This window comes from Paroedura picta, chromosome 4 (assembly GCF_049243985.1).
Source record: "Paroedura picta isolate Pp20150507F chromosome 4, Ppicta_v3.0, whole genome shotgun sequence".
Lineage (NCBI taxonomy): Eukaryota > Metazoa > Chordata > Lepidosauria > Squamata > Gekkonidae > Paroedura > Paroedura picta.
In genome coordinates this window covers 1,408,297-1,475,287 of record NC_135372.1, presented here as the reverse complement: position 1 = coordinate 1,475,287, position 66,991 = coordinate 1,408,297, and the positions used below count along the sequence as shown (strand labels likewise).

At 54.1% G+C, this 66,991-nt stretch overlaps 2 protein-coding genes and 1 long non-coding RNA gene across 3 annotated transcripts; 1 reads left to right on the top strand and 2 right to left on the bottom strand.

Moving 5' to 3' along the window:
* Nucleotides 1-17,567: 17,567 nt before the first annotated feature.
* On the bottom strand, nt 17,568-22,369 carry LOC143834737 (uncharacterized). The gene is made up of 2 exons (XR_013229880.1): nt 22,206-22,369; nt 17,568-19,694 (listed from the first exon to the last, which is right to left on the bottom strand). It is a non-coding gene; the product is annotated as an uncharacterized LOC143834737 (long non-coding RNA).
* Nucleotides 22,370-40,065: 17,696 nt separating this feature from the next.
* On the bottom strand, nt 40,066-49,399 carry ATP5F1D (ATP synthase F1 subunit delta). Its single transcript, XM_077331438.1, has 5 exons — nt 49,140-49,399; nt 45,729-45,882; nt 45,368-45,456; nt 43,792-43,919; nt 40,066-40,213 (listed from the first exon to the last, which is right to left on the bottom strand). Exons 1-4 carry the CDS (start codon nt 49,287-49,289, stop codon nt 43,797-43,799), a joined length of 516 nt encoding a protein of 171 aa, XP_077187553.1. The 5' UTR covers nt 49,290-49,399; the 3' UTR covers nt 40,066-40,213; nt 43,792-43,796.
* A 1,000-nt stretch (nt 49,400-50,399) lies between these two features.
* Nucleotides 50,400-54,605, top strand: FAM174C (family with sequence similarity 174 member C). Its single transcript, XM_077331437.1, has 3 exons — nt 50,400-50,746; nt 52,075-52,191; nt 53,159-54,605. The coding sequence occupies exons 1-3, from the start codon at nt 50,442-50,444 to the stop codon at nt 53,160-53,162; spliced, it is 426 nt and encodes a 141-aa protein (XP_077187552.1). The 5' UTR covers nt 50,400-50,441; the 3' UTR covers nt 53,163-54,605.
* Nucleotides 54,606-66,991: the final 12,386 nt, after the last annotated feature.

Sequence of the window (66,991 nt, the reverse complement as noted above, 5' to 3'; positions counted from 1 at the left end):
CGCAAGGGAAAGGATTCCAACAAGGTTCAACAGAGGATGGGAACAGGCCCTTCTGTAGGTCCGTATCAGTACAGCTGTGTGCCAGGAGCTGGTGCCTAGCCTTGCCAATCTCCACGTGCTAGCTGGAGATCCCCCAGAATTAAAACGGGCCTTCAGCTGGCAGAGACCAGTTCCCCAGGAAAAAAGACCGGGCTTGGAAATTGGCAACCCCTCTCCTCCCCGGACGACTTCCTCCAAATCACCAAGAATTTCCCAACGCAGGACTTTCTTACTGTTCCCCCACCCCATCAATTTCTGGGACCAAGGATGCCAGCCTCCAGGTGGGGCCTGGAGATCCCGTGAATTACAGCTCCCCTCCAGACTACAGAGGTCAGTTCCCCTGGAGGAAAGGGCTGCTTGGGAGGGGGACGGAGGGATGCCAGCCTCCAGGTGGGGCCTGGGGATCCCCTGGAATTCCACCTCATCTCTAGACTACAGGGCTCAGTTCCCCTGGAGGAAAGGGCTGCTTGGGAGGGGGGCGGAGGGATGCCAGCCTCCAGGTGGGGCCTGGGGATCCCCTGGAATTCCAGCCCATCTTCAGGCTACAGAGCTCAGTTCCCCTGGAGGAAAGGGCTGCTTGGGAGGGGGACGGAGGGATGCCAGCCTCCAGGTGGGGCCTGGGGATCCCCTGGAATTCCAGCCCATCTTCAGGCTACAGAGCTCAGTTCCCCTGGAGGAAAGGGCTGCGTGGGAGGGGGACTGAGGGATGCCAGTCTCCAGGTGGGGCCTGGAGATCCCCTGAATTACAGCTCCTCTCCAGACTACAGAGCTCAGTTCCCCTGGAGGAAAGGGCTGCTTGGGAGGGGGACGGAGGGATGCCAGCCTCCAGGTGGGGCCTGGGGATCCCCCGGAATCGTAGCCCATCTTCAGGCTACAGGGCTCAGTTCCCCGGGAGGAAAGGGCTGCTTGGGAGGGGGACGGAGGGATGCCAGCCTCCAGGTGGGGCCTGGGGATCCCCTGGAATTCCAGCTCCTCTCCAGACTACAGAGCTCAGTTCCCCTGGAGGAAAGGGCTGCTTGGGAGGGGGATGGAGGGATGCCAGCCTCCAGGTGGGGCCTGGGGATCCCCTGGAATTCCAGCCCATCTCCAGACTACAGAGCTCAGTTCCCCTGGAGGAAAGGGCTGCTTGGGAGGGGGAAGGAGGGATGCCAGCCTCCAGGTGGGGCCTGGGATCCCCTGGAATTCCAGCCCATCTCCAGACTACAGAGCTCAGATACCCTGGAGGAAAGGGCTGCGTGGGAGGGGGACGGAGGGATGCCAGCCTCCAGGTGGGGCCTGGGGATCCCCTGGAATTCCAGCCCATCTCCAGACTACAGAGCTCAGTTCCCCTGGAGGAAAGGGCTGCTTGGGAGGGGGACTGAGGGATGCCAGTCTCCAGGTGGGGCCTGGGGATCCCCTGGAATTCCAGCCCATCTCCAGACTACAGAGCTCAGATCCCCTGGAGGAAAGGGCTGCGTGGGAGGGGGACTGAGGGATGCCAGCCTCCAGGTGGAGCCTGGGGATCCCCTGGAATTCCAGCCCATATCCAGACTACAGGGCTCAGTTCCCCTGGAGGAAAGGGCTGCTTGGGAGGGGGACGGAGGGATGCCAGCCTCCAGGTGGGGCCTGGGGATCCCCTGGAATTCCAGCCCATCTCCAGACTACAGAGCTCAGTTCCCCTGGAGGAAAGGGCTGCTTGGGAGGGGGACGGAGGGATGCCAGCCTCCAGGTGGGGCCTGGGGATCCCCTGGAATTCCAGCCCATCTCCAGACTACAGAGCTCAGTTCCCCTGGAGGAAAGGGCTGCTTGGGAGGGGGACGGAGGGATGCCAGCCTCCAGGTGGGGCCTGGGGATCCCCTGGAATTCCAGCCCATCTCCAGACTACAGAGCTCAGTTCCCCTGGAGGAAAGGGCTGCTTGGGAGGGGCACGGAGGGATGCCAGCCTCCAGGTGGGGCCTGGGGATCCCCTGGAATTCCAGCCCATCTCCAGACTACAGGGCTCAGTTCCCCTGGTGGAAAGGGCTGCGTGGGAGGGGGACGGAGGGATGCCAGCCTCCAGGTGGGGCCTGGGGATCCCCTGGAATTCCAGCTCATCTCCCGACTACAGAGCTCAGTTCCCCTGGTGGAAAGGGCTGCGTGGGAGGGGGACGGAGGGATGCCAGCCTCCAGGTGGGGCCTGGGGATCCCCTGGAATTCCAGCCCATCTCCAGACTACAGAGCTCAGATACCCTGGAGGAAAGGGCTGCGTGGGAGGGGGACGGAGGGATGCCAGCCTCCAGGTGGGGCCTGGGGATCCCCTGGAATTCCAGCCCATCTCCAGACTACAGAGCTCAGTTCCCCTGGAGGAAAGGGCTGCGTGGGAGGGGGACTGAGGGATGCCAGTCTCCAGGTGGGGCCTGGGGATCCCCTGGAATTCCAGCCCATCTCCAGACTACAGAGCTCAGATCCCCTGGAGGAAAGGGCTGCGTGGGAGGGGGACTGAGGGATGCCAGCCTCCAGGTGGGGCCTGGGGATCCCCTGGAATTCCAGCCCATCTCCAGACTACAGGGCTCAGTTCCCCTGGAGGAAAGGGCTGCTTGGGAGGGGGACGGAGGGATGCCAGCCTCCAGGTGGGGCCTGGGGATCCCCTGGAATTCCAGCCCATCTCCAGACTACAGAGCTCAGTTCCCCTGGAGGAAAGGGCTGCTTGGGAGGGGGACGGAGGGATGCCAGCCTCCAGGTGGGGCCTGGGGATCCCCTGGAATTCCAGCCCATCTCCAGACTACAGAGCTCAGTTCCCCTGGAGGAAAGGGCTGCTTGGGAGGGGGACGGAGGGATGCCAGCCTCCAGGTGGGGCCTGGGGATCCCCTGGAATTCCAGCCCATCTCCAGACTACAGAGCTCAGTTCCCCTGGAGGAAAGGGCTGCTTGGGAGGGGCACGGAGGGATGCCAGCCTCCAGGTGGGGCCTGAGGATCCCCTGGAATTCCAGCCCATCTCCAGACTACAGGGCTCAGTTCCCCTGGTGGAAAGGGCTGCGTGGGAGGGGGACGGAGGGATGCCAGCCTCCAGGTGGGGCCTGGGGATCCCCTGGAATTCCAGCTCATCTCCCGACTACAGAGCTCAGTTCCCCTGGTGGAAAGGGCTGCTTGGGAGGGGGACGGAGGGATGCCAGCCTCCAGGTGGGGCCTGGGGATCCCCTGGAATTCCAGCCCATCTCCAGACTACAGAGCTCAGTTCCCCTGGAGGAAAGGGCTGCTTGGGAGGGGGACGGAGGGATGCCAGCCTCCAGGTGGGGCCTGGGATCCCCTGGAATTCCAGCCCATCTCCAGACTACAGAGCTCAGATACCCTGGAGGAAAGGGCTGCGTGGGAGGGGGACGGAGGGATGCCAGCCTCCAGGTGGGGCCTGGGGATCCCCTGGAATTCCAGCCCATCTCCAGACTACAGAGCTCAGTTCCCCTGGAGGAAAGGGCTGCGTGGGAGGGGGACTGAGGGATGCCAGTCTCCAGGTGGGGCCTGGGGATCCCCTGGAATTCCAGCCCATCTCCAGACTACAGAGCTCAGATCCCCTGGAGGAAAGGGCTGTGTGGGAGGGGGACTGAGGGATGCCAGCCTCCAGGTGGGGCCTGGGGATCCCCTGGAATTCCAGCCCATATCCAGACTACAGGGCTCAGTTCCCCTGGAGGAAAGGGCTGCTTGGGAGGGGGACGGAGGGATGCCAGCCTCCAGGTGGGGCCTGGGGATCCCCTGGAATTCCAGCCCATCTCCAGACTACAGAGCTCAGTTCCCCTGGCGGAAAGGGCTGCTTGGGAGGGGGACGGAGGGATGCCAGCCTCCAGGTGGGGCCTGGGGATCCCCTGGAATTCCAGCCCATCTACAGACTACAGAGCTCAGTTCCCCTGGAGGAAAGGGCTGCTTGGGAGGGGGACGGAGGGATGCCAGCCTCCAGGTGGAGCCTGGGGATCCCCTGGAATTCCAGCCCATCTCCAGACTACAGAGCTCAGTTCCCCTGGAGGAAAGGGCTGCTTGGGAGGGGCACGGAGGGATGCCAGCCTCCAGGTGGAGCCTGGGGATCCCCTGGAATTCCAGCCCATCTCCAGACTACAGGGCTCAGTTCCCCTGGTGGAAAGGGCTGCGTGGGAGGGGCACGGAGGGATGCCAGCCTCCAGGTGGGGCCTGGGGATCCCCTGGAATTCCAGCTCATCTCCCGACTACAGAGCTCAGTTCCCCTGGAGGAAAGGGCTGCGTGGGAGGGGCACGGAGGGATGCCAGCCTCCAGGTGGGGCCTGGGGATCCCCTGGAATTCCAGCCCATCTCCAGACTACAGAGCTCAGTTCCCCTGGAGGAAAGGGCTGCTTGGGAGGGGGACGGAGGGATGCCAGCCTCCAGGTGGGGCCTGGGGATCCCCTGGAATTCCAGCCCATCTCCAGACTACAGAGCTCAGTTCCCCTGGAGGAAAGGGCTGCTTGGGAGGGGGACGGAGGGATGCCAGCCTCCAGGTGGGGCCTGGGGATCCCCTGGAATTCCAGCCCATCTCCAGACTACAGAGCTCAGTTCCCCTGGAGGAAAGGGCTGCTTGGGAGGGGCACGGAGGGATGCCAGCCTCCAGGTGGGGCCTGAGGATCCCCTGGAATTCCAGCCCATCTCCAGACTACAGGGCTCAGTTCCCCTGGTGGAAAGGGCTGCGTGGGAGGGGGACGGAGGGATGCCAGCCTCCAGGTGGGGCCTGGGGATCCCCTGGAATTCCAGCTCATCTCCCGACTACAGAGCTCAGTTCCCCTGGTGGAAAGGGCTGCGTGGGAGGGGGACGGAGGGATGCCAGCCTCCAGGTGGGGCCTGGGGATCCCCTGGAATTCCAGCCCATCTCCAGACTACAGAGCTCAGTTCCCCTGGAGGAAAGGGCTGCTTGGGAGGGGGACGGAGGGATGCCAGCCTCCAGGTGGGGCCTGGGATCCCCTGGAATTCCAGCCCATCTCCAGACTACAGAGCTCAGATACCCTGGAGGAAAGGGCTGCGTGGGAGGGGGACGGAGGGATGCCAGCCTCCAGGTGGGGCCTGGGGATCCCCTGGAATTCCAGCCCATCTCCAGACTACAGAGCTCAGTTCCCCTGGAGGAAAGGGCTGCGTGGGAGGGGGACTGAGGGATGCCAGTCTCCAGGTGGGGCCTGGGGATCCCCTGGAATTCCAGCCCATCTCCAGACTACAGAGCTCAGATCCCCTGGAGGAAAGGGCTGTGTGGGAGGGGGACTGAGGGATGCCAGCCTCCAGGTGGGGCCTGGGGATCCCCTGGAATTCCAGCCCATATCCAGACTACAGGGCTCAGTTCCCCTGGAGGAAAGGGCTGCTTGGGAGGGGGACGGAGGGATGCCAGCCTCCAGGTGGAGCCTGGGGATCCCCTGGAATTCCAGCCCATCTCCAGACTACAGAGCTCAGTTCCCCTGGAGGAAAGGGCTGCTTGGGAGGGGCACGGAGGGATGCCAGCCTCCAGGTGGAGCCTGGGGATCCCCTGGAATTCCAGCCCATCTCCAGACTACAGGGCTCAGTTCCCCTGGTGGAAAGGGCTGCTTGGGAGGGGCACGGAGGGATGCCAGCCTCCAGGTGGAGCCTGGGGATCCCCTGGAATTCCAGCCCATCTCCAGACTACAGAGCTCAGTTCCCCTGGAGGAAAGGGCTGCTTGGGAGGGGGACGGAGGGATGCCAGCCTCCAGGTGGGGCCTGGGATCCCCTGGAATTCCAGCCCATCTCCAGACTACAGAGCTCAGATACCCTGGAGGAAAGGGCTGCTTGGGAGGAGGACGGAGGGATGCCAGCCTCCAGTTGGGGCCTGGGGATCCCCTGGAATTCCAGCCCATCTCCAGACTACAGAGCTCAGATCCCCCGGAGGAAAGGGCTGCTTGGGAGGGGGACGGAGGGATGCCAGCCTCCAGGTGGGGCCTGGGGATCCCCTGGAATTCCAGCCCATCTCCAGACTACAGAGCTCAGATCCCCTGGAGGAAAGGGCTGCTTGGGAGGGGGACGGAGGGATGCCAGCCTCCAGGTGGGGCCTGGGGATCCCCTGGAATTCCAGCCCATCTCCAGACTACAGAGCTCAGTTCCCCTGGAGGAAAGGGCTGCTTGGGAGGGGGACGGAGGGATGCCAGCCTCCAGGTGGGGCCTGGGGATCCCCTGGAATTCCAGCCCATCTCCAGACTACAGAGCTCAGTTCCCCTGGAGGAAAGGGCTGCTTGGGAGGGGGACGGAGGGATGCCAGCCTCCAGGTGGGGCCTGGGGATCCCCTGGAATTCCAGCCCATCTCCAGACTACAGAGCTCAGTTCCCCTGGAGGAAAGGGCTGCTTGGGAGGGGCACGGAGGGATGCCAGCCTCCAGGTGGGGCCTGAGGATCCCCTGGAATTCCAGCCCATCTCCAGACTACAGGGCTCAGTTCCCCTGGTGGAAAGGGCTGCGTGGGAGGGGGACGGAGGGATGCCAGCCTCCAGGTGGGGCCTGGGGATCCCCTGGAATTCCAGCTCATCTCCCGACTACAGAGCTCAGTTCCCCTGGTGGAAAGGGCTGCGTGGGAGGGGGACGGAGGGATGCCAGCCTCCAGGTGGGGCCTGGGGATCCCCTGGAATTCCAGCCCATCTCCAGACTACAGAGCTCAGTTCCCCTGGAGGAAAGGGCTGCTTGGGAGGGGGACGGAGGGATGCCAGCCTCCAGGTGGGGCCTGGGATCCCCTGGAATTCCAGCCCATCTCCAGACTACAGAGCTCAGATACCCTGGAGGAAAGGGCTGCGTGGGAGGGGGACGGAGGGATGCCAGCCTCCAGGTGGGGCCTGGGGATCCCCTGGAATTCCAGCCCATCTCCAGACTACAGAGCTCAGTTCCCCTGGAGGAAAGGGCTGCGTGGGAGGGGGACTGAGGGATGCCAGTCTCCAGGTGGGGCCTGGGGATCCCCTGGAATTCCAGCCCATCTCCAGACTACAGAGCTCAGATCCCCTGGAGGAAAGGGCTGTGTGGGAGGGGGACTGAGGGATGCCAGCCTCCAGGTGGGGCCTGGGGATCCCCTGGAATTCCAGCCCATATCCAGACTACAGGGCTCAGTTCCCCTGGAGGAAAGGGCTGCTTGGGAGGGGGACGGAGGGATGCCAGCCTCCAGGTGGGGCCTGGGGATCCCCTGGAATTCCAGCCCATCTCCAGACTACAGAGCTCAGTTCCCCTGGCGGAAAGGGCTGCTTGGGAGGGGGACGGAGGGATGCCAGCCTCCAGGTGGGGCCTGGGGATCCCCTGGAATTCCAGCCCATCTACAGACTACAGAGCTCAGTTCCCCTGGAGGAAAGGGCTGCTTGGGAGGGGGACGGAGGGATGCCAGCCTCCAGGTGGAGCCTGGGGATCCCCTGGAATTCCAGCCCATCTCCAGACTACAGAGCTCAGTTCCCCTGGAGGAAAGGGCTGCTTGGGAGGGGCACGGAGGGATGCCAGCCTCCAGGTGGAGCCTGGGGATCCCCTGGAATTCCAGCCCATCTCCAGACTACAGGGCTCAGTTCCCCTGGTGGAAAGGGCTGCGTGGGAGGGGCACGGAGGGATGCCAGCCTCCAGGTGGGGCCTGGGGATCCCCTGGAATTCCAGCTCATCTCCCGACTACAGAGCTCAGTTCCCCTGGAGGAAAGGGCTGCGTGGGAGGGGCACGGAGGGATGCCAGCCTCCAGGTGGGGCCTGGGGATCCCCTGGAATTCCAGCCCATCTCCAGACTACAGGGCTCAGTTCCCCTGGTGGAAAGGGCTGCGTGGGAGGGGCACGGAGGGATGCCAGCCTCCAGGTGGGGCCTGGGGATCCCCTGGATTTCCAGCCCATCTCCAGACTACAGGGCTCAGTTCCCCTGGTGGAAAGGGCTGCGTGGGAGGGGCACGGAGGGATGCCAGCCTCCAGGTGGGGCCTGGGGATCCCCTGGAATTCCAGCTCATCTCCCGACTACAGAGCTCAGTTCCCCTGGTGGAAAGGGCTGCGTGGGAGGGGGACGGAGGGATGCCAGCCTCCAGGTGGGGCCTGGGGATCCCCTGGAATTCCAGCCCATCTCCAGACTACAGAGCTCAGATCCCCTGGAGGAAAGGGCTGCTTGGGAGGAGGACGGAGGGATGCCAGCCTCCAGTTGGGGCCTGGGGATCCCCTGGAATTCCAGCCCATCTCCAGACTACAGAGCTCAGATCCCCCGGAGGAAAGGGCTGCTTGGGAGGGGGACGGAGGGATGCCAGCCTCCAGGTGGGGCCTGGGGATCCCCTGGAATTCCAGCCCATCTCCAGACTACAGAGCTCAGATCCCCTGGAGGAAAGGGCTGCTTGGGAGGGGGACGGAGGGATGCCAGCCTCCAGGTGGGGCCTGGGGATCCCCTGGACTTCCAGCTCATCTCCACACTACAGAGCTCAGTTCCCCCGGAGGAAAGGGCTGCTTGGGAGGGGGACGGAGGGATGCCAGCCTCCAGGTGGGGCCTGGGGATCCCCTGGAATTCCAGCCCATCTCCAGACTACAGAGCTCAGATCCCCTGGAGGAAAGGGCTGCTTGGGAGGAGGACGGAGGGATGCCAGCCTCCAGTTGGGGCCTGGGGATCCCCTGGAATTCCAGCCCATCTCCAGACTACAGAGCTCAGATCCCCCGGATGAAAGGGCTGCTTGGGAGGGGGACGGAGGGATGCCAGCCTCCAGGTGGGGCCTGGGGATCCCCTGGAATTCCAGCCCATCTCCAGACTACAGAGCTCAGATCCCCTGGAGGAAAGGGCTGCTTGGGAGGGGGACGGAGGGATGCCAGCCTCCAGGTGGGGCCTGGGGATCCCCTGGAATTCCAGCCCATCTCCAGACTACAGAGCTCAGATCCCCTGGAGGAAAGGGCTGCTTGGGAGGGGGATGGAGGGATGCCAGCCTCCTGGTGGGGCCTGGGGATCCCCTGGAATTTCAGCCCATCTCCAGACTACAGAGCTCAGATCCCCTGGAGGAAAGGGCTGCTTGGGAGGGGGACGGAGGGATGCCAGCCTCCAGGTGGGGCCTGAGGATCCCCTGGAATTCCAGCCCATCTCCAGACTAGAGAGATCATTCACCCTGAAGAACATGGATGTTTTGGAGGGTGGAAGTCCCTGCTCCCCCCAGGCTCCATTCCCAAACCTCCAGGAATTTCCCGACCTGGATCTGGCAACCCTGCCCCCTCCCATCCCCTGCGATGCCTCTTCTGCCTCTCCTGCAGCTGAGAGTCCTGGGGCAGAAGGCAGAGCAGTGGAAGGGGGGGTCATTGGGGGGGTGTTCTTGTTGGCTAAACAGATCTTCTCTGGCTTGATCTGGGCCACCATGATGGGCTTGGGGGCATGATTCCAAAGCGAAACGCAGCTTTCTGTGACTACTCACATCCTGTACATCCCATTTCCTGGTTCTATTTGGTCCAAACAGTTTGATCCCTGTCCAGAACCGGAAACACGAGCAGCACCAGCAGGAGCAGTCATAAAAGTTCCTTGCGTGGCTGGGGCCCCCCAAGTGTTTCTAGAAAGTGGCCGTGGCCAGAGGGGTTTTGCCCGGCAAGGCCTTTGACTCTGCTTTGGGGATTGGATGAGCTGTGCGGATTTTTAGAAACGTCGCTGCTACCACAGCACAAAGATTTTCACTGTCTGACAGAAGGTGGCAGCCATGTTGTGGCTGGCTCCGCCTCCTGTGGCAGCCATTTTGCGGATGTGGCCCCCGTCAGCGCTTTGGGGATCCCTTCCAGACATGCCCAGTGGCTTGTTCTTATCCCTCTGTGTGTGCGTGTTGCCGTGTCCCATGGCATGGCCCGACCTCTTTGGAGAATGGTTCTATCATTATCCCGGTTTGATGATGGGGTTGGTGCCACAGTCCTCGAGGAGGAAGTGGTGGTTCCTCGGTCCAGAGCCAAGAATAGAACAGGCTGTCCAGGATTCCTTTAACCGCTAGGCAAGAGGCTGGCTGAGGCTGAGGCTGGGCGGGTCATTCTGGGGATGGCCCCAGAGTGGGCAGGAGAAGGGCCCGGAATGGGGGAGGGAAGTGACTCAGCCGGGAAGTCTGTTTAGATTCCGGAGGAGGAGGAGGAGGAGGAGGAGGGCACAGCCTGGCCCCATAAACCATCACGTCACAGGGGTAGGCGGGGCTAATGGGCATTCATTAGCATAGAGCCGGTGTGGTCTAGTGGGGAACGAGCTGCAGACTGGAGCTGGGGGGCAAACCTGGACTGAAACCCCTGTGGAGCCCACTGGAGGACTTGGGGCCTCTTACATGTTCTCAGTCAGACCTACCCTTTTGGGTTGTTGTGAAGACCAAAGATCTGGAGTGGCGACTTGTGAAGAGAGATGAAAATGAGGTGGATTTGGGAAGGGGCAGAAAAGATCACCAATGCCAAATCAGTCAGGGATCCGCTGTGTGAACTCAAATGTTTGCCACTGTTTCCTAAACTGGGTTATCCATTTTTCAGGATGTCTCCCCCCCCCCCATTCCCTTGTAGGCTCCGTAGGTAACTCATTATCATAAAGGAAGCAATTTGTAGGGCTGAATATCGTACAGACCTATAATTTGCTAGCAAAACTATCCTTCATCAGCTCTCCTTCTTTCATAGTGTAGTAATTTAACCCTCTTAGCTTGGATTAAATATTACGAATGCATTACTCTTGTCAGGATTATTGGTGGGGGAAGGCCCCTGGCTACTCATTACTTCCTCCAGGGAGTTCAGAGGCATAAACAGAACTCTGTTCCTCCTCACTACAACCCTGTAAGGTAGGGCAGAATGAAAAAGGATGGCTGGCCCGAAGCCAGCTCAGTCATCTTTGTGGATCTGATCCTGGCTCATCCCATCCTCAGGCTGGAGTCAGTAGATTTCTGCTAAGCAGGGAATGATTTTCACCAGTTGTAGCCTTTTAAGATCCCCCAATGGGCCTTGTTGTCCCTAGAAGCTGATATCACCCCAAAATAGGAATTTGGGGTAGGCAAAAGGATTTTTGTCCTTATAGGACCAACCTCATTGAACTATCAGGATCAAATGAGGTCAAGCGAGCCTGGGGCAATCCAGGTCAGGGCATACTGAATCAGACTGCTGGTCCATCAGTTTAGCATCAGACTCTCAGAATGATCACCTGCATTGAACCTTTTTGCTGGAAATGCTGGGGATTGAATCTGTAGGCCAAGCAAACACTCCTTCTTCGAAGAGTAGCTAACATGTGGAACGGCCAGCCAGAGGATATCGTCTAGCTACCTTTCCAAGTGGGCAGCAAAGCCATGGAAGAAGTCTCCAGTGCCTGTCTTGACGTCTAAATGGAACCTCCATGTTGAAAGGCAGTCAACCGCTGCGGATCAGTGTTGGGAGGCAATAGGAAAAGATTTTATCTTCTTCTCGGCCTTCCACGGTTGGACACTGTGTGGAATGGGATGCTAGGCTGGGGGTCTGATTCAGCACAGCTGCTGCGAAATCTTCAGGCCAAAGTCTCCCCCCACCAATGTGAGATGAATGTATTGTGACTAGATATGGCCAGCCTCTCCAGTGGGGTCCTCAACCCTTTTGAGCCTGGAAACACCTCTGCAATTCTGACAGGTCACAGCCACAAAATGGCTGCCACAAAATGGCCCCTATTGAACCCTCAATCCCTTGTGGTATTTCCAATCAAAAAATAGGAATTGTCCAGGCTATTCCAAATCAATAATGGATCTTTTTATGTCTTCTTCTTATAAGAAGTAAAACGATCCATTATTGATTTGGAATAGCCTGGACAATTCCTATTTTTTCTATTGGAAATGCCACAAAATGGCTGCCAAGAGGTAGGGACCCCTGCTCTAAAATGCTAGTAAAACAAGGCATTAGTGGGAAAGGAGAAGCTAGCCAGGCGAGGAGGCCCTTGAGGAAAAAAAGGGTGGGTGTGACCAGCCCCGGCCCCGGCCCCAGCCCCGGCCCCGGCCCCGGCCCCGGCCCCAGAGAATCAGCTCCCCAGGAGTGGGCTCCGATTTCCCCGGACTTTCGACACTGGTGGCAGTTGGAACTGGCCGGGCTTGGTTCTCCTCCTGTAGCAGGCCAAACCCATGGCTTGCCCAACAGAAAAGCATTTACAATTAATGAATTCTCCATTTGCATGCTTGGGGCAGTCTGTCACGCTGGTGCTCCATTTGCCAGGCCTCTGGCTCTCAGCTCAGGTCTGATCCACCCACAGGGCTGCGCTGGGTCAGGCCGTCCATCATGCATGTCGACAGCAAGGGTGCATTCCGTCTGTTTTTGCAGTCTGCACAGCTCTTTCTTCCCCTCCTGCTTTTTCTCTCACCCCGAGACTGCGCTAAGGTGGGCTGTGGGCCCCCAAGCTGCCTGGCCCCACTTCAAGAGCCCTGGGGAAGCCCCACCTGCCAAGGAAATCAGTGCTCCGGTTAGCCAGCAGTCTTGTTTGGGAGGTGGAGACGGGAGGGGAAGGCAGAGCTACAAGCAGGAAGCCAATTGTGTTTTGTGTCCTTAACAACAGCTTACAAAAATGGGGGACACAGGTGTCCGTGTCCGTGTGAGTCAGAGGCCAGTTCCAGCCAGGGTTGGGTAAGTTAAAAAACCCGTCTCTTTCTTTCTTTGTCTGTTAAGTACATATAAACCTGAGCAATTCACCTCTGGAACTCATTGCCTCAGGATATTTACTGAGGCAGGACTAGGTGCTTGGTTAAGGCTGCTGTATCTGAAGAGGCAAATTGTTCCAAGCTGCAGGAGCAGCACCACCACGTGGGGGGCGGGAAGTTGGGGGCTTCAAGAAAGGGGGGTGGGGGGTGGAATGCTTCCAGCTTGTGTTCCTTCTGCAGATAGGTCAGCCATTCCCTTTTGCTGGCAGCCAGGAGCAGGGTTGTCAATCTCCAGATGGTGCCTGGAGGCCTCCTGGGATTTTTTGGAATTAATTTCATCCCATTGGCCCCAGCGAACAACTTTGCGCCATCCGTATGTGACAGCCCTTGGAGTAGTGGAAGGTGGCTATCATGTCATTAGACTCTTAGTTGTCTTCTTTGCAGGCTAAACAGACCAAGCTCCCTCAGCCTTTCCTCCTACCTCTGGATCTTCAAATCCCTCAACATTTTTGTTGCCCTTCTCTGGATGTGCTCCAGTTTACTGACATTTTTCAATTGTGGTGCCCAAAACTGAACGCAGTACTCCAAGTGAGGCCTTCCCAGAGCAGAGTAAAGCATTACCATCAACCTTGCACAATCTGGACTCAATACTTTTGATACAGCCCCAAACCCCATTTACCTTTTCGACCACTGAGTCATACTGTTGACTCATGCTCAGTATATGGTCTATTAAGTCCCATAGATCCTTTTTGCACATACTACTGCCAAGACAAGTCTCCCCCATCCTATAATGATGCATTTGATTTTTCCTACCTAAATGAAAACTTTACATTTTTCACTATTGAAATTCATTTTAGTCCCATTTTCCAACCTGCCAAGATCATCCTGTATCCTGATTCTGTTGTCTTCTCTGTTTGCTACCCTTCCCAGTTTAGTATCATCTGTAAATTTATTAAGTACCCCCTGTATTCCATCATACAAATAATGTATACATATGTTGAACAACGAGCCTCTTGTGGCGCAGAGTGGTAAGGCAGCCGTCTGAAAGCTTTGCCCATGAGGCTGGGAGTTCAATCCCAGCAGCCGGCTCAAGGTTGACTCAGCCTTCCATCCTTCCAAGGTCGGTAAAATGAGTACCCAGCTTGCTGGGGGGTAAACGGTAATGACTGGGGAAGGCACTGGCAAACCACCCCGTATTGAGTCTGCCATGAAAACGCTAGAGGGCGTCACCCCAAGGGTCAGACATGACTCGGTGCTTGCACAGGGGATACCTTTACCTTTACCTTTATGTTGAACAACACAGGCCCCAGGACAGATCCTTGAGGCACTCCACATTACTCCTCTCCAAGAAGATAACAAATCATTAACAAGCACCCTTTGGGTGCGGTCTGTCAACCACCTAACAATAATAGGATGCATACCACATTATAGCAACTTATCAACAAGAATATCATGTGGAACCCTATCAAAAGCTTCACTGAAATCAAGATAAACTATATCCACAGCATTATCCTGATCCAGCAAGTTAGTAACTTTCTCAAAAAAAGACATAAGGTTAGTCTGACAGGACTTGTTCTTGATAAAGCCATGCTGACTCTTAGTAATCCCAGCCATCTGCTCTAGCTGCTCAAGGACCGACTGTTTGAATACTGATCATTCATTCATTCATTCATTCATTCATTCATTCATTCATTCAGCACATTTATAGACCACCCTTACTGGCCTTGCTGTCTCAGGGCGGTTCACAACATGTAATCAATACAACAATAAAATTTAAAAACATTAACAGGTAAAAACTAGTCAAACAATTGGTGATGTCTTCATTGGTGAGAGCTATCTGACTGGCAGCTTCTGTTGGTAGCTCATTGGTCCAAACAGGCCTCAACCACAAGCCTGGTGGAAGAGCTCCTTCTTACAGGACCCACAGAACTGTGATAATTCCGTTTGAGCCCTGATGTTCTCTGGGAGGTCATTCAAAGAGGTGGGGCCAGGGTCAAAAAGGCCCTGGCCCTGGTTGAGGTTAGTTGCACTACCAGACGGTTTGCGGACAATGAACGCAGTGCCCTCCAAGGAACGTATTCAGAAAGGTGGTCCTTTAGATACACTGGGCCTGGACTGTGTAATTAGACTCATCAGTCAAGGCAATCGGCAGCAAAAAAACTATAAATGATCCTCCATGTTCTGAGGCAGTCTATCTGCAAATGCTAGTTTCTAGGGTCAAACCTCCCTTGACCTACCTGGATGGATCAAGCTAGCCTGAGTTGGAGCTCAGAAACAAACAAGTGTCGGCCTTGGTTAGTACTTGCATAGAATAGAATCCTAGAATCCTAGAGTTGGAAGGGACCTCATGGGTCATCTAGTCCAACCCCCTGCACTAGGCATGGGAGACCGCTGAGGAAATCCTTGGCAAACTAGCTGCCGAAGGCGCTAGCAAACCACCTCTACATGCCTCTTGCCTTGAAAAACTCGAAAGGATTGCCATGAGTTGGTTGTGACTTAACAATGTTTTCCACCAGCATCAGGAACAAACAGCATTGTTTTTGTCTCCTGACTGGGAGCTTTCCAGAGCCACAAGATACCAAACCAGGGAGTTCTGGGATCTGATCCAAAACAGAGTCTGTACGTTAAGTGGCAAGTCACACCAACTGCCGGGTCGGGGAGTTCTCCAGAGCTCAAGGGGCTCAGGCTGCCCTCGCTGTCCCAGCCACCTCCAGTTTCTGCTGTGGGACCACCCCAGGGTCCAGTTTCACCCTGGCCGTGGCCTTTTCCCCTGGCTGAATAATTCAGTGGCGACACAAGCGATTGCATGTCAAGGCACTGCCCCCGTCTGCAGTGGAGAGGGGCGTGGGGTGAGGCTGGCGCTGGGAGATGCATTGCACTCATCCTGTTCCCGTTCCGGGCCCAGTGGGAAACCAGCCCAGAAAAAGCCGCAAGAGAAACCTTAACAAAGGGCCTCCAGGACTGCTGGCAGCTCTGGGTTCCCAGCTCCGGGTGGGGAGATACCTGGATATTTGGGCAGGGTGGGGCGGGGGGAGGGGATTGAGGACGGGAGAGACTTTAGTTGGGCATCATAACGACTGGCACAGTGGGAAAATATATAAGAAAGATTGTGACAGATGAGCTTAATAGTCATAGTTTTGTGAATGAAGCATCTGGTGTTCTTTTCTGCACTCTTTCTGAATGAATCCGATTTTAGTGAAAAAAGAAGGGTGGGGGGGGTCCCAGAGAGCCCTCCCGCCAAAGCAGCCATTTCTCTGCTGTTGTTCTGATCATTTGTCAGGACTCTCCAGCCGCCACCTGGAGGTTAGCGACCCCTCGGTGGGCACGCGATCTAATGGGTGGGTCCTGCCCCATTCATGCTGCTGTGGCAGGGTGCTTCCACGACCAGCACCCCTGGGTTCTGTTTCTTCTGGGGCCACACCTGCTGGCCCCAAGGCTGTAGCAGCAGAGTCGGGATTCAGAAGTTTTATGCCGCCATCTAATGTAACTGTTTATTGGGGATTTTATGGATTTTATTGTGATTTTACTGTTTTACACTGTGGGCATTTCTGCACATTGGTAAAAATATTGTTACTCCAGTTGAATGGTGTAGTGCTAAATATTATCGCGGCTCCAAGCCTCTCTTCACCTTTTTGCTGTGTCACTTTTGTCTCCCGCCTTTTTGCACTTCTCCCCCTCCACAAGCGCTGCTGGAAATGGCAGAAGAGAACAAAGCGCTTTACACATGACTCACTTCCGCCTGTCAGTCAATCCAGGCAGCCAATCCCCTTTCTCTATGTTTTAATGGGCCCGCGATGCCCACTGTTTTTTGTAAACTTCATAGTTCTCCATTTAGACTCCTATGCATGGAATCAGAGATGCAGAGTGCTTCTTGAATGCCACCCCTTATGGGATCACGAGTCCTTTGGGACATTTCAAAATATTGTTCCTGATTTTTTTGCGGGGGGAGAGAAAACTTTTGATAGGCATGTTTTGTGTTACAACTTTGAAAAAAAAATTGTATTTCTGGCATCGTCTGCATGCTTGTATGCCTATCAGTTGCTCCAGGAAGTTGGCCACGTTTTAAAAAAAAATGGACACCCCCAGGAGCAAGGGAGAGGGAGATGGGTTTGAGGGTGGGATGAGGCAGCTGCCTTTATTTAACTATTTGATTTCTATACCACCCTTCCATATGGCTCAGGGCGGTTTACAGACAACATGGGGGATACATGGAACGAATTAATACATAACATAAACAAATACAGCAACAATCCAATAACGCCATTTCAGTGATCAACAGGAACGGAACCCAGCCAAGGCCCCCGAGAGGACAGACTGGTCCAGACCATATTAGTGCGTTTGAGCCTCCGCACCTTCCCTCTGCTGGTTGCTCTCCTGTAGCTCGCGCTAAATAGGTTGGGGAATCCACTTTATGTGATTCATAGAATCATAGAATCATAGAGTTGGAAGGGGCCATACAGGCCATCTAGTCCAACCCCCTGCTCAACGCCCAGAGCATCCTAAAGCATTCAAGAAAAGTGTGTATCCAACCTTTGCTTGAAGACTCCCAGTGAGGGGGAGCTCACCACCTCCTTAGGCAGCCTATTCCACTGCTGAAAATGGAATTCCCCAATTAGCACTTTAAAGTGGAGGATGTAGCCGGCCGGTTACTGCCCAGATGCTGGATGTTGGCGACGACCTATGGAGGGGCCGGAATATAATGACTACATAAGGTCAGCATTTCACTACATTTAACGGCTGTGGAAATGCCCTGTGAGCCATCATGAGACAGCTATTGCGAGAGTGGTGGTATAAAAGTTGAAGCATAAATAAATAAATATCAGGCTGCCTCATTGCCCCAGAGCCTCGGTCTCCGTAGCTCAGTCAGGGGCAGAGCGACCTGGGTTGCCTGCCTGCTCTGGGCAAGAAATTCCTGGAGCTTTGGGGGTGGAGGCTGGGGGAGGGATGTGATGCCCTGGAGTCCCCCCCCCTCCAAAGCAGTCATTTTCTCTAGGGGAGCTGATTTCTGTCATCTGGAGATCTTCAGGATGTCATCATCATCATCATTATTTATTACGGTCATTGACCAGCATCAAAGTATCTACAGACATACATTATTACAGCGTTTTAACAGGACATTCGGCATCAGGGAGTTGACAGAGGCACAAAGCATGAATACAGCATTTTGACAGTCAGGCCATTCAGCATCAACAGTAGCCAAAGATTTCCGCACTCTGCTGGCAGTATAGCAAAACTTTGCCACCATGTAAGAAACAGAATTATCTTTATCTGCAAGCAAGATGTTAATTAGATGATCATCTGTAATGTCAAACCTGTGCTCATTGATCCTTTGGCTTGACCTGTTTGACCTGTTTGCCCAACGTAGAGAACAGAGGGGCATTGTTGGCATTTAATTACATCGGCCATGTTAGAAGATGAGCAGCTGAATAAGCCTTTGATGGTGTAAGTCAGTGGTCCCCAAACCGCGGCCCGCGGCTCCTTCTTCCCTCCCCCCCCGAAGCGAGAAGCTCACCAGGCCGCGAGCAAATCGGCCGCCAAAGCGGCCAATTAGCTCGCGGCCCGGCCAGCTTCTTGTTTCGGGAGGGGGGGGGAAGAGAAGCTCGCCGAGCCGCAAGCTAATTGGCCGCTTTGGCGGCCGATTTGCTCGCGGCCCGGAGGGGCCGGGAGGGGAAGCCGCGGCCGCCAATATGGCGGCGGCGCAAACGCGCATGCGCAGACTGCCGTGCACGCGCATTTGCGCCCCTGCCGAGCACAAATGTGTGTGCACAGCAGTCCCCACATGCGTGTTTGCGCTGGGGCTGCCGCACGTGCGCGGGCCCCCAGGCCGCCCTCTTCCCCCACTACACCGCAGCGGGCCACGGCAAGCGGAAGCTTGTGGACCGCTGGTGTAAGTGATATTGTTAGATCCAGTGGCATCGCAGTGCATGTGGCAGCGAAGTTGGCATCTGGGTTTGTTGCCAGCTCTAGTAGCAGTGCCCATGTTCCCATTAGATGTTCCATTGGTGTGGGTGAAGAGTTGTTTAAGACAGGAGAGTTGTCTGTGCACAAGAAAAGTCAGTTCTCTTTCCCCCTGAACTTGGGAAAGAGAACTGTCATTATCCAGTACAGTAGCGACCCCCAACCTGTGGGCCGCGGACCACATGTGGTCCTTCCACTAATTGGAGGTGGGCTCCGAAGGACGCCTTCTCCCCCTCCCCTGGCCCTTTACTTCATCCCCCCCGGCCCTTTACAACACACTTTGGGTGTCCTTGTCTCCCATCACTCCCAGACGGGACTGTCTTGTTGCAGAGAAACAAGCTCAGGGTTCCCATTGATTTGTCATTGTCATGAGTTAAAATTTCCATGAAAATAAAATGTTCATTGTTGTGGCGTGTCTGTATCTTATTTTGAAGGGATGCTTAAACATTACCATAGCGATCAGAGAGCGTTAGGGCAGTGGTTGAGAGTAGAGGAGTAAACTACCCCCCCCCACCGGGCCTCAGTAGAATTGTCAAGCGTTGAGTGGTCCCCGGTGATAACAAGGTTGGGGACCACTGCTGTACAGGTTGTAAGTCACTGATGATGCGCTGTACTGTTTTGAGTTGAAAGCTGTTTGTAACCACTAGTGGTGTTCTGTTAGTGACTCTTTGGGGGTCTGTCTTCCAACAGGTTTCCTCTTGGTAGCCTTCTGGCTTTGTCCATCTGTTTCTTGACCTTGTTGGGTGGGTACTTTCTTAAAGGCAAAGGGACTTTTCCGGAGCATGGTAACAACCACCCATTGGCTGCTCATTTGATTGACAGCCAGGGGCGGGACAAAGCACGGCAAATATTGCTTCCTTTCTAGCGATTTTTGCAGAGACCGGAAACCTGTGGGAAACGATGGAAACGCAACTGGATTCCACTACAAAGGCAGGTATGCGTTATGCCGAATTCCACTATTTTAAATTGCTTTTTTTCTTTCCGTGATCAATTTGCCACATTGATCCTGGTGCGGAATGGGCCCATGTGTCCAGACAATAAAAATGTCATCAATGAATTGCAGGTATAGGAGAGGTGTGAGTGGGTGAGCATTCAGGAAGCGTTGCTCCAGGTCTGCCATGACGATGTTCGCATATTGAGATGCCATGCGGGTGCCCATGGCCGTACCATTGACCTGAAGGGACAAGTCATCACGAAATCTGAAGTGGTTAAGGGTGGGAACAAAATGACACCGGAATAATGAGATATCGCCAAAAGCAGTAGCATTCTTGTACATTTCCCCTGAGATATTTTTAAAATGGTATTTATTTTTATTAAGCCAGTTTGGTGTAGTGGTCAGGAGTGCGGACTTCTAATCTGGCATGCCGGGTTCGATTCTGCACTCCCCCACATGCAGCCAGCTGGGTGACCTTGGGATCCTCACGGCACTGATAAAGCTGTTCTGACCAGGCCAAGATATCAGGGCTCTCTCAGCCTCACCTCCCTCACAGGGTGTCTGTTGTGGGGAGAGGAAAGGGAAGGCGACTGTAAGCCGCTTTGAGCCTCCTTCGGGTAGGGAAAAGCGGCATATAAGAACCAACTCTTCTTCTTCTTCTTCTTCTTCTTCTTCTTCTTCTTCTTCTTCTTCTTCAGTAATCTCAGGGCTCTCTCAGACTCCCCTCCCTCACAGGGTGTCTGTTGTGGGGAGAGGAAAGGGAAGGCGAATGGAAGCCGCTTTGAGCCTCCTTTGGGTAGAGAAAAACAGCATAGAAGAACCAATTCTTCTTCTTCCTCAGTGATCTCAGGGCTCTCTCAGCCTCACCCACCTCACAGGGTGTCTGTTGTGGGGAGAGGAAAGGGAAGGCGACTGTAAGCCGCTTTGAGCCTCCTTCGGGTAGGGAAAATCGGCATAAAAGAACCAACATCTTCTTCTTAATTTGGAATTTTTGTTTGATAGTATATAAGCCACAAAACATACCTGAAGGATCAAATATCAGCTGTGACACAGTATTCAAATAAAATCTCCTGAGATTTTAATGCATTGTTTTTAGTGGTGCAATGAAATGTGTGCTTCATATACTTTTTATGATGATAATTCTTGGACTTCTCTGCCTCTTTGGTTCCTACAGAGATCGGCTCAGTTAAAGGAACTGGCTGCTTTGGAGGGTGGGCTTGGCAGGTCCCTCCCCAACCTCAGATTCCCCAGGGGCCACCTCCCAAACCTCCAGGGGCCCCCCAACCCAGAAAGGGCAAGTCCAGGGCCCGATGGCTGGAGAAGGCCAACCCTCCGGGGATGTTTTTAACAGGTCCCCTGGCCGTTCTCCATCCGTGCTTTGGAATGCAAGATTGTTTGGCAGAAGATAGGGTGGGGGTAGGGGGGAGAGTTCACCAGGGAAGGCCGGGTGCAGCTCCCTCCCCATTTCCTCTCCCCATCCCAGCAGTCGGTCGGCCGGCCTCACCCCAGAGCTCAGAGAGGTGGGTGGGTCTCTTGCAACCAGGGCACAACTTGCCAGGACAAGTATGGGGGTGGGGGGAGAAATGCAGGGAGGGGCAGACCTGCCTTTGCAACAAAATCCAAACCCTAAGGTGTGTGTGGGGATGGGGTTGTGGGAGGCCTCTGAAGGAGAGCAGCCCAGAAGTACCTGAAAACTGCCCCCCCCAAAAAACGATTTTGGGACCTTCCTTAGCACTGGGGATCCAGAACCAGGGGGTCCATCCTCTAAGCTCCTGCCCACAAGCCCAGAAAGAGCTTGGGAATGCCATCCACGGGCATGTGTAGAGTTCCATCCTTTGTGGGACCCCCCCCCCCCCGCCGCCTGTGGCTGGGCCTGGGCACCTCGGGTCTGTTTCCTTCTCTCAGACGGGGATTGGGGCCTCCCCATCCCTCTCCAGCCGCATTTCTGCCGGGAAGGCTCTCCGTCTCCGGGCCGGAAGGGCCTTGGGCTCATCACGGCCTGCCGACTGACGCTGGATTGTTGCAGGTGGGGCCAAAGCGGGAGGACATCCTCCCCTGGGCAAGCGGGGAAGAGGCTGGCCCCACATGCCTGCTGGGAAGAGCTGGGGGGGGGGAGGGTTACCACTCATGGGGCAATCAGATGGGGGCTGTGCCTCAACAGGGCTTTCTTACCACCGCCAGTCTCTGCTTTTCTGATATAGTCTCCTTCTTCAGGATCTTGGGCTTTGGTGCAGACAGGGATTCAATGTGACAATGCCACAAAGGCCACTGTCTTAATGCAGCTGTTTCCTGCAGAGAAACTGGCCTCTGAGTCTGGGGAGGAGCTGGAATTCCAGGGGATCTCCAGGCCCCACCTGGAGGCTGGCATGCCCCGTCTGCAGGGCTCGTGTGCCCACAGCTCCCACACGTCTCCGTGGGAAGATTAAGCACAGCTGCCTTCTCCCTTGATGGGCCCCAGACAGCAAATGCTGCTGACGAGAGAACTGCTTATCGGACCGAACCTCAACTTGACAGAACAGCCTTGCCTGGCAGGAGCAGCCTGACCAGCTGCACGAGGAAGTTGGAGCAGAGTCTGGGCCGAGGGAGATCTCAGCAGGGTCTAATGCCGCTTCCCCCAACCGTTTGACAGCCCCTGAAGTGATGCCAGCTGGCCACGCCTCCCTGCCACGCCCCCAGGCGACCCCCTGCCAGCCGCAAGTCGGACAGGCCCCCCTCTCCCTCCAACCCACCCACCCAGAATACAACCCCCCCCAAAAAAAAACCCAAGAGGACTCACCCAGCTGTTCCTCCCACCATCGAGGCCAAAATGCCCAAGCCCTGAAGCGTCGACATTTTGGGAGAAGGTGGCTGAAAACCACCCCAGGACCTTTCAGAAATCTTAGATATATACACACTAAATCCTCCCCCAAGCCTAGGGTGACACGTAACCCCTGCTGGGAAGCTCTGGTCCAGCGCCCTAGAGTTCACCCTCCAAGCTGCCCTTTCCCCCCGGGGAACCGATTTCTGTGTTTGGAGAGCCCGTGTCCTTCTGGGAGCTGGCTCTCCTGGCCAGTTGCCCGCAGGGGACCGACAGCCCTGCGGAGGAGAAGGGTGGTTGTCACGGAGAGGCTCCTGAGAGAGAGAGAGCAGAGGAGGCAGAGGAGAGGCCAAGCCTTTCCTGCAAGGGCTTCCATTTTGCAGGGAAAGCTCAGGCCTGCATGGGGAAGGGAGGAACAGGCAATTATTCAGTGGGTCGGAGGGGGGGGCCTCCGGCTTGGGAGAGGGCAGTGCAGACCGCAGCAGCAGAGTGTGGCCGTTCTGCCCAGCCAGTTCCTTCTGGGTGGCAGCTGTCTCCAGCTCTCCTCGGGCTTGCAGTGGATACACCCTGTCATTATCCAGACAGCCTGGGAAGGAAGAGGGCAGAGCCAAGGCAAGGGGGGTGGGGAGGGGGGTGTCTGCAACCCACCCAAGCCTGCAGGCAAAGCCTCTTTCACCCCAGAAGGCAGAGGCTGGCTGTGGATCAAACCAAACTCGGCACCTGGAGAGAAAGCACAAGACTTAAATTTGGGGCTGAGTTTCCTGGAGCTTAATCCCAGACCCACTTTACGAAAATTAAATGTGGAACAGGTTAGCGAATGGTAAAGACAAGAGCATTTGGGAGCATGTCCTAAGTGAGAAGAAAGCGCAAAGAGCAGCAATGCTCCTAGACCACGGGACTGTGATTTGGATTGCTCGGTCCCCCTGGCCACTAGTGGGGTCCCCTTTTGTCCACAGCCTTCCGAGAGCATCCCGGAGGGGGAGAGGGACAGCATTTGAACTGTGGGACCAAAAATGGCAGATGAGAACATGTATTTGTAAGGATGAGGACTAGGGGTGCCAGCCTCCAGGTGGGGCCTGGGGATTCCCGAGATCTACAGCCCTCCTCCAGGTTGCAGAGATCAGTTCCCCTGGAGAAAACAGGGACGGGAGGGTGGACAATGGCCCCAGGCTCCATTCCCAAATCTGCAGGACCTTCCTAGCCTGGATCTGCAGCCTGACCTCCCCGTGCTTTACCAGGGGACAGCTGGCAGCCCTGACGGAGGACATGAAGCCAATAAGAGGGGCCTGGGATCCCAACAGGGTCCATGTAAGAAACAGGGAGTCTTCAAGCTTCCGCTGATTCTTTAATATTCAGAATTCTAAATAAATCCCAACATATTTTTGCTGTGTAGCTTTATCAAGGGACATCAATTTCAATTTGTTTTCAATTGGCAACTTCAATTTAGAAGAACAATCTCTTAACGGAGAACTTGGTATATATGGTTTTTTAACCTGAATAGCATACAGCAAACCAAAGATGATTATAGCAGATTCTATAAACAGCTACTGTTAGCTTTTCTATATATCTTTACCATATATCTGTACTCTCATGGTCCTTGTTCCATTTTGTCTGAGGAAGTGTGGCAGCACATGAAATGTCACACCTTGAATAAATCTTTGTTGGTCTTAAAGGTGCCCTTAGACACAATTTTTGTTGTGAAGGAGTTGGCTACTATATGCTGCTTTTCTCTACCGGAAGGAGTCTCACAGTGGCTTACATTCGCCTTCCCTTCCTCTCCCCACAATAAACACCTTGCGAGGGAGATGAGGCTGAGAGAGCCCTGATATGACTGAAGAAGAAGAGAGTTGGTTCTTATATGTCACTTTTCCCTCCCTGAAGGAGTCTCAAAGCGGCTTCCAGTCGCCTTCCTTTTCCTCTCCCCACAACAGACACCCTGTGAGGTGGGTGAGGCTGAGAGAGCCCTGAGATTACTGGAGAAGAAGAAGAGTTGGTTCTTATATTCCGCTTTTCTCTACCCAAAGGAGTCTCAAAGGCTTACAGTCGCCTTCCCTTTCCTCTCCCCACAACAAACACCCTGTGAGGAAGGGGAGGCTGAGAGAGCCCTGAGATTCCTGCTCGGTCAGAACAGCTTTATCAGTGCTGTGACTAGTCACTAGTCCAAGGTCAACCAGCTGGCTGCATGTGGGGGAGGAGTCGGGAATCGAACCCGGCATGCCAGATTAGAAGTCCGCACTCCCAACTACAACACCAAGCCGGCTTTATCTCTAGCAGTTTGTTTATGTACTGAAAATAATTTGTTTATTATATTGAAATATTTGATGGAACCCCAGTGCCGTGTTGTTTGCTTCGCTGGGTCCTACCCCTCCTATTTCATTCTTCCTGACTGATGACAGAGCATGCGCATTCATGTGAGGAGAACTACTGTGTGCAACTGCAAGAGACTGGGGTGAAAGTGCAGGCTGACGGGCATCTTGACACCAAGCTGACGGCCACATATGGGAGAGATGCCGCTGTGGCTTCTTGCGTGCCTTTCAGTAAGAAATTGTGTATTTAGGGGTAGTCAACCTGTGGTCCTCCAGATGTCCATGGACAACAATTCCCATGGGCCCCTGCCAGCATTCCCAGCATTTCATGGGAATTGTAGTCCATGGACATCTGGAGGACCACAGGTTGACTACCCCTGCTCCATTCCAATTCCACAAGAAGCCTCTGAGGTGGTTGAGGATGAGAAAGAAGGGCAGGCCCTGTGAGCTCTAGGACTCGACCACTAACCCCTGCCCACGGAGACAGTGTGGCATAGTGGGCAGAGGACGGGCCTAGGACTTGGGAGACCTAAACTGGCCTCCCTGCTTTGCCAGGCAAGGTTGTTGGGTGTCCTTGGGCTACTCAAACACTCACAGGGCCAGGATCAGGGGCCAGAACAGAGAAGAGGAAACTAGTCTAAGCTGTTTTGGGACACGACTGGGTGGAAAGGCAGAGGAGAAGTAAAGTTGGAGTTTGGCCCCCTCTTCCTACTCGGAGGACAGGAGTCACTGGGTGGCAGGGGGGAGGGAGGAAAGCCCCTGTGCCCGCGGTCAAAGACATTCTTTGGCCTCCACACACAGACACTTGTCACAAACTGGTGAGTCTGGAGGTAGTCACAGTAGGAGAATGTGCTAGGATTATTGGGGGGGGGCTGGGAAGAGGGCAGCCGCTCGGAGGGCTGCCAGGCACACAAAGACCCCTTTCAAGGGGCCCAGAAGGCGGGGGCGAGGGAGCCAGCAGGGGCACGGGGGTCAGGCCGGGCGCTGCCCCAGGGCTTCTCCCCTCTTCTATTTATATCAAGGTTCTTGGCAGCAAGGCCAGAGAGTCCACCCGGCGGGCGCACGGCCTCCTCCTCCCCCTCCCGCAGAGCATTCCTCCTAGCTGGGCTCGCCCCCGCTCTTTCCACCCCCCCTCCAGTGTCAGCTTTCAGGGAGCACCAGAGGGCAGGAGGCGGCGGGGCCAGGTGGAAAAGGAGCAGCCGTGGCATCGTGCCCGGGAAGAGCAGGACTCGCCTGAACCCGTTGGCCTGGCGTGGGGAGGGGAGCGGCCTGGGGGTGCCACCAACCTGGCCAGGGAGCCCCAGAAAGGGGAGGGGGCTGAGCAGAGAGGGGCACGCAAAAGGAATTTGCCCCATGGAAAGAGAGAGGGGGTGGGGGGTGGGACATCTCACTCCCAAGGCTGTCCCTGCCCGGGCAGAGTAACCCAACCGGTGGGTGCCCTTGGGGGAAGGTCTTGCCCCCCCTGCCCCCCCTCATTGCCTTCTGGGGTCCACCCTTGTGACAGGCGCAGGGCACCCTGCTCTCTCGTCCGCCCCCGTCCCCCCCAGCCCTTAGGCAAGAGCAAACCCGGGCTGGTGGCTCCAGTTCTGGGGCGCTTGGCAGCCTGGCGCATGGAGCGATGCGTCCCTCCGTTCCCCAGGGTGTGCTGCATTCATTCATTGCTTTCTGTTTGCTTAAGGGTCACACCAGTGCCTGAGATGCCGCTGGGGGAAGCAGGATGAGATGCTCTCTGTGTGAGCAGGCGCCAGCAAGCAGCCCTTCCTTTTTTTGGGGGGGGGGTGTCCCTCTTCCATGCCCCCTTGTGAACCGTCTCTTTTGACAGCCCTCCCCCACTCAGTCTGCCCCTCTGGCATGCGGTGCCCTCCCCAACATGGCCTTCTCCCCCCCCCCGCCGAGTTTTTTGTGTGCTCCGTGCTTTACGCACAGCCTAGCCCTCCCCCTTATCTGCACTCTGACGCAGGCAATGCTCTCCCCAAGCTTTGCATGTGCGCCTGCCCTCCCCCACGCCTCCTCTCTGCTTGGCGTGTGCCCCTCCCCCTCCCCTGGCCCCCCCCTCGCTTGCCACACAGACACATGCGCATGCAGGGCGCACCTGGGGCCTCCAGCCCCTTCCTCGCCTCCTGTGCGCCGCGCACTGCAGAATGGCAGCTGGCCAGTCGCCATGGCAACCGCCATCCGCCCGAAATGTGTTTTCTTAACCAGGCCTCTGTGGGAATCTGGCCGGCGGCCAAGCCTCTCCACCCTGCTCTCCTCTGCAGGCCGCCCTCCCTCCCTGCCTGCCTGAGCCCCCCCCCCCCCCCAGCAGGCGCACACCTCTGCCGTTCCCACACGCCCTCTCCCCAGGCCAGGCCAGGCCCGGGGCCCTGCCCCAGTGGCGTCTCCTCGCCTTATCTTGGCCCGATCCGGCCCCTTCTCCTCTGTAATAAGGGATAAGCGCAGGGTGTGTGTTGTTTCTCACTCCTGCGCGATCGCACCAGCTGGGCACAGCCCCGCCAACCAGCACCAACGCCACGCCGACAGGGCGCCACATGGCACACCCTGCGCGGCCTGCCTAGGCGGCAGCTTCACAACTTGGCCCTCTCCCATGTGGGCCCCGGCTTTCGGCTCCCACAGATGGGCTCGGCCTGACCTTCGGCCCCGACTTCTGCAGCGCCTCGTGCCCTTCCCGGGGAGGGAAATGTGCCAGGGTGCGCTGCGGGCAGGAGCAGGAAGGGATTTCTAGGCGAGAGCATATCTTTCGGAGCATGTTTCCCTTTCTGCTGAAGGCGGCCAACGCTTCTTCCCTCTGCTGATCTTGTGCTTTTCGAAGCCGCGCGTCAGAAATTCCACCACGTACCCACCCACACCACAAATTTGTGCTGGCATGAGCAGCACCTGCCGAATTTCAGCCTGCGTATTAAAAAAAACACACACTTAAAGCACAAATAAAAATAGAGTCCAGGAGCACCATTAAGACCAACCAAGATTTATTCAAGGCTTTCGTGTGCATGCATTCTGTACATGCACAGGAAAGCTCATGCCTTGAGTAAATCTTGGTTGGCCTTAAAGACTCTCGGACTCTGTTTTTGTTGGGCTACTTCAGGCCAGCCCGGCGACCCACCTGAGCCTGTGTTTGAAGCCCAAATGTTGAGGGTTGAGGGAGGGAGGCCTACCGGGCTGCCCCATGCAGAGGAGCAAGGGAAAAGGTTGAAATCCCAGGTGCAGTGAGAAGAGCACTGGACAGGACCCAGATCACCCACACCTGAGAGCCTAGCAGATTCCTGCCACTGTTCACTTCCTCAGGTGCAGCAGGCACACACGGACGCTTCTACCCTCCCACACATTTTATTTGTCTTTAAGGTGCTGCTGGACCAAGTCAGAAGGGACACCCCCCCCCCCCCCCCCCGCCTGCAATGGAAGCTTGCTGGGTGTTCCTGGGCCAGTCACAGGCTCTCACCCCAACCCACCTTGCAGGATTGTTGTGAGGATAAAGCAGAGACGGGGAGAAGGATGCAAGCTGGTTAGGGTATAAATGAAGTGAATACACAAATGGTTGTTTCTGGGTCTTGCAGCCCAGAGGGTACGGTGGGGAATCCAGGAAGTCCCATGTTGTGGGAATCCAGCCCCTTGGGTAGTGCCTTCCCCCTGGCATGTTAGGAGAGGCCTTGGTCAGAAATGGAGGTGCTGGGCAGGGGAAGGTTTATTATTAGAATCTGCCTAATGCCTCAATCCCTGGCTTTTGTTAGTGCTTGATAAGCCAGAGAACTGGAAGACCAGCGAAGGGGCAGCTTGAAGCCACAGATGGTGGAGGAAAAGCATAGCACGTGACCCTTGGCCTACCTCTCAGGGCTGTTCTGAGGAGAAAACGGAGGGCTGGACAATCTCTGAGCCCCATGGAGGAGAGCCAGGGTTTTTTAACAGTGTCAACTTGAAGGCCCTTCCCTGCGTCATGAGGCATGCAGCCTATCTTCACAATAAAGTCGGTGCCACCCCACTCCCATTGAAACCAGCCCCTTCTCCCCAGATGTGTTCAGCTGGCCGGCCCCCTCTCTCAGGGTGGCCTGGTTAGGGTGCTTAATAGCCTGGGTTTCGGCCTGCCTCTTCCGTTGCCGCCTGAGGCCCTGGCTCCATCTGCTGGCCGCTTCCGCCAAGCAAACCGACCCAGAGCAAGACACAAAGGGAACAAGGAGCATCTGGAAACCCGGCAGCCAGGTCTGTCCAGGCCTCTGGGAATAAGCCCGTCTCAGAGATGCAGAGCAGGCCTTGGGGCCACTGGGCACACGTCCCTGCTCTGGAAAATCACACAAAGGAGAAGTCAAAGGGGGTGGCAAAAAAGTGTCATCGGAACAAGTAGCAGGACTGCCGGTTACTCATGAAAGCAGCCCGGCCACTGAGAGTACCAGGCAGGCAGGCAGGCAGGCAGGCACTGTGCAGAGGCGGAAGGGGGATGGAACGTCCTTCACGAGGTCAGCTGGGCACGAGGAAGCAGGTTCATCACGGGACTAAACCCGCTCTGTGCCGCCACTCACCCGCCTGACCTGGCCGGCCTTCTGGAGGCCTCCTTTTTCCAGTGGTGCCTTTTGCAGGCTCACAGCAAAGATACTCAAGCAACTTGGGTTTGAAGTCTGTCTTAGCCAGGCATGGAGCCATCCTCCCCACCGCCCATGTTCTTATGTATTTTCTTTTACTTCTCTTCTGCCCCACCTTTCTCCCCAAGGGGGCTTGCATCAGTCTCCCTTTTAGCCTCTCAGCAAGCTCCGGGGGGGGGGGGGGCAGGCCCACGGTCACCCAGCAAGTGGGGATTTAGACACGGGTTGCTCAACCCCTAGGCCCATGATTCTCAACCTTCCTAATGCCGCAACCCTTTAATACAGTTCCTCGTGTTGTGGTGACCCCCAACCATAAAATTAGGCAAGTGTTCTTTCACAGAAATTAAACCCCAGCTGACCAAATGGCTCGAAGATCCATTGTTCATGATTGAATATAAACTGGTTTTATCCCAGGGTTTCAGTTCTGCCTCTTGTCTTGCCATGCTGATCTTGCTCTTTTCTGCTGCTCCTGACAGACGAATGCTCTATCTCGATCTACCCCGCAAGGCTGTTGTGTGGATGGCGCCAAACCCCCCCCCCCCCGGCCAAGCTGCTTGCCCTGCTGTGACCCCTGTGAAAGGGTCGTTCGACCCCCAAAGGGGTCCCGATCCCCAGCTTGAGAACCCCTGCCCTAGTGTGACACACTAAGTCTCATGCTGTGGCCATGAATCCCTCTGCCACCCTTGCAGGGAGGGATGCCAGCTCCCAGAGTCTTCGGGGGTGGAGCCTGGAGAGAGGGAGAGACCTCCGTGGGGTAGGATGGCCAAGAGGCCCCCCTCAAAGCAGCCATTGTCTCCCAGGGAACTGATCGGGGCCATCCCTGTGGTCAGTTGTAATGTCAGGGGACCTCTAGATTCCACCTGGGGCCTGGCAACCTTGCTTAAGGGCTCATGCCCAGAATGATTGGAAGGGACATGTGAAGCGATTTGGGCAGGAAGGCACCGTGCAAACGTTAAATATCTCAATCAGTCGGAACTAGGCCGTGCCGGATGCCAAGGTTCATCATGAGGGGTTCTCCTGAGGATGTGCATCATGCCCTCCGTTCTGACCAGACAGTGCCCCCCCCCAGCCAGGTCATCCCCCCCACCCCATTAGTGTTCAGGGGTGTCACTTCCAGGCAGGCCGCATCTGAATGGATACTAGCCAATCCAGCCTCCCCACGTTGCCTGGAGAGTCCCCAAAGAGCCTTCCGCCCCACAGCCGTGCCAGGCCGGCATTCCTATCCCTGCGCCGGGGCTGGGAAGGACGGTGTCAGAGGCGGAATGCCTCGCCCAAGGCCACTGAGGCACTGTGGGAGAGATTAAAAGCAGGCGCTTCCCCGTGCACCAGCTCAGCCTCTCTGCATTGGGCGCGATCGTCTTCCCACATCACCCTGCCAGCTCTGTGGCTGAAGCCCTTCTGAGCGTGTAAAGAGAGGTGCAGGGTGGCCCGGCCTATCTTGGGAGCTGTGTTCCTCCGAAACACCCTCCTCCTGCCTTCCTAGCCTAATGGCACTCTTGATGCACGTGCAAGGAAGACTCTGGGGCAGGGGCCGTTTGCTTTGCACGAGAGGCAGCACTGCCAGACCTTGCCCCGATCTGCCCCATCCCAGCTCCTTCACCCCTGCAAGAGTTCATCCAGACTCACTCCTAATTGTTCAGCCAGGGTCCCTGGGGAGCAGGCCTCGAGCCTCGAACACACAAACAAACACCGAGGTCACTTCTACTGTCTCAAGCCCTCGGTCCATAAGGGGCAGACCAGTGACGGCTCTCCAGGGTCCCAAGCCGAGGTCTTTCCCATCACCTACTACCTGCTCCTGGGGGCAGAAAAGGACCATGCCGAGCAGCGCACCCTGGGTGGATCATGCCTGGATCCCGGTGCAAAGGAGTGTCTGCTTTCCTCAGGGAAGACACTTGTGCCCAGCAAGGGAGGCTGGGTATCGCCCGCTCTGCAGAAAACATGAGCTAGGAGAGGGGAAGGAAGGAAGCTGGAGGCAGCTCAGAACTGCCGCAGTTTGCAGGAAACCTTTCTGGCCTCTGAGCCTGGGCTCTCCCTGCCTTAAACACTCAGTGCTTCTGGGCTCGTGCAGGGTGCCTTTCTCGTGAAAGAGCAGCTTCCTTTGGCACGGGTTTGAAAATGGAAGCGGTGTCCCTCCTCTGTGCATGACGCCAACCCAAGGAGCTCCTGAGCACACATGCAAATATGCTTAAAGGAAAAGCAGGGAGGCAAACACGCCCCCCCCCTCCCCTGGCTTTACAGCCTCCTGTTCTGGCACCTGGCCAGGAGGACACAGTCCTGGCCAGCCAGCAACCAGGGCGTGCGCAGCCACATTCCTGTGTGACTGTGAATGAGAGCAAAGGGGGAAGAGGGCTGGGGCTGGGAGGAGCTCCAGAGTGGCTCCCATGTGCTGCGGTGGGGCTCTGCGGAGCCTCTCCAGAGCCTTATAAGGCCAAGGAGAAGCCGGCTGTGGCACCAAAGCTGGGCTGCTGAAGGGGGTCCGAACAAGAGAGAGCCCACACGGACGGCCTTCCTGGCCTGCCGGCCGCCCACATTCCACGCTTCATACATCATTAGCCAGAGAAAAGCCATCTTAGTTCGGCCGGCCGGGGAAAGTCTCCTTCCTGGAAGGAGCAGAGCACAAACTGGCTATTCCTGCTCTGTGCCGGGAGGCTTTTGGGGAGCCCTGAGCCTTGGCCCCCCTCAGCAACACAGAGGCCAAAGAACGGGGGGGGGGGAGTCCTTGCAAAAACAGACTCATCTTTCCAAACGGCACAGGACCGGCAGCCCTGGAATTCCAAAGGCAGGCATTTGGGTGGCCAGGTCCCCTCTGGCCATGGGGGGGGGGAGCCCCCTGGCAGCCCTTTCCTCCAGGGGAACTGAGCTCTGTAGTCTAGAGGGAGCTGGAATTCCAGGGGATCCCCAGGCCCCACCTGGAGGCTGGCATCCCTAATGTGCACAGTGAGGGCTCCCAGGAGAGATGCCCTTCAAATATCTGCAATCTGGATTTTCAGATAGTCAGGTGGATAGGGAATTGGTTAGAGAACCGCACTCAAAGAGTTGTTGTCAATGGTGTTTCATCAGACTGGAGAGAGGTGAGTAGCGGGGTACCTCAGGGCTCGGTGCTCGGCCCGGTACTTTTTAACATATTTATTAATGATCTAGATGAGGGGGTGGAGGGACTACTCATCAAGTTTGCAGATGACACCAAATTGGGAGGACTGGCAAATACTCCGGAAGATAGAGACAGAGTTCAACGAGATCTGAACACAATGGAAAAATGGGCAAATGAGAACAAGATGCAATTTAATAAAGATAAGTGTAAAGTTCTGTATCTGGGTCAGAAAAATGAAAAGCATGCCTACTGGATGGGGGATACGCTTCTAGGTAGCACTGTGTGTGAACGAGACCTTGGGGTACTTGTGGATTGTAAACTAAACATGAGCAGGCAGTGTGATGCAGCGGTAAAAAAGGCAAATGCCATTTTGGGCTGTATCAACAGAGGCATCACATCAAAATCACAAGATGTCATAGTCCCATTGTATACGGCACTGGTCAGACCACACCTGCAGCAGCGGAAGAGACTACCCAGAGGAGTCTTAAAGCAGCCCAACAATCACCTCCCCTTTCCCCTCCCCACAACAGACCCCCCTGCGAGGTGGGTGAGGCTGAGAGAGCGCTGATATCACTGCTCGGTCAGAACAGCTTTCTCAGTGCTGCGTTGAGCCCAAGGTCACCCAGCTGGCTGCATGTGGAGGAGGACTGGGGAATCGTACCGGCTGGCCAGATTAGAAGCCGCCCCTCTTAACCACGGCATCACCATGCTGGCAGTATATTAGGATACAAATGCAAAACCCACAGGCACGGTAGCCGAGTCCAGCGGCTCCTCCGTGAGCCACAAAGTTCAGTTCTGGGCAGAAGTGAGAATTGGGGGAGGAATGCCGAGACGGACTCCAGCTGTGTGCTCTGGCTTGAGAACTGGGGCTGGGGCTGAAAGCAGGAGCTCCCGGCTGCTCTTCCGCTGAGCCATGAAACCCATCCCTTGCTCTTTTGCCAGTGACGCAGCTTTCGAAAGCCTCGGCAATGTGACACGGGGCCCTTCCCTGCAGAGAGCCTGTTGGCTGGAGAAGCCAGGGACGGAACCTGGGTCCTTCCGCATGTCGAGCAGGTGTGCTGGCACGGAGCTCAGACCCCCTCCAGGGGAGGCCTGCAGTCGTAGCTCTTATGGCCAGGCCTGTGGGCAAGGCATGGATGTGTATTGAGAGCCAGAAAGAAACTCATGGGCACTCTTCAAAGCTTCTTGGACTGCTCTAAGTAGGGATGCCAGCCTCCAGGTGGGGCCTGGGGATCCCCTGGAAGGACAGCTCGTCTGCAGACTACAGAGATCAGTTTCAGTGTGGAAAACAGATGCCTCGGAGGATGGCTTCTAAGGCATTGTACCCTCTTCTCCCCAGGAACTTCTCAAGGAAGATGCAAAACTGCTCCAGAACATATGCAGAGTGCCAGGCTCCACAAACCGGGAGGGGGAGGGGGAGATAGCTTCAGCTTCTCCTATTTTAATAAATCCTTGGCCTCCTAGAAGGTAGTGGGTACAGAAAGGGGACTTGAATGCTGCAGGGCTCCCGGAGCACGCCGTTTCTCTGCCACCTCTCCCTTCCCATGGAGCCTTGGAAACAGCAGCTATTAGGCACCACCGACTCCCATGCGACCCTGAGAGTTACCAACTCAGGGATCGGAAATATCCTGCAGAAGAACTGGCTTTTTATACCCTGCCTTTCACTACCCGAAGGAGGCTCAAAGCAGCTTACAAACCCCTTTCCCTTCCTCTCCCCACAAGAGAAACCCTGGGAGGGAGGGAGGACTGGGAAACCCCTAACAGAACTGCTCAGAGAGAACAGCTCTAAGAGAACCGTGCCTAGCTCAACATCACCCAGCTAGCTGCATGTAGAGGAGTGAGGAATCGAACCTGGTTCTCCCAGTGGGAGTCTGCCACTCTTAACCAATACACCGCACACAGTTTTGGGGAGTGGAGCCTGAAGAAGGGAGAATCAGGGGAGGGACCTCAGCCGGAGAGTTCAGCGCCCAAAGCAGCCACTTTCTCTGGGGGAACTGATCTCTAGCTGGAGGCAGCTTGTAATTTCATACCTCCAAGCCCCGCCTGGAGGTTGGCAGCCTTAGCCACAGCCATCTGAGGAGGCTGGAATTCCCTCACCTGTGAGATTTGCCAGCCCCCTTTTGTCCTGGTCTTCTGTCCGCAGAGGAAGGCCCTTCACTGGTTGGCATTAACCCTCCTTCCCATGCCTGGGTCTGTTCCATTGCTCTAGAGGCACCTCTGTGTGCTTGCAGCTTGTTTTTATGGTTATCTCATTCGCTGCCTTCAGGACTCTAAGCTCGGCAGACAGGCGGTCGAAAAAATGTTTGAAAGTCTGGATTTGATTTCGCAGCCACTACGCATCTCCGTGCTTTTCTGCAACCACTCCGTTATGTTTAGGGGAAAGGGGGTAGCCGTGTCGGCCTGAGGCAGCAGAACCACGTTTTTGAGTCTAGTGGCACCTTTAAGACCCACAAAGTTTAATTCTGGGAATCAGTTTTCATGCGCATGCCCCCAGACAGCTGAAGAAGTGTGCATGCTCACGAAAGCTGACACCCAGCGACGGGCCTTTGTGGCGATGTCCGGACTCAGACTTTGTCGAGTGGAAGAGGTCTCAGGGATGCCAGCAGGACGGAGTCTGAGCTTCTCTCTCCTTGAGGCCGGGTGGTGCGCCTGCTCTTCAGCAATGAGACCTCATAACAAAAATGCAATTAGCACACAGTGTGGTTCACCACGTAGAAAGAAATCTAGCCTGAAAACACAGTTCACTGGCCTGCCTGTATTCAGGTGTCCAAATTAACCAGGATTTGGTCAAAAGCCACGGTGAGGTCAGAAGCCAAACAAAGGAACAGAATTTGGGAAACCCACGGAGTTAAAACCTAGTTGACATTTTCAGTTATCATTAGAATTGTATCTTCTGCCCAGGCAACCAACTGGCATAAAGAACTTCACTGAATCAGAAGATCAGACGTGAAGTTGCCATCTCCTGAAGGGGACCACAGGCCACTCAAGGCAGGCAGTGCTCTCCAGAACTTCAAGGTCTTTTCATATCCGCCACCCCCCGTTTCTTCTCCTTGGAGAGGCTGGGCATCAACCTCAGGACCTTCTGCGTGGCAAGCAGGCACCCTGCCACTGAAGCATAGGCCCACGTGTGGGGAGGAGGCGGTGCAGGAGAGAGGCAGCCAACGAAACGTCCTGGGTGGCACAGATGGAAACAACCGCCCGACAGCCGAGAGTGTGTGAGCGCACCCTGCTCCTGAAACCAGCTAGTCAGATGCTTCCACGAAGTCCACAAGCTGCCTTTGAAGGCAACAGTCCCCCGACTTGTCCCCAGCATGTACTTTCCAGTGGTAGACTACCCCTGGACAGGCATGTTCCATTTAGCTGGAACATGACAATCCTTAGTGTGTTTTTGTTCGCAGTACAGAATTTGAGGTCTCCGGGTTAAAAGAGCATCCTTTAGGTGTTCCTGATTAGGAATGTTTGGAATGGGGGTGGGGCAGAATTCAAGATCTCCCATTCAGGACGGTTCTCCCCTCTCCTGCCCTCCTTAATAAACAAAATCAAGGTGAGCATGTACATGCACCACATGGAAATAGGAGAAAAGGAGGGAGGGGAGCCAGCGGAAGAGATGTCTCCGATTCTGGGACTGGTTATTCCCCTGATGTTTTAATTAGTACCAGCTCTGCACTGGAACAGCTGACCTTTAGAAAGGAGAGCGTGCCAAGCTCCCAACAGCCCTTTAGAGGCTTTGAATAAAACTGGGAGCAAAGGAGGACTGGGGCTGGGTGCATCTTTTTAAACACCAGAGGGTCTATTTTTGATCTCTTGTCGCAAGAAGTGTGGGGAGGAGGTGGCGCAGGAGAAAGGCAGCCAACGAAACATCCTGGGTGGCACAGACTGAAAATAACCGCCCGACACCCGAGACTGCGTGAGCACAACCTGCTGAGATGGCGTCACAGCACCACTGGAAGGAGGCCAGAGATCGGGAAGGAAGGGAGGAGAAAAGAAACAAGTGGCCAAGCAGGGAGGCAGGGGAGGCCGAAAGAGAGCCGCTTCCAAGATCCTGTTGCCCATCCTTCTCCCGGATTTGAGGCCTCTCTTCTCCCATCTGCAACCTGGGGCTTCCTGTCCGGCCTCCAGAGGAAATTCCTTTCAGAGTGGGAAGGAAGAGCAGCAAGACTCCTTGCAGAGGGGTTTTAAACAGAAGCCCCACTGCTTCTTACTGCTCCTCAGGCCATTTCATGCATATCCCATTGGTCTGAACAGGCCAAGTTAGCCTGATCTCATCAGATCTCGGGAGGGAAGCAGGGGTGGACGCAAGAGGTAAGCCATGGCAAGCCGTCACACTCTGCCTCTGCCCCGAATGGCCCAGACGTGCTGCCTCTTGCCCGATCTCAGAAGCTAAGCAGGGTCGGTCCCGGTAAGCATTTGGCTGGGAAGACAAGACAAGGGTTGCCATGCTGAAGGCAGCCATGGCGAGCCACCTGCTCATCTCTTGCCTTGAAGCCCTGCGGGGCCACTCTGATTCGGCTGCCCCCGGACTGCACTTTCTGCTACCAGAGAGGCAGGAGAATGCTCCAAGCGCTTCAGAGACCTGCTCGAGGTGACAAAACAACCGCAAAAAACGCAGAGCACAAAGATATTACCCACACCTCTTTGGACTGTGCCCCTTCAGACTCAGGTGGGGGAACTGATGGGCCGAGTTCCCTGCGAGTTCCAGAGCAGCCCTCCAAGGAGACAGATCAGTCTTCCTCTGACTTACCTGCTCTCCCCCCCCCACACACACACATTTCTTCTAAAGATGTGGCCAAACAAAGCAGAGGCAATGCATGTTCTGGCCCTGGGTATGGCAAATGTATCCTTATTCATTCTAGCTTTCAACCAAGAGCCAAAGGCCCTGCTGGACCTGTCAAAGTTCCACAGGGCCTGTAAAATGGAGCTCTCTCAACAGATTTTGGGGCGAGGCCAGAGCTTGGTCAGGGGCCCCTCCTCAGGCAGTGCTAGACCATCAGGCGAACCCCATACCCTGAAGCTGGGTGGGGCATAGGGGAATATTGCTGCCAATCTTGTGTTTGGTGTGTGGGGTTTTAATGGTTTATTTATGGAATTGTTGTGACCCACCATGAGTCGTTTCCAAGAGCAGAGGAATAAAAATCCAATCAATCAACCAACCAACCTCAAAGAAATGCTTATAGGGGTGGTAAGAATGCTTACAGAAACAGCAGTACAGGCAGGGTACTGCCATGATATCTGGAAAGCAAGCATTTGGGAGCCCTGAACCAACCTATCTCTGCAGACACTCCAAAATAGAACACTTACAATCTCTCCCTCGACAGGGAATATTTATTGTACAGTTTACGCAGTCAGAATTCTAGCAAGTATCCGCCTAAACTGAGGCATCTATTTTAAATGTCCGAAAGTTGAGGACATGGAGCTTCCTTCTCCTCTGGGAATTGTCTCCCCTTTACATCCTCAATTCTGCTTTGGGGTGGGGGTGGGGGTGGGAAGCAGGGGTCCAGAGCACGCACCAACCCCTTTCCCAAGGCCCACAAAGTGTTGTTGTTGTTGTTGTTAAGTGGGTGGGGCTAGATGAGGCTGTTGCCTCACAGAGTTCCAGGCTGGCTATGCAGAGCTTTAAGAATGTTGCTTGGCAGCAGCTGCTACAACCACACACGGTGGCCGAAGATACGCAGCGTGTGCTTTAAAGCAGGGGCAGTCAACCTGTGGTCCTCCAGATGTTCATGGACTACAATTCCCATGAGGCCCTGCCAGCAAAAGAGATAAGCCCCGGGCATGAAGGATTAGCAAATGCTGGCAGGGGCTCATGGGAATTGTAGTCCATGAACATCTGGAGGACCACAGGTTGACTGCCCCTGTTTTAAAGTACACGCTGGCAGGGGCTTATGGGAATTGTAGTCCATGAACATCTGGAGGACCACAGGTTGACTACCCCTGTTTTAAAGCACTCTGCTCGTTTCAAAAGGCCTCCTGCCAAAGGGAGGGTCTCCCTGAGATGCTGAAGGAGTTACCATTAGAACTATCCCTAACTTTGACATCTTGTGGCTGCCCCCTTTTAGGCCAAAGGTGCTCACAAGCTCAAAAAAGCTTCACCAGATTAATGCTATTCAGTGGCAGAGCACCAGAGTTCCAAGGTCTAATCTTCAGTTAGAAGGAGAAGAAGAGTTGGTTCTTATATGCTGCATTTCTCCACCAGAAGGAATCTCAAAGTGGCCTTCCCTTCCTCTCCCCACAACAGGCACCCTGTGAGGGAGGTGGGTCTGAGAGAGCCCCGAGATTACTGAAGAAGAAGAAGAAGAAGAAGAAGAAGAAGAAGAAGAAGAAGAAGAAGAAGAAGAAGAGTTGGTTCTTAGATGCCACTTTTCTCTACCCGAAGGAGTCTCAAAGCAGCTTCCATTCTCCTTCCCTTTCCTCTCCCCACAACAGACACCCTGTGAGGGAGGGGAGGCTGAGAGAGCCCTGAGATTACTGCAGAAGAAGAAGTTCCTATATGCTGCTTTTCTCTACCTAAAGGAGGCTCAAATCAGCTGACATTCACTTCCCCACAGCAGATACCTTGTAAGAGAGGGAAGGCTGAGAGAGCCCTGACATCACTGAAAAAGAAAAGTTGGCTCTTATATGCTGCTTTTCTCTACCCATTTGCCTTCCCTTCCTCTCCCCACAACAGACCCCCTGGGAGGGAGGTGAGGCTGAGAGAGCCCTGAGATCACAGCTTGATCAGTGCTGCGGTGAGCCCAAATTCAGCCAGCTGGCTGCATGTGGGGAAGGAGCAGGGAATCCTACCCGGCTGGCCAGATTAGAAGCCGGCACTCCTAACCGGGACACTTTCCTAAGTCGCAAGGTCTGTTTCTGGCCTTCGCCCTCGCCACAGGACACAGGGCACAGGACACAGGGCACAGGGCAGCTCCTGTTGCCATTTTAACGTCGAAAAGGAGTCCAACCCCTGGCGGTCTGTGTGCAAACAGCCACAAGCCACAAGCCACTTGCACGGCACCCACCGTCCCCCAGGGAGGCAGGCTTTAGCCTTTGGCAGCACCTCCTTGCAGCTGCAAAATCAGCAAAGACACTGATTTGAGAATTTGCAGCTCATGCTTTTTATTGTCTAAGTGAGGAACTTGGATTTTTAAAGAAAATTAAATCTGGTGCATGCAACAGACCTGTCTCCATCTCCTGGGAATGATCCAGAAGTACATTGGGCAGCTTCTCGGTGCAACTAGGGCTTCTCGGTGGCAGCACCGTCTCTCTCGAATTGGTTGCCCAGACAGGAAGAACAGTAACAGTAATCCTAATAAGCAGGGCTGAAACCCACCACGTATTCCGTCTGAATGCTGCCATGCTTCGGATGTCTTGGACTATTTCTATTTGAAATATGCTTTTATTCTGCCGGGCTGCTTTGAAAACCTAGATAGGAAGACTCTGACATAAATATATTTAAGATTCGTTTCAGAGGATGACCACGTCGGCCGACAACGGAACAGCCGCATTCGTCCAGGAGGCCTAGCAAGATTTCCGGAGTCTACACCGGGGTGGCCGTGAGCCCCTGGACCACTGGAGAGCCACGGTTTGGCCACCTGTGCTCTATACTTTCAGTAGCCAAAGTTTAGACCCTGGAAATTTTGTCCGTCTCTAAGATGCTCCTGGACTCAAATATGAGATAAAATGAATCGACAGAACAAAACAGTCCTGACTGTGGGTTTGCAGCTCTCTAGGCAGGAACCAGCTTCAGTTGTCAGTTCCCACTCAAGAGAATGGAACACGTCTGGGTGCGTCTCAACTGGAGCGTTCAGCTCACCTCGTTTGCTCTTTTTCAAATTTAACTCTCCATCAAAAGGTACCAGATTGTCCCCTACCCCCAATAAAAGTCCTGCCAATCAAAATGAGCATTTCAATCTCTTTTTAATTTTTAAAGAACTAAAGGTGGGATTTGACCTCACACATCAGCCATACAGGCCACAAAAAGAGGGGGAAGAGGAGGAGACATCCAGAGCCAAGACTGTTGGATCCACACAGCGGTGGCAGGGTTTCCTGGAATCCAAGAAGAGGAGAGATGAGAAGTGACACAAAGACCTCCCCGACCCACAAATCCAGCATAGCCCATGTGCCAAAACCGGGCCCAATTTGTACACTTGCTGACAGCTTGGAGGGTGGCATGAACTTTAGAAGCACAAAGCCCTCTCAGCAGAAGCAAAGAAGTCGCCCAGTGAATCATTCCTGTCCCGCCTCTTGGGCAATTTCTGCCCCTCAGCGATCGCTTGTGGCAGAGCGGTGTCACAGTTTGCCTCATAGGAAATCTAAAGAAGCCAGAATTAAGCTGTCCTTCCCAGCTTCGAATTCTCCAGAATGACATTTTAACTTCAACAGTGGCAGAGTGGCCACCAGAGGAAGGAAAACAGTTCGGGAGCGACTTCTAGAGTGATCCCTCTGGTGCCAGTGATCTGCTGCTAAACTTATCACAGGAAGGTCCAGTGATTGTGAACGGCAGCTCCTTTGAAGAAGGCTTGCAGGGTGGGCTGTAGTCCCCTTCTGGGCAGGGGGGCCTTTCCAAAGGCGTCACACCAGCCCTGCCCTAAGCATCAACAAAAGCCAGTGTGGTGTAATGGTTGAGAGTGTTGGACAAGTATTTGGGAGATCCAGGTTTGAATCCCCACTCTCGCACGGAAGCTCACTGGGTGACCTCGGGCCAGTCATGCGCTCTCGTCTGAACTCCCTCTCAGAGTTGCTGTGGGGCTAAGCTAAGGACAGGCGAAGGACACCAGCTGCTCTGTGTCCCCACCGGGGAGGAAATGAGGGGAAATAAATAAAATAAAGGTGAGCAACTACATGATCGCTCCCGTTGTCCTCCTCAGGCCATCCAAGCCTCGTCGGCTACAGACCAGGGCTCCATCGAATGCTACACTCGGCTGTGATGGCCGAACGGAGGCAGCTGAGGCCCATATGTCAGCCGGGGGCTAGGCAATCGTGGGGAACATGTGAATTCACAAACCACAGTTTGCTGTGTGGCACCATCCGCCCGACCTGTAGAGGGAGGTTGCCCACCATGCCGGTAGAGAGCAGCACATAAATCAGAATTCGTTGCTTGAGCCCGGCAGACTATCCAGGGCTTGCGGCACAAACCAGGGTTTCAAGACAATATTGCGATGCAGGGATGCAGCCCTACAGAGACAAACCTGGGGGGCCTGTTCTCTTAAAAGGCCCTATGGCACCACCTAGTGGCAGGAGTGTGGATCACCAAGCTCTCGTGGTAGAACGGCCCAGATCCTTATTTCTCAGGAGTGCTGAAGCACGTGGCACATACCTGGTCACAAACCAAATGCACTCAGCACATGCTCAGATTCAGACCCCTGCCTCTCCTAAGCCTGGCATCAGAGGCCCTCTGGAGGCAGCTCATGTTCACACCCACTGCAGCTTCATTCATTCTCACATGATGAGAGACACAATGGAATAGTTTTCAAAAACGTTAGTTCACTTTGGCCTGCACGAAAAAGCAAGCTAAAGCAGGATGCGATCCACGGGTCTGATAAACACCGATGGGCAGGCATTCGGAATATCAGGATATCAACATTCTCTCTCTTCAAACTCTCCTGAAGGCCCGCTGGTTGTCTGACATGCAGTCAGCCATTTTGGCCGGTCATGAGAAGTTCGGTCTAGTCTGACTGGCTGAAGTCTTTTGCATCACCTTCTACCTCACCCCTGAAACTCTAGGATTCTAGGAGTCTAGTTCAGCAGTGGAAGGGGCTGCCTAAGGAGGTGGGGAGCTCCCCCTCACTGGCCGCCTTCAAGCAGGGGCTGGACCGATCCTTCTCCTGGATGCTTGAGGCTGATCCTGCACTGAGCAGGGGGTGGACTAGATGGCCTGCATGGCCCCTTCCCACTCTAGGATTCTAGGAGTCTAGTTCAGCTGTGGAAGGGGCTGCCTGAGGAGGTGGGGAGCTCCCCCTCACTGGCCGTCTTCAAGCAGCGGCTGGACAGATCCTTCTCCTGGGGGCTTGAGGCTGGTCCTGCACTGAGCAGGGGGTGGACTAGATGGCCAGCATGGCCCCTTCCCACTCTAGGATTCTAGGAGTCTAGTTCAGCTGTGGAAGGGGCTGCCTGAGGAGGTGGGGAGCTCCCCCTCACTGGCCGTCTTCAAGCAGCGGCTGGACAGATCCTTCTCCTGGGGGCTTGAGGCTGGTCCTGCACTGAGCAGGGGGTGGACTAGATGGCCTGCATGGCACCTTCCCACTCTGGGATTCTAGGAGTCTAGTTCAGCAGTGGGATGGGCTGCCTAAGGAGGTGGGGAGCTCCCCCTCACTGGCCGTCTTCAAGCAGCGGCTGGACAGATGCTTGAGGCTGATCCTGGATGCTTGAGGCTGATCCTGCACTGAGCAGGGGGTGGGGCTAGATGGCCTCTGTGGTCCCTTCCCACTCTAGGATTCTAGGAGTCTAGTTCAGCAGTGGATGCTGGAGGCTGATCCTACACTGAGCAGGGGGTGGGGCTAGATGGCCTGCATGGCCCCTTCCCACTCTAGGATTCTAGGAGGCTGCCTAAGGAGGTGGGGAGCTCCCCCTCACTGGCCGTCTTCAATCAGCGGCTGGACAGATCCTTCTCCTGGATGCTTGAGGCTGATCCTGCACTGAGCAGGGGGTGGGACTAGATGGCCTCTGTGGTCCCTTCCCACTCTAGGATTCTAGGAGTCTAGTTCAGCAGGGGAACGGGCTGCCTAAGGATTCTATGGGTCTAGGTCATGCATGATGGCCCCTTCCCTCTCTGGGATTCTATTATTCTAAACCTTCCTAGGTTGGGAAGCTTTCAAAAGACCTTCAGGTCTGCAGAGGTATCTGAATAGTCACGTGGGTAAACTGGGGTTTGCTTTCTCTGGCAACAAGATCCTAAACAAACTGGGAGGGAAGCCTGATCTCCTCCAACCTCAGAACCCAAGCAGGGTCACTTGCTGGGAGGTCTCCGAGGGAGGTCCTCCAGAGGAACGCAACAGCAAACCATCTCCGCTTCTCGTTGGCCTTGGAAGCCTCTTGCTAGGGTTGCCATGCGAGCTGCTGCTGCTTGGTCTCACATGAGACGCCTGCAGAATCTCAGTTGACAGAGAGAAAATAAGCTCCAGGTTGCCCAGGTGACATTCAGACATCTGGACAAATGGCCGTTTAAGCCAAAGCAGGAAGCTTTTCAACTGCACTCCAAGCAAGGGAGGAGGGAGGGAGGGAGCGCTGGAACACCTGGATGCAGCTGAAATGAAGCTTTTGCAGATACAATTCAGCGTGACCTTTGACTATTGCACTCGTATTTAGCCATTTACTTCATTTATACTTTGCCTTTCTTCCCAGGGGGGACCCGTTCTCCTGACCTCCATTTTCTCACAACAACCTTGTGAGGTGGCGTAGGCTGAGAATGGCACCCAATGAGCTTCCAGAGCAGGGGCTGGAGCCTGAGGCTTGTGGCCCTCTTTTCATGGGTCTCGTGTTGCTTCCAAGAGGCCCGCAAGGTAGCTTGTTGGTGTCAAGGGTCAGCTCAGACATGGCTGCTCGGAGATGCTCCCAGTTCCTGCCCAGCTCCTTGGCTGGAATCCTCCTCGCCAGGACATGAGGCGGCTGATCCGGGGGACACTCACCCTCCTCACTCCAGGGCTTTCACCAGGGCTTCGTTGGCCTCCACGCTGATCTGTGCTTCAGCCTTTGCGATGTCATCCGAAGCCGAGGAGACTTCTGACAGGGCCTTTTCAAGGTTCGACTTGGCCGCCTGTGGAAAGGAAAGGGATCGGGCACTGAAAGGAAAGGGCTCTGGCGCAAGGTCGGTCCCCAGTGGCTGCCAGCAGGGGGAGTCCACCTGTGGTCCTCCAGATGTCCATGGACTGCAATCCCCACGAGCCCCTGCCAGCGTTTGCGGGCAGGGGCTCATGGGAATTGTAGTCCATGAACATCTGAAGAACCACAGGTTGACTACCCCTGGCTGCCAGGACCAGGGCTAAATGCTGTGCTTTACAGGGAGCAAGCAGCAGGTGGTGCTGCTGAGCAGATTCAACCCCTCTGTTTCTCCGCAGGCTCCTCCATTTTGGTCACTCTGGCCTGCTTGGCCCTTGACTCCTGGGCTCTCCCCCACTCCCATTTGGCTCATCTGCTTTCTTGGGGGGGGGGAGCAGTCTGCATGCCCCAGAAAGCTATTCCACAGCTGTGAATAAATCCTGAGGGAGCTTTCTACTTTTTTAAAATCTAGGCATGCTTGATCCTTGATGCTTTCACAATCATCCACAGTTTTTCATGATTATATATCATATATATATATATATATATTCCTGGCTTTGCTTCAGTGTGCCTTAAATAGACCCCCCTCACTCAGTGGCAGTTTTAGGGTTGTGCATCACCTATGAAAGTAATGGAATGCACTTTGTTGGCATGAACCTACTGACTTCAGCTAGCCCTGAATTATTCCGATCAGGCGTCTTTACCAATCAATTTACAATGCCCTGTTAATGAGCGACTGCTATTCTCCGCAGGAAGCTCCAAACGCCTGGAGCAAGCTCTTTTCCTCCCACCAAGGCATCTGCCTCTTGAAACGTGAACGCTGACCTTGCTGCAAGGATATTGATTTTTTTCAAAGGAGACGGGGGCAGAGTGCAGCTTAGTCAGCACCATACAACATCCTTCCCTCGGGGGACCAGAAGGTTAGAAGTTCCTCCAATACAACGGGACGTCCGACCCTATCAGAGCCTCAGGAAGGTTAGCTCCCCCCAAGGTTGGTGTTTCAGTGCCAGGAACACACAGCGTGTTAGAGAAACAAGAAGAATTAACTAGTGAGTCACTGTCAGGTTTCTTTGTCAAAGTCTGTGCCCACTGAGCAGGCAGGCTGACCACAAAGAGCTGGATAAAAGACAACCTCTTGTTCTGCTGCTGGGGCTGGGACTGCCAACTCGGAATCATCAGAGCCCCACAACTACAACACCCCTTCGCATCCCATCCTCCCAACTTGCAGAACATTTTACAGATTTGTTGGGGGGGGAGGGGGCTCAGAGAAAAAAAACACTGGTCCAAACATCCTCTTATGTTCTCACATCACCACAGATCCAGCAGGGAAAGAAACACAGCATTGCAAGTTTGACTGGGAAACTTGGATCTCCAAGGGTGCATCGATATGCTGCGACCCTTTTGCAGTTTTACAAAACTGCCCTTTTGGGCAAGGCTGGCACTAACCGCAAGGTCGAGGTGATCCAACTGTGCTACTTCTTCGGCCAGCAGCTGGACGGTGGAATCTGCGTTCACGGTGACAGAACCACTGCTCACTGAAACCACACAATTGAGACAGTGTCAGCAGGGGCTAAAGCCACAAGCCGCTCATTGCCCCTGGCCGGTCCCCTGCCACATTTTTATTTATTGCATTTATTCTTGACCTTTTTTTCTGCTCCAGAGCCCTCCCCCACAGTTGATGCTTCTCATGATTACTGGGCAGCAGGTTCCCTAGCTCCTAGTACAAACACCTGACTGTTCTAGGCCAGAGGACCGCCACATGGCAAAAGCTCAGATCTGAGAAAGAGATCAAAGTCCTGACACACACCAAAGAATTTAGTAGCTGAGCCTTCCTCTGTGAAGACCGTCACAACGCCCGGCCTCAAGACCTGCAAGGTGGGGACATGGGCAGGCAAGATGCCGAAGACCCCATTCAGAGTGGGGACATCCACTTGCTTCACGTTGGCTGCATTGTACAAAACCTGGAAAGGAGAGAGAGACCATTTGTTTTTGATTTCAAGGTACAGGGAAGGAGTCGCTACTACAAAACCTCAGGGTGGCTTTGAAAGCAAAAGTAAAAATCCAGCGCTATTTCCACGCCTTCTGCTGCCTGGCTGAGGTTGGATGAGAAAGTAAGTATTGCAGGGATTTCATTTTCCAGCAGACAATTTCTTGGAATGTTTACATTTCTATGGCTGACTGGGAGGTTTGACCCCAGAATTCTTCAGCCCGGGTTGGACAGACCTCACAGCTATACTATGTCGACTGTAAGTAAAAATAAATTGGTGTGAGAATCCGATTCTCGTGTATAATCGATATGTGAAACATCTTTATGCAGCAGCCCTGGTTCGCCTCCTGGCCTATCATGGCCTCCCCCTGTAACTGTATAATCGGAGTCTCTTCAGCCTTCCCACTTAATCGTCTTGGTCCTGTCACCAACTCTGTGATGTCCTTTCGGACACATCCAGTTCTAGGAAATAGCTAGAGAGGGGGGGGAGGGGAGGGGCGTCAGTGGGATGTGATGCCATAGAGTAGCGATCCCCAACCTGTGGGCCGCGGACCACATGTGGCCCATCAACTAATTGGAGGTGGGCCACGAAGGACGCCTTCTCTCCCCCCCCGCCCTTTACTTCATCCCCCCCCCTGGCCTTTTACAACACACTTTGGGTGTCCTTGTCTCCCATCCCTCCCAGATGGGACTATCTCGTTGCAGAGAAACAAGCTCAGGATTCCCACTGATTTGTCATTGTCATGAGTTAAAATTTCCATGAAAATAAAATGTTCCTTATGTTCATTGTTGTGGTGTGTCTGTCTCTTATTTTGAAGGGATGTTTAAACATTACCACAGCAATCAGAGAGCATTAGGGCAGTGGTGGAGAGTAGAGGAGTAAACTACCCACCCCCCCACCGGGCCTCAGTAAAATGGTCAAGTGTTGAGTGGTCCCCAGTGATAAAAGGGTTGGGGACCACTGCCATAGAGTCCATCTTCTCCGGGAGAACTGACCTCTGCTCTCCAGAGATGAGCTGTATTTAGCAGGACATCTCTAGGCCCACCTACAGGCTGGCAATCCAATCCACTGGGGAGCAAGGCCCCATGCTGAAGTTGTTCTGAGGGGTGGACTAGAACTTGGGCTTGGGGTCAAATCTCCACTCATCCATGAAGCTTCATCCAGTCACTCCCAGCCTAACCTACTCTGAGGGTTGTTGTCAGCATAAAATGAAGACACAGAGAACCATATACATCATACTGTGCTACTTGGGGAAAGGAGGGGAGAGAAAAGTGTATTATAGAGAATATATTAGGTACCAAGTAAAATGTCATAATCTGCTGTGAAGGTTAAATGCACACAAGGGAAATCAACACAAACATGGGCTAAAAACCCAGTAGGCAAATTGATCGGAAAGTTCTGTTCATTGCATTCTTGTTCCTAAACATCATTAGTGTCCCCTGCACTAACAGAGAAATCGGATCCCTGCCCTGAGAAATACCAAAACTAAATGTCAGTGGGGGGAGGTAGAATGCAGTAGGTAGAAAGAACTAGAGCCAGTACAGAGACAAAAACAAGGAGTCCTGGGTTCAAATCCTTGTTCTACTAAGATCTGCAGCTGTGTTAGTCTGTCTGTAGCAGCAGAAAAGAACAAAAAGCCAGTAGAACCATAAAGACTAACAAAATGCATAGCAGGAGACGTGCTTTTGTGAGTCACTGTTTGAAAGCTGAAACCTTGCCACAAATTTTGAGTGGTCACCCCGTTGGTCTGAAGAAGCAGGACGAAGTCTGAGTCCAGTGGCACCTTTAAGAGCAACAATTTTTATGCCAGTTATAAGCTTTGGTGTGCAGGGACACTTCTTCAGATACCATCTCTCTAAATAAGTGCGCACACACGCAAAAAGCTTGTACCTTGAATAACACTTTGCTGGTCTTAAAGATGCTACTGGACGCAAATTTCATTCTGCCTCAAATGCTGTAAGTCTTCAAGGCACACCTGGACTCCTGCTCTTTTCTGCTGATGCAAACAGACAAACACATCCACCCACCTTGATTTATCATAACTGCTGGTCTGATTGGTTTTTAAACGTTATGAATTGTAACGTATCTTACTAATTACAATGTTGTTCACTACCATGGAGGTAGTGTCAGATTTTATTTTCCTGGGCTCCAAGATCACTGCAGATGAGGATTGCAGCAAAGAAATTAAAAGACGCTTGCTCCTGGGGAGGAAAGCTATGGCAAATCTAGACAGCATCCTAAAAAGCAGAGACATCACCCTGCCAACAAAAGTGCGTTTAGTCAAGGCTATGGTATTCCCAGTTGCAATGTATGGCTGCGAAAGTTGGACCATAAGGAAGGCCGAGCGTCAAAGAATTGAGGCTTTTGAACTGTGGTGCTGGAGAAGGCTCTTGCGAGTCCCTTGGACTGCAAGGCGAACAAACCGGTCAGTCCTAGAGGAGATCAGCCCTGACTGCTCTTTAGAAGGCCAGATCCTGAAGATGAAACTCAGATACTTTGGCCACCTCATGAGAAGGAAGGACTCCCTTGAGAAGAGCCTAATGCTGGGAGCGATCGAGGGCAAAAGAAGAAGGGGACCACAGAGAATGAGGTGGCTGGATGGAGTCACTGAAGCAGTCGGTGCAAACTTAAATGGACTCCGGGGAATGGTAGAGGACAGGAAGGCCTGGAGGATCATTGTCCATGGGGTCGCGATGGGTCGGACACGACTTCGCACATAACAACAACAACGTGAGCCAGCTTGCCATGAGGGTGGGTTAACAATTGAATAATTAGATAAATTCCCATGAAAAAGAAGAGCTGGCTTTTATGCCCCTCTTTTCTCTCCCCGAAGGAGTCTCAAAGCGGCTTCCATTTGCCTTCCCTTCCTCTCTCCGCAACAGTCTGTGAGGTAGGTGGGGCTGAGAGAGCTCTGACAGAACTGTTCTTGAGAACAGTTCTAGCAGGACGTTGACGGTATATCGTCAACAATCATCAATATATAATAAATAACTGAATGAATGAATGAACGGACGAAGGGCGTTAGTCTTGAAGGCGCTCCTGGGCCCTGCTCATTCCTACCCAGGAGAGCTCCTTCCGGGCCTCTGGCTCTCCCCTCGCCCTGCCCACAAACGCAGCCGCCTGTCCTACCTGGCAGGGCTATTGGGAGGACGAAGCGCGCGGCTGATGCGGGCCAGGCGAGGGGCCCCGGAGACCCCCTCTCCCCCTCCCCGCGGTTGCCATGGCGATACCTCGGTGGGCGAGGCGAAGGTGAAGGCCATCTGGGCGCCGGCCGCAGCGGGGGCCGCCTCAGCGTAAGGCCTGCCCGAGGGGCGCGGCCAGCCCGGGGCCGGGGCCCGGCGGAGGCGGAGAGCGAGGCGGCGGCTGGCGGCGGGCAGCATGGTGGCGCAGCCAAGGGCACAGGCCGCGGAGCGTGGAGGACGGCGCTGAGGCGGGCACTACAACTCCCGGCAGGCTCCGCGCGCGGGCAGCACGGCGGCCTCTCTCTGTCGCACGGAACTCTGGGAACAGGAGGGGGCGGAGGACGGGCTTCCCAGCAGGCTCCGCGCGGGCCAGTGTCCTTTCAAGGTCTGTTCTAGACAGGCATGGCGAAAGCCCTGCATTTCCCATAAGGCTCAGCGCCCACCTGGGTCAGACTACATTTCCCAATAGCTCACTCGCCACCGCTCGCCGTGCGTAGAAAGGCTGGTTTGCTGGCAGGGGCTCATGGGAATTGTAGTGCATGAACCTCTGGAGAGCCGCACTTTGACTACCCCTGGGCTGGTGTTTGGCACCATTCCCAGAAGGCATTGCAAGATTAATGTCCCGAAAAAGGGTCGCTTCGCCGTTTGAACTTTGCTTCCCGAATGGATCAGATTCCCGTCTAACCCTAGAGCAGGGGTAGTCAACCTGTGGTCCTCCAGATGTTCATGGACTACAATTCACATGCGTCCCTGCTAGAAAACGCGGGCAGGGGCTCGTGGGAATTGTAGTCCATGAACATCTGGATGACCACATGTTGACTACCCCTGCCCTAGAGCAGGCCAAGCGGTGGCTCTCCAGATGTTCATGGACTACAACTCCCATGAGATACTACCTGCACGCTGCTGGCAGAGGCTCATAGGGAGACTAGTCCAGGGACATCTGGAGAGCCCCAGGTTGGTCACCCCTGCGTAAACTACTTCGGACTTTTGGTTCCTAAACGGGAAGTTGAATTCGTTTCCTTCATTTATCCCCCCCCCCGTTTCCTCCTGTCCTCCACTTTGTCCTCACAACAACCCTGCGAGGTAGACCAGCCCGAGACTGACCCCCCAAGTCTTTGCATCACCTTCCACCTCACTCCTGAGGCAGTCCCGCCCGCCGGACCCTCTCTGAGCCGCCCGAATGGCAGGGGGGGGGGAGAGGCCGGGCACGGAACGGTTGCCGCGAGGCCTGCGACCCGGGGGGGCCCAGAGGCGGTGCTCCCGGAAGTGGGTCCGTCGCGGCGCCCGTTCCCCGCGGGCACTTCCGGCGCGGCCTATTCCCCTCCCTCCCTCCCTCCCTCCGCGGGCTGCATGGCGGCGCGGCTCCTTTTCCTGGCGGCGGCGGCGGCCTTGGGGGGCGCGGCGGCGGCGGCGAACGAGACGACTGCGGGCCCGGCCGGGCGCGGAGGCCACAGGCAGGGGGTCGCCCCAGGCCCTCCCGGCGGCGCCACGACCCGCCCGCCCGGCCCTTCGTCCTCCTCCTCCTCACCCGCGCCGTCGTCCTCGTCCTCGGGGCTGCTGGGGCTGGGGCTGCCGGCCCTCCAGCGCGCCCTCCTCGTCTTCGCCGCCCTCGCCGCCCTGGCCCTGCTCTACTACCTCGGCGGCCGCGTGTTCCGGTGAGGCGCCCGGGGAGGGCGCGCGTGCATGCTTGGGCCTCACAACAGCCCCGCGAGGTAGGGCAGCGCCAGGATTCCCTGCCGTCGGGGCTGCTGAGTCTGCCCCGGGGAACCTCGGCTGCTTTGGAAGGAAAGGCGGGCCGTGGGCGCCGGCAAAGGCGCCCGTGTCCCAGTTACGCGTGTAGCGCCTGCTGTGGCCCCCGCTAAGATGCCCTTTCCCCGATGAATGTTGGGGGGGGGGTCTTCTTACTTATGCCTGGTGTGGACCAGAAGAACAAAAACAGGGACTCCCTGTAGCAGCACGTGTGCAGACCACAGGTGTGAAGATCCCTTTGGACTCAAAACCAAGGTTTGAGTGCAGCCGTCGTTGCTTCCGAAGTTCCAGCTGTCCCTGAAAGGATCGCCCAGCAGTTATTGTGCAGCACGACTAACAGTGCCGCTTGTGCTCACCTAAGGCTCACGCATTGGCCCCGTGAATCTTTACACCTGGTCTGGGGTCAATGCAGATTTGAATAATACTCATATTGCGTTTGCAGATCTCAGTAGAGCGAGCGAAGAGTCTGCATATCGCTTTCAGTGCTTGGAGGACACTATGGACAGCCACTGTCTTATCATCCTCTCAGGAGCTCTGTTAGGCTTTCATTCCCAATTACCTGCTGCCTGCTTAGTGTTATGGGTATCTAGTCAAAGTTACTGTTTTCGTTTTGTGCTGCTGCTTTGGACTTAAGAAACCAACAGGCTCACAAATGAAATTCTCATAAACTACTAAATAACTGAAGTTGCCGTAACTGTAATAATATTCAACGGATGATTTTAAAAGACACAAACAGAAAACGAAGAATCAGCAAAGCATAAAGCCAGTACAAGCCAGATTTAAAAATTCTCATTTTCCCTGAACAGTTTTCCAAACCGTTATTTGATCATTTTCAGTGGGTAGCCATGTTGGTCTGTATTGGGTTAGATTTAAGAGACCAATAAGATTTCTGGGATATGTTTCCAAAGCTGGTATTTGACCACAGGAGCTTTGACTCTTGCACTTATATTCCGAAAATGATGTTGCTCAAAGGAGCTCCTTGATACATTAAACTCTTATTGGATGTCCAGTGGTATGCTTCTGTGTATCAGCTGCTGGTTTTGGGTTGCTGTTTACACTGGTTTTGTCCCAATGGCTTGGTGAATGACTGAACTGGGCAGTTTGAATGATCAAGTCCCTTGGATTGTCTCATTGCTGCTTGGTGACAAGCCCTTATTCAGAAATGGCAACTGGGTCAAGTTTTACAGCAAGGACTATTGCAGCTAATGAGGGTGGAAAAAACTTATTTTTCCAGGACAAGGAAGCCTGTACGGAGAAAATATGGTCTTCTCTCTAACTCTGAAGATAACATGGAGATGGCTTCTCTAGAGAGTGATGAAGACACGCTATTTGAAACAAGGAATCTGAGGCGGTGGGTGTCTGTTCCTTTTTGCTTCTCTTTCCTTATTGGCAGGGTAAAAATTGCTGTTGCCAGTAGAGATGTTAGCCTTTTGCCAGAAGTGCCTGTGGCAGGATGGGATTGCAGTAGGGCCAGGGAAGTTTTATCGTAAAGTCTCAAAACTTCAGTAGAATGTGTCTATTTTGCACATCGCAAGTTAGCACTCACTTGGGACCAGATGCATCTTAACTGACAAACGGAATGTGTTTGTAGTACTCTTGGGTGGTGTTCAGAATACTGGATACATCTCAAGCCCCAAAGCCTTCCATTCATTATAAGAAACATATAGGACTGGGCTTCCCAACCTATTGGAACCTTTGGAATTCTGAAACCGAGTGCTGGGCACAGCCACAAATGGCTACCGCGTGAGGTGGAGCCTAGCCACAAAAATGGCTGCTACAGCTCACAGTAAAGATCCCTGTGCTGTTCAAGCAGCGTTTTTAAAAATCTGCACAGCCACGTTTGCAATGGCCAGTAAGAAACCTTGCTAGGCAGAGGTCCACCTGGCCCTGCCCACATTCTCCAAACACTTGCTTGGGTGCCTTGGTAACATTTGGGACCCCTGGTACAGTAGAAACAGAAGGAGAGGTTGGGCTATTGGGCATGGGGTATGAAGGTGCATTGGAGTCGGCTTGGCAGAAAGTGAATCTGCATGGGTGCCTTTCTCCCAAACAAACTCTCCTCACTGTGGGTTTGAGGGTAATATGAACAGTAACCGAACAAGTCAACTTGATGGCAGAACAGCCCAGAGACAGGCTTTTGAATAGCCGCTTGACCGGCCTCCCACAGTCATGAGTGAGTCTCTTGCGGCGGCTGTTTTGACAGTTCTTCATGAGCTTCCCAAGGGGCACAGTTCAGGTGGGCCCCTAATTTCCCTGTCTTAGAGAGATCTGCGCTATCAGAGTCTGAAGTGTTCCCTCTGTTTTGGCTGTGTTTCTAGATGATGACGGGACCCAGAAGTTTGACGGCTGAGACTCAACCAGAGGAACTGCACACCTGCCGTCCAAAACTCCACCTTCCTTGAGTTCCCGTTTTTTAGTATAAACTCTTTCAAGCTGCTCATGATGCTGCTTAGCGGTACAACTTCTCCCCTCCCTCCCCTTCTCCAAAGCCATCCAAGAGGAATACAGGCACCCCCTCTTGCTTCTTGATGAATGTGGACAACGGGAATGTAAACCGCAGAAATGTGGGGGTGGGGGGGTGTGGAGAGGAGGGATGAGCTTTCGCAGCCTCCAGACAATGCTGAGGCCAGGAGGCTGCTGTCCCTGGGTGCCAGCCAGGGGGCAGGATCCCCCTAGGCTTATCCCTGTGGCCCCCAGCAGGTGCCATCCAATTTAGCTTTAGGACCAGCTGTGCTGTTTGCAGCTGGCCCGCCCATTCCCCAGGCTCCGGAGCTCAGGCGTGCCATGACCAAAGCGGAGCGAGCTGGCCTGCAGCTGCCTTGCATTTGGGAAGTCACATGACACTAAGGAGAGGGGCTGGATCATCCCCGAAACACAACGTTGGTTGGCTCTTTGGGGTCTGTGCACAGGACCGGGACTGGCCTTGGTGACAGTTTGAAGCCATATAATTTGAGGAGAACAGGGAGGGGGAGTGAGGCTGCCTCAAAAATTGCCACTCAGTGCCTAGAGGGTTTGCCACTGTGGGCTGGCTGAATAAGGGAGCAGGGAGCCAGCAGGCCGTGCCTGAGATCTTCTTCTCTGCCAGCTCCAAAGGAGAAACGGATGGGTGTCTCGCCAGCGAAGGGATCTGGTTACGAATAGCTGATGCTAAGGGGGAGGTGCCTCTCTAGTAAAATGGGAGGGTGCCATGGCACGCTTCCACCTACACTGTGCATGACATTCCAGACGTGCCAGTCAGAATCCGCTTCATTGCCACAGATTCCTCCCCCCTCCCCCCGCAGAGTTCAGCTGCAGCCTGACCAGACGGAGCAAAACAACCTCTTGCGTATTCCTTTGAACGCTAATCATTTCCTTGGCAATAATTGCAGTTCTTCCTGTCTTGTGTCATCACGTGTAACGAACCTCCTTTTAAAAATGCATTCCGATTACATGAGAGACACGCTTGGGAACGGGACAGCCCCTGGGGAAGTTAGGGGCCGGGCAACTTTGTCCGTGTGGGTGTCGTTAGCGGAAGGTCCTGTCGTGGCCTTGCAAGGGGTGGAAGTTCAGTCCTTCGCTCGTCTTCGGGGCTTGAGAGACGAGAGCTGCGCAAAGGACCAGAACTCTCATACAGGCTTCTCTGCAGGGCATCTTGGGGCCCCCAGGGTGGAAGGGGAGGAAACACTGCCTTCCTTTGACGTTTATCCTGAGATTGAGTCTTTTTTTTAAGAGTTTTTTTTAATTAACCCTACCTTATTAATCTGTTCTTAAACTATGATTCCTGCATATGTTTTGTTGTGTATTTCTTGGCCTCGAGAACAAAAATCCAGCAAATGTTTAGCCAACTGAAAAATGGCTGTCCTCTCTTGGCTTGTCTGCTTCAGACGTGTTTCTGCTTCGGGAGAGAGGAAGAGGGGTTGAGGACAGACATGCATGCGTGAAGCTGTCTGAGATGGAATCAGGCCCTTGGTCCAGCACATCAGTACTGTCTTTTTGATGCTGGGGAGGAGAAAATACAAGACTTAAAAATATTACACAAAACTAAGATAGCAAGAGCCCTGTTGGACCACATAATGGTCTCACATAGTGGCCAGCCAGTCCCTGTGATGGGCCAACAACAGGGCACAGAAGTCTTGGGCTTGTCACAGCACTGATAAAGTTGTTCTGAAGGTACGGGAATCTCAGGGCTCCCACAGCCTGCCCTCCCTCACAGGGTGTCTGTTGTGGGGAGAGGAAAGGGAAGGCGACCGGAAGCTGATTTGAGACCCCTTTCAGCAGGGTATAAAAGCTGACTCTACTTCAGTCACCATGGCTAGTAGATGCTGGTGGACATCCGTCAATCTTCATGTCTAATCTTTTGAAGCTGTGACTGGCCATTGCAGGATCCTCTGGCCACAGATTCCACCCTTTAATCATTCATTACTTATCTGCCCTCCCTGCTCATGAAAACATGACATCCCCAAGTGCTATCAAGTTGCAGTCGGCCTACGGCGACCCCAGGCAAGGGATTTAGAAGCGAGATGGCTTGCCCTTGCCTTCCTCTGCAGAGGCTCCCTTCAGATGCTCACCCTGGTTAGCTTTTGAAATCTGGTGAGAGAGGGCCCAAAGCACAGTTGGAGTCTCCCCGTCTGGGAAAGCAAAATCAGCCCAGAAAGTGTCCTCTTGAATCCAGGAGACGCAGACCCTTCCCTCCTTTCCTGGCTCTGGGGCACGGTGGGGTGGGGTGGGGGGCAGGGGGGACGACTGATGCTGGGAGCCAACCATTTCAGGAGTTCCAAACTGCCCTCCAATACTCTTTGGATATTTCGGCCTCAGGGCTCATCTGGAGAAGATGTGGGTGTTACTCTGGATCACCCAACAGTCCAGGATCATTTCAAAATGGCTTCACACATTCTGAATTCGGCCCCTTCCAGTGGGCTTTTGCTGTGTGGAATGGCAAAATGCACGGGCAAAGGATCACTGCAGTGCATCACTCCGCATGTGTAAAAGTGCTGTCTGCCACCGTAGTTCTTTTCTGCAGCCTTGATGTCATGCTAGTGGTGCTTCTCTGTTCCCAAGGCAGCTTCTTTTTAAGCATCGGCAGCAGCTGGAACTCAGCATCCCCCCCACCCCCCAGGCAGGACCTGTTTGCCTGGTCCCCTTCAGCCCGTGGGGTGGAAGGGATAGCATTGCAGAGGAAAAGGGTGACCCTGTTAACCTTATTGTTGGATGGGGATTCCTGTGACCAGAACGACAATGAGGGCAGGAGCAGTTGAAGGCCTTGGGAAAAGAAGACAATCCATAATGTTAACGGCTGACCAGTTAAGGAGGCCACAGCCTGGAGACCTGAGTGGGACTCTTAATGGGAGGATGTTTGGGAGGTCATTAATTCATAGGGTGGTTCTAAGTCAGAAGCTTCTCAATGGCACGTAACTCACCTGCAGACGTCTCTTTAACGCTGACTGCCCTTATTGGGTGGTGGCTGGTGGGCCCATCTTGATTCCCACCGGCTGGGTGCTCTGCCTGCCCCCTGTATAATCCAGGCGTTCTCAATCAGGGTTTTGTGAATCCCTGGGGCTTCTTGATGGCCCTGGAAGGGTTTCCTGAATGGGTAAATTTTGTAAACAATTATTGGATGATACAACCTCATATGGCAGGGGTAGCCAAGCTGCGGCCCTCCAGATGCCCATGGACTACAATTCCCATGAGCCCCTCATGGGAATTTTAGTCCATGGGCATCTGGAGGGCCGCAGTTTGACTATCCCTGCTCATATGGCCATGTCGTCCTGCCCCCCCTCCCAAAATGGCCAATGATGGGCCTGGAGGGGGAGGGGTGGGGCCCTAGTTGGGCATGCGGCCAACTCTGCTTCCCAGCCGTTTTCTGCACGATCGAGCCACACCTGGAGTTTCTCAAAGCCTGAAGGAAGTTTCGGGAGTTTCTCAGTGGTAAAACAGTCAAGAAAGGCGGGCCACTTTTCTTCTTGGAGCATGTGGGTGGGTGGGGAGGGATTCGGGGCATGCACACCAGCAGCACAGCTAGCCCAAGCTTTCAGGAAGGGCCACTAGATGGCGATGCCACCTAAATCCGTCCAGTGCCTTTTTAGTGGGCCAGGCAACCCCTGGAACAACAAAGCTGAACTCTGGGTGCAAACAGGACCTGAGACATTTAGCATGTGCAGACGCAAGTAGCTTCAGTTGCGGTGAAACAGATTCCCTTAAATGTTACACGTAGGTAGAGGGGGAGGGTTAGTTGCGGGGGGGGGGGGGGGGCTAATTAAGAGTAAAGATGCATAAGTAAGTGTGAGCAATAAATGCAGCCAAGATGGGAATAACACATTTAGTAAGACATGTAAATAGCAAGATGGCATATTATAGATGATAAAACAGTTAACAAAGATATGAGAACTGAGTTTGACTTCTGTTTTTTTAAATTGAAGATCAGATTGGTGCAGACTGCTTTATTAGGGATGCCAGCCTCCAGGTGGGGCCTGGGGATCCCCCAGAATCACAGCTCATCTCCCGACTACAGAGCTCAGTTCCCCTGGAGGAAAGGGCTGCTTTGGGGGTGGACTAGGGATGCCAGCCTCCAGGTGGGGCCTGGGGATCCCCTGGAATTCCACCTCATCTCCAGACTACAGAGCTCAGTTCCCCTGGAGGAAAGGGCTGCTTGGGAGGGGGACGGAGGGATGCCAGCCTCCAGGTGGGGCCTGGGGATCCCCTGGAATTCCACCTCATCTCCAGACTACAGAGCTCAGTTCCCCTGGAGGAAAGGGCTGCTTGGGAGGGGGACGGAGGGATGCCAGCCTCCAGGTGGGGCCTGGGGATCCCCTGGAATTCCAGCCCATCTCCAGACTACAGAGCTCAGTTCCCCTGGAGGAAAGGGCTGCTTGGGAGGGGGACGGAGGGATGCCAGCCTCCAGGTGGGGCCTGGGGATGCCCAGGAATTCCAGCCCATCTCCAGACTACAGGGCTCAGTTCCCCTGGAGGAAAGGGCTGCTTTGGGGGGTGGACTCTGGCATTATACCCCGTTAAGGTCCACCTCCCAGGCAACATCCCCAAATCTCCAGAAGTTGATCTGGTAACTCTACCCCTCTTTCTCCCACCCATGCCCGGAGTGGGGGGGGGGCTGGCTACCCTATGTTTTATTCTCAAATAAATGTGGGGGTTTGAAAGAACATGTTTCAGGGTATATTGTATGAATAAGCATCAGATACTGTGAAAGGGAAGTTAAAGTATGAAAGATCAGGTAGGGGCTTCTCCTGAAAACTCTAGCGCTCCAGAAGGCTAGTCTCTGGGAGTGTGCAGACTGCTTTTCAGCCACAGATTCTTACCTGCCTGTACCCAAGAAAAGGCCGGTAGAGAAAAGCGGCATCTAAGAACCAACTCTTCTTCTTCTTCTTCTTCTTCTTCTTCTTCTTCTTCTTCTTCTTCTTCTTCTTCTTCTTCTTCTTCTTGTTCTTGTTCTTCTTCTTCTTCTTCTTCTTGTTCTTGTTCTTGTTCTTGTTCTTGTTCTTCTTCTTCTTCTTCTTCTTGTTCTTGTTCTTGTTCTTGTTCTTGTTCTTGTTCTTCTTCTTCTTCTTCTTCTTCTTCTTCTTCTTCTTCTTCTTCTTCTTCTTCTTGTGGGGAGAGGAAAAGGAAGGCGATTGGAAGCCGCTTTGACAGTCCTTCCAGTAGAGAAAAGCTGCATATAAGAACCAACTCTTCTAAAATAGTCCGTGAAGGTTCAAGGCAACCTGGTCCAGGTTAGGAAACCAGGGAGAATAGGGACCCCAGTGGGGTACAATGCCCCAGAGTCCCCCCTCCCCAGAGGCAGATCTCCAGGTCCCACCAGGGCAGTGGCATACCTACAGAGGACACCCAAGACTTGACTTCTCAGTTTCTCAATGGCCCTTAGAGATATATGTATATATTTATGTATTTTAAAAAATCCATTTAGAGATCAGCAGCTTGCTAACTAGCGAATGGTAGTGAACAAAAGAAAGCGAGATGTTTACAAGGCATTTTTAAAAGACAAAGAAGAATGGAGAAGGACAAAAAATGCATGGAACAAATGATCTCTCCTTCTGCACTTTCAGGTCCCAAATACTCTTCCAGGTACGTTTTGAACTTTGTCTGCAGGAAGTTATTCCTCTGAGATTGCCTCTGTTTGGGGGTGGGGAGAGTTCCACCATGGTGACCTTTTCCTTGTCATAAAAAAGCTGGGCCCAAATTCCTAGCAGCCAACTTACTCTCCTCTTCCCTGGCCTGACAGTTTAATGTATAGATTTCCAGTGGATTACAGTCTTACCGTTTGGATTAGCCCATGTCATGTTCTGCTCTGGCAGATCTCCCCGAAGAAGACAAACTCAAAAGTTCTTTTGAAACTTGGCCATGAGACTCCGGTGCTGACAGAGGAAAGCAGCCCCATTGCAAGTATAGAAACAAAATCCTCCCCCCCCCCATGCGATCCAGTTTGGGGGGGAATTCTGGGACTTTGGTCAAGCAAATTACAGCAGGAGCTAGTTAGTGGCGACCTGACAACAGGTAAGTCTGCCGCCTTTACCAGTATAAAAGTGTCTCAGTTCCAACTCCTGTTTTGTAACCGCGGCTGACTTACGGCAATGAAAGAGGGTTTGGGCTCTGCAAGGGCATTTAAACCCCTTGACCTTGGGATGGTCATCTGGGAAAGCAACTGCGCAACATCGCGGGACGTGGGGCGGATGCCCAAACCCTAGACTCCGTTTTGGCCCAGCCTGGTAAAGCTTACGTTTGGCCACGAGAGATTGGATTGGGTGCACAGGTTTTTAAAAACGTTTTGGCCAAGGAGCCCAAAGGTCCAGACCCCGGCCACACCTGCCTCTGCAGCGCTGGACGTCCAGGGCGATCTCCTGCCTAAGTATTCACCACGGGGGCTGACCCTGCTTGACTTGTGAGATCTGAAGAGATTGGCCAAGCCTGAGCCATCCCGACTGAAGACCATACGGACCCCTCAGCCTCTCTCCAGCTTGGGGCTGGCTCTGTCCCTGAGCCACCTTCTCCTGCTTGCAGGTGGTTTATTCCTGGGACCGTTTGCCCTTCCTCCCTGCATTCCCTGCTTTTGCTCTTGGGCATTTTGCTTTTCATCTAGCTCGCCAACTTCAGAGCTGGGTTTCATTTCACCATTTTGTTCTGTCCCGGGGGAATTTCTGCCTGTTGTCAGCTTCTGTTTCGCCTGTCTCGGAACACATCTTTCTCTTCCCTCCCAAACGGGCAACCTATGACTCCCTTTTCTCCCTATATTTCTCCCTCAGGCTCCCCATTTGCACCCCCAGTTCGTCAACAACCAAAGGGGCCCAACTTGAGTCTCTATGATTCTACGAGGGAGGGTGTCTGAAGGCTCCACTCCGAGATCAGCCCTTCCCCTCTCTCCTTCTGTGTACGGTTTAACTGTTCTTCTTCTCTGCCTCTCTCCCGTGGCGATTGCTTTTATTAGACTAGGGGCCAAGCCCGATGCATTCCGGCATACAACGGGTGCTAGATTAGGGGGGTGGAGTGGAAGAACTCTGCAGATGGCGTCTCCCTCCCCGCAGGACCTGGAAAGGCTGCAGGCAGCTGTTAGGGAACTCACCGGCAGGGGCAGCTGTCATGCGGCAGGGATTTGCAGCCTCCGAGCCTCAGAGGGAAGTGGGAGGAGGGGGTGGTGGTCAGGGGTGGGGGATGGAAGGCGATTGGCTGGCTGCCAGACAGACAGGCAAGCCAGTTGGAGGAGGAGGCACTCAGGGGCGGGACAGCCGCCCTGAGTGGGTGTGAAGTGCTGAGTGGCAGTTAAGCCATGGGACCAGCTCCTCCTCCAAGCCCTTGCCAGAAATATTAAGTGGAACCGATAAGACTAACTTGAAGAAATCTGCATGTAAATAATTATTAAACTCAGCTTCAGTTTTCTCAGATAAATATGTGTGCTGAATATGTATTCATCATCCACTTTGAAGAAACTGCAGACTCTGCTACACTAAAGGAGAAGAAGTGCTGGGATTTGACCCCCAAAAAAGAGACAGGCATCTCTGACATTTTGCACCCTCAGTTAGGCAACAGCCAAAGACAGAACAAGTAGGATTACATTACTGTATTCCATATTGTTCTACTTATTTTTCCCCCCTTATGTTTCATTTTGTCTCGTTTTGGATATTGCTAGACCAGGTACTCTCTTTGTATACACTGGTGGAGTATCTGGCTTGTGCCCCGTCTCGTATAGCTTGTCTCCTAGAATCACTAATCCCCTCCATCATCAATTCCGGAGATAGGTCTGTTTCAGGTAACATTATGAACTGGGGAAGAAGCAGTGCTTTATTGACAGTGCATCTGGGCATTACAAGCCGAATGACAGGGAATTCCAGACTTTGGTTGCTGTCTCTGAGACATCTGCCCACAGTGCCTCAGAAGCACAAAATTTTTACAGTATCCCGGATCCTTCATGTTTCCCAGTTAAGCAGAAAACGCTGTTTGAACAAATTACAAAGATGGTCACACTCCAATGGTAACAAGGGAAAGAAATTTTACTTACAAAAATAGAAGCGTATCTTGAGCTGTCATATTCATGTAGGTACATTTAGCAGTGTGAACAGATTAACTTCAAGAGCTAACTTGCTATAGCTCTAAGCTCAGATAAGAGAGCCAAGGCCCTATATAAGATGAAATACAGATCATTGGTCATTCTCTTATTTGGGCCTGGCGGAAGGAACTCCTACGAGAGATCAGTTCTGCAGGGCCTGTGAGACAGAACTGTCCATAAGCTGGGCTCATGGTTGAGGCCACAAGATAGCTGACCTCACCGCTGGGAGGAGGAGGAGGAGAACTAAAATTTAGTGAGGATTGATTGTGCAAACAGGAAACGTTGTTTTTTAATTAAATTTATATGTGGCTTTTACTGTTGTTACCTGCTCTGAGCGACTCAGAAGGACAGGTTAGAAATAAAAATATTATTATTGTTGTTATTATTGTTATTATCTATGTGGTGGGTCATCGTGAGATCTCAGAAGTTAAGCAGGGTCGGCCCTGGCTGGTATTTGGGGGGAAGACTCCCTAGGAAGAGCAGGGCTCCTAGGGGGAGGCGGGCAAACCAACCCCACAGGGTCAACATAAGTCAGCTGCGACTTGTCTGGAAGACTTACAATGGGGCTGCATCCACTGTGCGTGGGGCAGAGAAGGACACATCCAAATGCACCAGGGGGAAGGGGGGAGTGATAAGCGTCATGGGTAGCCTCTAATACAACAGCCGATTATCCTTCCTTTCCAGGGCCACAAACAACCCCCCCCCATCAATCATGCCACCGTTATTTTTATATTTTAAAAGAGCATCCCTGTTTCTTCCCTTCTCCCCAGCTCAGAGCTATTCTCCAAGCTTCAAAAGGGTTTTTAAAAACTAATTACCCTAATGAGGTCAGGGGAGACCTGGTGTTTCTTGTCACTTACAAAAGAGAGAGGGAGAGGGAGATTTGTCTGGGGGGGGGGAGAGGAAACAGCCCCCTCTTTCTGCCCATACCTGCCCATGGAACAGTGCAGCAGGCCTGCAATTCCCTTTGGGGCTGTTTTCCCCAATAAAATCTTTGTTTTAGAATCGGGGTTGGTTTGTTCTCACATCCCCTTATTTTCTGCCCCCTTCCCAGTTTTCCTTCCTAAAGAAGAAACAGAACCAGGAAAAACTGTCTGAAATTAGGGTTGCAGGGATTGTGGGGGGGGGGGGGGGCTCTCGGAGGTTAATGTGCCATTAGCGGTCAGGTCTGGTGCAGCTAAAAGCTGGAAAGAGACAGGTTGTCAAAGGCTTGCAGGAGATTAAAGCCTTGTGAATGACTGCTCTCTCTCTCTCTCTCTCTCTCTCTCTCTCTCTCTCTGCTGGATGCTGTTTAAAGACAGGCAAGGGGGGGGGAGGGACCCCAGGGATTCATACAGGGGGGCCAGCAGAAAGGAGACCAGCGGCCCTGTTGTGTGCCAGGGGAAACCAACCCCGTTCTCAAAAGCTGGGTGCAATTTCTCTTCCCAGGAGACGAATGATTAGGGCTTTCCATTACTGAATTTGCAGGGAAAGCAGCTGAATTTTAACGGGCAAAACAAAATGTTATCGCAGGACCCCCCCAGAGAACAAAAAGACGTATTGGTTTCCGTTTGAGTCTGCCGTGGTTCTGTCTACTTGGAAACAAAGGCAAGACCGTGGAGAGGAGAGGGACCTAGGTGGAGCCTGAACATCTCCAGGGATTAACAAAATCGAGTTCAAGAGCACCTTGAAGACAAAGATTTATTCAAGGTGGGAGCTTTCGAGTGCATGCACAGAGTGCATGCACTATAAAGCTCCCACCTTGAATAAATCTTTGTTGGTTTTCAAGGTGCTCTTGGACTTGATTTTTGTTTTGCTACTTCAGACCAACACGGCGATCCGCTTGAATCTCCAGGGATTACCACATCTCCAGATGACCAGTTCTTCTGGAGGAAATGGCTTCTCCAAAAGGAGGACTCTTATGGCCTTTATACCCCACTCAGATGAGCCTCTTGTGGCGCAGAGTGGTAAGGCAGCCCGTCTGAAAGCTTTGCCCATGAGGCTGGGAGTTCAATCCCAGCAGCCGGCTCAAGGTTGACTCAGCCTTCCATCCTTCCGAGGTCGGTAAAATGAGCACCCAACTTGCTTGCTGGGGGGTAAACGGTCATGACTGGGGAAGGCACTGGCAAACCACCTCGTATTGAGTCTGCCATGAAAACGCTGGAGGGCGTCACCCCAAGGGTCAGACATGACTCGGTGCTTGCACAGGGGATACCTTTACCTTTACCTTACCCCACTCAGGTCCTTCTCCTCCTCCTCAAACCCCACCCTCCCCAGATTCTGCTCAAAAATTTCCAGAAACTTTCGAAGCTGGAGTTAACAAGTCAAGTCAAAAAAGGTGTTTTTTTTTTTTGTGGGGCGGGGAAGCAGAAGGCCTTGAGCCGGCATAGAGAGTGGATTTAAACTGTTTTACTTAGCATGTGTAAAGGCCCCATCTTATGCCATGGTCATTGGTTGGCTGTCCCTCAAAGAAACCTGGGGACAGGGCCTTGACGAGGATGCAAAGCCATCTTCAGTTAGAGCTCCCAGCTCCCCCCTCTTCCAAATGTCAAGCTTGTAATAAGAAACCTTTTTAGCTGGAAGTGTGTCATGAAAACCCCAGCAAGTTTTGAAATGGAGGGGTCTACAGAAAATAGATAATGGCTCATGTATAGCATATTAAATATTTCATATTAAAGAAAATATCAAAATTATAATATATATAAGAATAACTCTGCTTAGACCTCACTTAGAGTACAGTGTCCAGTTTTGAGCACCATTCTTGAAGAAGGATGTAGAGCATGTCCAGAGGATGAAGAAAGGTTGGGGGAGCCTGGTCTGTTTAGCCTGGAGAGAAGGTGACTAAGAGGTGATATTAGGATGGAGCAGAGTTGTATTCTGTTGCCTCAGAGGGTCAGACCAGAACCAGTGGGTTTAAATTAATTCAAAAGAATTTTCAGCTAAACGTCTGGAAGAAGTTCCTGCCAGAGCAGTTTCTGGAAGAACAGGCTTCCTGGGGAGGTGGGGGGTTCTCCTTCTTTGGAGGTTTTGAAAATGCCGATTCTGTGAAGTTAGGCAGATTGTGAGTGGGTGGGCAGAAAGGTCTGTGTCCGTGCTTGCTTCTTGTAGCCCTTTCTTGCATGCCCAGGGAGATGCCTAACACTGCCTTGGGGGCGGGAGGTGAATTTCCTCCAGGCCAGACTGGTCAGGGAGCCTGGGGTTTTCTTTGGGGGTGGGGACATCATCTAGGCATGGAATTGGGGTCACTGTGGGTGAGCACGTAGGGGTGAATTTCCTGCATTCTGCAGGGGGTGGACTAGAGGACCCTGGAGGTCCCTTCCAACTCTAGGATTCTAACAGTTAAGTTTTTAAAAAAGCAAAACAAACAAAAACCCCGATTTCCTTTCCAATTACTATTGAAATTTAACACAATGTAAATTAAAATGAGAGGTTACAGCGACCTTTACTAACAAGACCTTGGGCTTGGCCAATCAGGCTGGTCTGATCCTGTCACATCTCAGAAGTTAAGCGGGGACAGGCCTGGCCAGGACTTGGATGGGAGCCAATCACTGTCCGGGGCTGCCGTGAGGAGACGGCAGTGGCAACCCCCCCCCCCCCCATGTTTGTCTGTTGTCTTGACCTGGGTGGCCCAGGCTAGCCCCCACTTGCCAGATCCCTGAACTGAGCTAAGCCGCCTAGGGCCCATTTGAAGACTGCAGTGGCTGGATTTTGCTCAGGACAGGAGTGGCTCTGCTTGGGGCAGAGAGGTAACATTGGAGACAACCAAGGAAGGCTGGGATTACTGTGCAGAGGCAGGCAACGGAGAACCACTTCTGAACATAAGTTGGATACAACTTCGTGGCAGTTCCCACCATTATGGACAAACTGGAATGTCCACAAAGGACACTGAACTCTCATTAAAATATATTAGCTGTGCCTCCGAAGGCTGCGGGGGGGGGGGGTGGAATCACACTTTGCAATATACCTTTAAGTCAACCAACCCCCAAACTCCCTCCAAGCAGAAAGCCAGCAGAGCAGGGAGTGAGTTGAACTGGAAGTGTTTTTCCTGGTGTGCTGAGTCAGTTTATTTACACAACTGAGGTCCGAGCAGAAATGGCATCCCTTGCCTGCAATTCGCAGGTCTTTGTGCTGGCTGGATTGCAGTGCATCCCACAATCCCCTTCTACTGGATCACACAATTGGCCTCTCAAGGTCAACCGTCTACTCAGGCTGAGAGCTGCTCTCCAGGGCCTCAGGCCGAGCTCCTTCCCATCACTGGCTGCTGAGTCCTTTATTAACTGGAGATGCTGAGGATTGAACTTGGGACCTCCTGCGTGCCCAGCAGATGTCCTGCCACTGAGCCGTGCCCATTCCTATCTCCTCCTTTGCATGCATGAGCCACTCTTTGCAGGCGACCTCACAGGTTTCTGACTTCTTCGATGAGCCAGGGGCACTGCTGGATCGATGTGTTGACAATCCTCTTTGGCGGCTGTGTTGAGGCATTCTGCCTTCCACGCAAAAACACCCCTTGCTTTGGGGCACTGTGACAATCCCAGCATGAAGCTGCGTGACGTGGAATCAGACCACCAGCCCCACAAGTTTAGTACCGCCTACATGGGCTGCCATGTTAGGTCCCCATCCCCACTCCCTGTGCCCAAGGGGGAGTTTGTCTGTGAACCTTCCTCCGTAATCACATTTCTGGACGACCTTAGCAACGTACGGCTGGGCCAGGGAGTTTGCACAGGCATGATCGTGTCTCAAAGGTAGGCCGTGCTTGCTGTTGTGAAATGTCGACTCCCAGCAAGAGGATTCAGGCTATCACAGAGTAGCATAATTACTTGCACAGTGGGCCTTTCTCTCACCCTGGAACAGCTTAACAAAGGAGCCCTGGAACTCTGGCAGTTGGCTAATCCTCTCCGATAGCCCTCAGAAGTATCTCAGCACCTGCAACCATTCTTCTCCTAATTTCTTCCCTGATTAAGTTATCTGCCCCAGCTGTTTCCCCATCCGTGTGCACTGGATCATCAAGCCCATTTGAGCATGATGGCTCCGTCACCCCCAAGCACCTTTTCAGATATGAATGCTAATGTTGCCCCTGCCTGAGAAAACCTTTTTAAAACTGCCTTACTCTGGAGGTTTCTCTTTAACTCAGTGAAGGTTTCTTTGTCACAGACTTGCTAAACCTATTACCTGGACTCTATTTCACACTGGTAATTTATTCAGACATGTTGTTTTAGGGGCTAACCACCCAAACCTGGCCTTTAGGTTGTGTTTTTGGGTATTTAAATGCCACGCGGGACCCAGTCTTGTGTCTGCTGTTCATGGATCCATAACATGCACTCATCTTTAGTCCTTCCCTCTTCATGGACATCTGCAGAAGTTAGATTTATATAACCCAAAATATCAATTCTCTTTTGCACCATCTGAGCTCTTTTTTCCTTCTTGTATGCTTGTCTAGTTTAAATAGTATGTTAGAGAGCCAGTTTGGTGTCGTGGTTAGGAGTGCGAACTTCTAATCTGGCATGCCCAGGTCGATTCTGCACTCTCCCACATGCAGCCAGCTGGGTGACCTTGGGCTCGCCACGGCACTGATAAAACTGTTCTGACTGAGGAGTGATATCAGGTCTCTCTCAGCCCCACCCACCCCACAGGGTGTCTGTTGTGGGGA

What these genes read in the sequence shown, in the direction of transcription:
- ATP5F1D (XM_077331438.1), bottom strand. Translation starts at nt 49,289, where the DNA reads ATGCTGCCCGCCGCCAGCCGCCGCCTCGCTCTCCGCCTCCGCCGGGCC. An exon ending in CCTTCGCCTCGCCCACCGAG is followed by an intron (nt 45,883 to 49,139) that starts GTATCGCCATGG and finishes TCTCCTTTCCAG; the next exon opens with GTTTTGTACAATGCAGCCAA. An exon ending in TGGATCACCTCGACCTTGCG is followed by an intron (nt 43,920 to 45,367) that starts GTTAGTGCCAGC and finishes TCCTTTCCACAG; the next exon opens with GCGGCCAAGTCGAACCTTGA.
- FAM174C (XM_077331437.1), top strand. Translation starts at nt 50,442, where the DNA reads ATGGCGGCGCGGCTCCTTTTCCTGGCGGCGGCGGCGGCCTTGGGGGGC. An exon ending in CTCGGCGGCCGCGTGTTCCG is followed by an intron (nt 50,747 to 52,074) that starts GTGAGGCGCCCG and finishes TTATTTTTCCAG; the next exon opens with GACAAGGAAGCCTGTACGGA.